Source organism: Oncorhynchus kisutch, linkage group LG23 (genome assembly GCF_002021735.2).
Source record: "Oncorhynchus kisutch isolate 150728-3 linkage group LG23, Okis_V2, whole genome shotgun sequence".
Lineage (NCBI taxonomy): Eukaryota > Metazoa > Chordata > Actinopteri > Salmoniformes > Salmonidae > Oncorhynchus > Oncorhynchus kisutch.
In genome coordinates, this window is record NC_034196.2 from 22,109,563 (window position 1) to 22,181,316 (window position 71,754).

The window sequence follows — 71,754 nt, forward strand, 5'->3', positions numbered from 1 at the left end:
TGATGGACAAACAGTTAAAAAATGTTTTACAATCACTGCTTGATGCGGGCTGAGCGGAGTCCACTTTGAGTGTATTTAGCCGCAATCTCTGCATGCCATGATGATGGCCTAGAGGGACCCATAGGTGGCCACCTATTGCTCTCCAAGTTAATGAAAGGAGTTCAACATCTGCGTCCAGCGAAGGCCCGTTCGGTGCTAAGCTGGGACCTTGACATGGTGCTGTTAGCAGTTAGTAAGCCACCCTTCTAGCCCCTGGGGTTAATGTTTTTGAAGCACCTATCCATAAAGGTGGAATTCCTGTTGCCTATTACCTCCACTAAGAGGGTCAGTGAATGTCATGCTCTTTCGGTGAGTGTTATCCACTGGCCTAACCCCTCTTTCTTGCCGAAAGTCCTGTCTGACAGGCATGTGAACCGGCCCTTACATTTGTCCGCATACGCCCCTCCACGGCTGCAAGTGAGCTATAGTATGTGCTGTGCCCGGTGAGGGCATTGGACACTTGAGTTACACAGACAAAGACAATAAGAGAGTCTGATCAGCTGTGCATTTGCTATGGTCAGAGAGTTCTGGGGAAGAGCCTATCGAAACAGAGATTCTCAAATTGCATTGTGGACACTATACCTACAGCATCTCAGCTGGCCGGGCGGGCTCTGCCATCTGCTGTAGTGGCGCATTCTACTAGAGGAGTAGCTACATCGTGGGCCCTGCTCCAAGGAGTTCCCCTTGATGACATTTGTGCCTCGTCCAGTTGGGCATCGTCTAGCACCTTTGCTAGGTACTATCGAGTCAATATTGCCGCCGCCAATGAGGCCGGGACGGCCATGTTGGGTGTTGTCTCCACTTCCCTGGATGGGGACGGAGGGACACAGCAATCATGACTGCCTTGAGCTCAGTCCTATGGGACTTTGCTCTTTGCTTGGCCATGACTACTTCACCGATTAATTGGGAATTGTGAAACCATATTGGAGGGATCCAATATAATGCTACATAACGAAGTTTATAACCACGGTTATGTGAGCTATTGGATCACTCCAATCCTTGTGCCTCGAAAAAGACACGAGGTGGAAGTAGTGTGACGGCAGCTATTTAAGGGGGTCAGCCACAGCACTACCCGGTACAAGGGACTAATCTGAAATCCTTACTCGGAATGTATCCTGCTGCACGGAAGGATACGATTTTGATACAGCCACTCACCATCTAAGGTAACAGTTTGACCAAATCTGCAAGGAATAATGGGAGAAAATCCCCAAATCCAGATGTACAAAGATGATACAGACATACCCAAGATGACTAAGAGCTGTCAAAGGTGCTTCTACAAAGTATTGACAGGGTGGTGAATACTTATGTAAATGAGATATTTCTGTATTTCATTTTCCAATAAATTTGCTAACATTTCTAAAAACATGTTTTCACTTTGTCATTATGAGGTTTTGTGTGTAGATAGATGGGTGAGGGAAATGTTATTAATCCATGTGGATTTCAGGCTGTAACACAACAGAATGTGGAATAAGTCAAAGGGTATGAATACTGTCTGAAGGCACTGTACACCTCTAAGAAATTTTCTTTTCTGAGAAGTCGTTTCATATGAGATGTGTTGAAAGACTTTTGAGCTTAATTGTGGTTAAATCAAAAATAGTTTATACTGCTTTGTTTGCATCTCGTCTCTGGAAATACACAAGTGAGAGTGAACGATCAGTACACCCCCCCCATGTGGTCACTTCTACTTGACAAACAGAAGCACAAACAATCAGGCATCAAGAGACATCAGCCAGTTTAGTTACTGTGTTTAACATCACACTGTGTCACCACAAACTAGTGGTTTGAGTTTACCCCCATCTCTACGATCCCCCTTCTCCATTCCGAACCTCTGTTGTTTCTCTAACTCACACAATCTTTCAGCCCCATCTACTGGGCAAAAATGGTACCAACCATCCAGGAAAACAGAACCACAAATAGCAGCATAAAATGGGAATGCTGTAATACAATACATGTATTTAATTTATTCAAAACAGAGTTACATATTAAAAGCTGTACAGAATAGGAAAATTGTATGCCAGTATGTTAAAACTAATCTACACAATCTACACATTAAATCAATGTTTATTTGTCACATGCACAGAGTACAGAAGTTGGAATGGCACAGTGAAATGCTTACTTTCAGCTCTTCCTCAAAAGTGCAGAATAAATGTAGAGTAGCAAAACTATCAATATACAAAGTTGATAAAAAAGAGTAATAAAATAACAAAAGCGTTTAAAAAAAGACAAGGCAATAAAAGAACACGGGTATTTACCCTTATATACAAACAATGTGAAACTTCAAATAGATCATGTCTTAAAACCTATGCACATCTATTTCTTGCCCAGTAAGATATTACACCATTCATCTGAGAGGAACAGAAGGTGTCAGACTACTTGAAGAGCAGAGAGTGGCAGATATGTAAATCAGGAAGCAGAGAAAGGATGTGGAGGAAGTTCATCAACAGGTGAACTGTTACCACTTACACTTACACTTGAACTAGTACAACGCAGCATGGTCACATCCCCCACATTCAGACCGCCTTGTTGAAATAATTAAGCATTTGCATCTGTTTCAAATAAGAGAAAGGTGAAATGTAGAGCACTGAATATAACCACTTTTCTGAGAAATGAATATGTTGTGGTAGGTTTCCTTTCATACTTACAGATAACTTCTTTGTTCTGGTTCCATTGGGATCTGTTGAGACAATTTACCCAGTACATTTAGATATGGCACTGTATAATGATGTGTATGAAGACAAATATAATGTAATTATAATACAAATAGATCACTCACTTACCTATTGGCAGACCAGTCTTGTTGATCACCTTTAGAAATAAATATGAAATGATAATAGATTAAACCAGCCCCGATTTCACATGTATAATACACAAATAACTCAAAATGGACATTGGAACAAATTAAGCCTTGAAGTATCAGTATTTGAATGCATGTACCTCGCTTGTACCGGAGAAAACACAGGACAGATACAACCAGCAGAATAAGGCTAAAGGCCCCAACACTCAGACTGATGTAGAGGGGGAACTCCGAGGAGGACTCTAAAGGGGGAGATGACTTTCAGGTCAAGTTGAAATTGTTTGTTGAATTAGATTAAACAGTACAGATCATTAGCAACAGAATCAGTCAATGTTATCTTGAAATGCTCTTAGGTGGGTGGGTCTATCAACAGTAAGTTTAAAAACATTTTAAGGTTACTCACCTTTTCCATTAGTTACACTGGTTTTGTTGGTACTGAATGTTGACAAGGAAGTGGTGGGCCCAGGAGAGTCTACAATTGGAGGAAGAATATGACATATGAATCAGTATTGCAATACAGACATGATTGTCATGTTAGATTGCACAATAATTTAATTGATGGTCTCACCATCTATGGCAATCTTGAACGGTTCACTATGCTGTGATGTCACAGTATCTCCACCCTCTACCACCAGCTCCACAGCACAGGTGATGAAGATCTCTCCAGCACTGCTCCTCTTCCTCAGCAGATCCTTTTCCGATACTTTCCCAACACAGACATTGTCTTTGTAGGGCTGACTTTTAAAGGGGGACTCATTGTTGTTCAAGTAATAGTAGCATGAGGTACCAGCATGCTTGGCCTCACACTGAAGACTTAAGTAAGTTCCTGTATTTTCCACAAAAATCCTGGGTATTCCAATGGAATCTGTTCGTAAATTAGGGAAAAATTATGTTATTATGTCAATCAAGCAAATGTGATACTGCCTGGTGATAAAATGGTCACTTACCACTTACATGAAGTCTTCGAGTGTCACTTCGTTCTGAAGACATCGTTTTCCCTTCTCTCTTCTGTAGAATAGCACAGCTGAGATCTACTTCAGTCTTGTTCCACTTTTTGAACTCATTCCAGAACAATATGAATTGGCAAACACCGGAATTCACTTCTCTTACTGGGTTGGTGTCGTGGTCTTTGTAGAAGTGGCACTTTGTGCCTCTTGTTGACTCGCAGCGTACTACGACAGGCATAGCTACATTGATGTACCCAGGGTCTAACACAATGGTGGGAGTAGGGACAGAATCTGTTTAGAGTTAAAGAGAGAAACTATGAGAAGACACATTTTAATTGTTAGAAACAGAATGATTCAGGAAATATTCTTATGTGGTAATACATTACATACCTGCACAACTTTCTTTAACTGCAACAGCAGCCATACCTTTAAACATGGCAAAACATTCAAAAAAGGCCTTTATGTGAAGTCCTACATATTAAACCTACATCATCAAAATGAATTACTTTGTTACAATTAATTCATAATATAAATATAAGAGATAATTGAATACTCACAAATGAAGATTAAATAAGATGGAGACATCTTTTCAACTTGTTCATGAAGGAGTGAACACACTTAGATAAAGTGAAAAAAACTGACAGCCTATGTTTAGGAGGCAGAACAATCTAGAGGCGCTGATCATTTACAAACAGGGCTCCTGAGTGACGCAGCCTAAGGTCTAAGTCTAAGCCACTGCATGTCAGTGCAAGAGGCATCATTACAGTCCCTGGTTCAAATCCAGGCTGTATCACAAGTAAATGAGGTGAAAATGAGACTCGGGTAGGTCTTTAAGGTATACATTGTTTGGCATGTTTGGCAAACATCTTAAACTACATGAAAATCTACTGTTCAGGTAACCGGTCTGCTTTCAGTCTTACTTTCTTGAACAAAGGTAGTAGCACACTTCCATGACCAAAGAATTCACATGTACAGTGCCTTGCGAAAGTATTCACCCCCCTTGGCATTTTTCCTATTTTGTTGCCTTACAACCTGGAATTAAAATAGCTTTTTGGGGGGTTTATATCATTTGATTTGCACAACATGTCTACAACTTCGATGATGCAAAATATGTTTTATTGTGAAACAAACAAGAAATAAGAAAGAAAATAGAAAACTTGATCTTGCATAACTATTCACCCCCCCAAAGTCAATACTTTGTATTTGTACCTTTTGCAGCAACTACACCTACAAGTCTCTTGGGATATGTCTCTATAAGCTTGAGGGGTTGTAGACTCCGTCTCATGCTACCACTAGAGTGAAAGCACCGCCAGCATTCAAAAGTGACCAAAACATCAGCCAGGAAACATAGGAATTGAGAAGTGGTCTGTGGTCGCCACCTGCAGAACCACTCCTTTATTGGGGGTGTCTTGCTAAATGCCTATAATTTCCACCTGTTGTCTATTCCATTTGCACAACAGCATGTGAAATGTATTGTCAAGCAGTGTTGTGGACAGTTTGATTTCACAGAAGTGTGATTGACTTGGAGTTACATTGTGTTGTGTTCCCTTTATTTTTTTGAGCAGTGTATATATTCAAAGCCCTTCGGTTGTAGTTGGTCTTGACTTGTGTTCTCGTCTCTGGAATTAGACATCTGCTGTGTGAATGATCAGTAACCCTAGTGTGGTCCCTTATGTGCTGACTTTTTTTTTTTTACCTTTATTTAACTAGGCAAGTCAGTTAAGAACAAATTCTTATTTACAATGACGGCCTAGGGAACAGTGGGTTAACTGCCTGTTCAGGGGCAGAACGACAGATTTGTACCTTGTCAGCTCGGGGGTTTGAACTTGCAACCTTCCGGTTACTAGTCCAACGCTCTAACCACTAGGCTACCCTGTTGATGCTCAGCTACAAGTTTCCTGTGTGGCTCAGTTGGTAAAGCATGGCGCTTGCAACACCAGGGGTGAAGATTTGAATTCCCACGGGGACCAGTATGGACAAAGAAAATATGATAACGTATGCACTCACTACTCTATGCCACTCTGGATAAGTGTCTGCTAAATAATGTTAATGTATTGCAAACGCAGAAAGAAAAGTAATTGCCAACTAAATGGTTACAGAATATCTGATTTTACCATCCTCTTACTTGTTTGTCTCTCCAAACCATGTGTTTTACCCCAATTTTTTCAGGCACTGAGCAAATGTTTGTTTTGTGAGCAGAAACTTGAACATAGTGAGAATTTTGTGCAACTTCCAGCACATTTACATTGAACACTGAGGCTGTACCCTTACAGTTTTAGACAGGAGCCAATAGGCTATTGTGGCTATTTGAGCATAATGTAGGCCTACCAACAAAACCAATGGAGCAAATCCCATAACATTTTCACATGGAAATAGCTTGTGATTTCTATGATATAGACTACAGTAGCATATATGTGGTGTTCAATGCAGGCCTACATTGCAAACTAATGCGGCGAACTCAGTGAAGTTCAATCTCTTGCGTCTCTGCGCTGCATGGCATTCTTTCTTCGAGGCAGTCCTGGAGGAGGGGCGCAGTTTAGAGGAAACATTACTGGTACAGTAGGACTACCAATCACAGATTCATGAGATTTACTTTGTTACTCTGCAATACCATGAACCCATGTGTTGTCCCTATTTCTTCATTCATATCTCAATGTCCAGCCAAAGACTAGGGAGCAAAAAGTGCTTTTTGAACCAGGATATGTGACTGGTCATTGGAAAGCAGATCACAGAACAGAAAAACATGGGAGTGCTGGAGCAAATGTTATTTATTTTAGAAGTAAAAACAGAAAATACAAAATAAAAACACAATAAAGGTACAACATGACAATTGAAATTGATTGGTAAAACATGTGGCAAAAATGATCTATACAGTCTTTACACATTCAAGGCTTTTCTGAACCAAATATCCTCTTTCTTTCTTTCTGTTTCTGCTCTATGAAATGCCAGTTCTCTCTGTTAGGGAAGACAACTATTGCCACATTCAGCAGGACTCAGTGTTCCATGGACATGGTGCTGTTCTGAACGACCAGATGAAGAATGTTGTGATTATGGTGGCCCAGAGGGTGATTGTGTATGGTGTGCTGCACAAGTTGAGATTACAAATGGTCATAACCATATTAAATCAGGCCACAACCCTCCCACCAAATGGGAGCAAACATACCACAAAGACCGTTGAAGCACTGTGTGCTCCGTTGTGGGCAAATGTGTCGTTCAGTACAAACCACCACACAACGTAGCAAAACGTTTAATAAACTGAACACACTATGACTCTTCCTGACTGGTTGAAATGTCCATATTTGAAAGGGCTTCATCCAATGGAAGAGAGGGGGAGTCCTCTTTGGCCAACAGGTTGTTCTTGCGTAGTTGACAGGCCTGCTGGTAGGGTGGGCGAATGGGGGGCTGGGTGGGGGGCGTGTACTTGTATTCCTTACTGGCATCCAACTACGAAGAAAAATAATATTACGTTTAATGTGCACAGCACAAAAGTTTCATATGAAGTAAGTCTGTCTCCGACAAACACAAATGTTGGTTGACTGAAAGTCACCTGTTCTTTCGACCAATCGATTGCTAAACATTTTTAAACCTGTATTATTCCATATAAAGACACACCCTATGTGTTGTAATAAAATCAACTAGATACATTGAGCTTGTCTGATGCTTTAAGATTAGTTTGATGCCTCAAGAGGGCGCCAGACATCTAGATAACCAGAAGATAAAAACCTTAACCTGACCCATCAATTCTCCTCCCACTCCTGCTGGCTTTCGCAGATCCTGCTATTACTCTCCTGTTGCCGGTAATAGGCTACACGGGGAGTCTGCAACCTTTCTCATGTGGAATGGTAATTTATCTTACAATTTCTACCGATCTGTGCGTGCGAGTTATGGTTTTCATATGCACATTTTTGTGAAATACCCTATAAAATGTACTTAATTTGCAAACTTTCTAAAAATCGCCTACATAAATTCAACAAATAAAAACATAGCAGCCTGTATAGAAAATCTCCAGAAAAAAATAAATATCCTATAAATCACATTGGCTACACATGGCCTGTCTGCAACGAACTATTAACTTGGGTCCGGCCCGAAAATATTCTGGGCCCTCAGTTTCCCGAGCTCTGGACAGACACAGCTGTAGGCGATTTGCACAAGGGATTAGAAGCAGTGCTTGACTTGGGCAGGAATTCACCAGAGCTGAGTACAGCACCTCAAATTGTATACTGCTTGAGCTCCTGTTCCTCTTAAAAGAATATTAGCTCAAAAGTATTGTGGCGCTCTTGCACCTAAATATAAACTGTACCAGCACCCAAAATGAGTACCGGAACCTATTTCAGTCCAACAATGATAAGCCTATTTTATGACGTTTCCACTGGATCAGAGCATGACAATTTTCAATTCCACGCCGAGTGGTTATCGAAAGGGAGAGAGCGAGAAAGATTTTTTCAAATACATCGAGGAACTATTATAATTCTTAATGGATGTAAAAACAGAGTTTGTTTGCTTGCTGTTTGAGGTGAATAAAACATTACTTTGAAAAGCTTCACAGGACATTAGGGGTGGTGCAATAAGCAGAAATACTATCCGATCACCAATTGGACACAGGTAGGCTATAGGCCTACTTCTATGCGTGCTCGTCCATCATTAAAAGAAATGAACGTAACCAAAGTAACAAACATTGTAGATTTTAAATTATAGGAATTAACAGAAAATGTACATCTGGTGATACATGTAATGGGGAATTGATATAGACTAACAATCAAATGCAAACAATTCACACAATGAAGTTATGAAACAATGAAGGTGCACAAATTGGCAGGAGAGCGCGCAGTCTGGAGAGAGAAGTGCATTGTGCATCTGGGCGCATGGTCAATCTGACGTCTGCATTGGCCATGAAACATTTACGGTGATATGGCCTCAGCAAAAGCCAGGGAGTTCATACTGTTGGGTTCTAGCTTGAAATATACTTATTACTGCATTGGAGCAAGACAGACAAGTATTTTGCTACACCCGCAATAACATCTACTAAACACTTGTATGTGACCAATAAAATGTTATTTCAATGTTACCATACTAGAATTTCTTGATATGTATAATGAATGTATGTATATGTTGGGGTCAATGGAGGATGGATAAGAACTAGGTATATGGAAAGTTACTTAGTATGACAAGTGGGGAGGCAGGGAGTTTACATTCTGTCAAACATGTTACTGTTAAATCTCATGGATCCTATAGAGGAAGGCAAAGGACAACAGTCTGGTTTCAGTCACTGATAAGGTAGGACAGCCATGGATTAGGGAGGAGTGAGGAATTCGGTCCGCGGTCAGATGAAGTGAGAAGGAACCGTCCTGTTACGGAGGTTCTAGCAGGAGGTGGGGCCATGACTACACCAGTGAGAGCAACCAATTAAGTTCCTGACAAGCAACAGAGATGTATTGGCTTTCTAGGTGCGCAAGGTGTTGACTCCTCCTAGTAGGAGGGTATAAATATGCTCTGCTTTTTCAGAACCTAAGAATACTTATTGCACTTCACGGAGCAGTGCAGAGCTGTTGTCAAGGAAGTGAGTTTGTGCTTATACAGGATGTACCGCCCCCACCTACTGTCAACCATGTCAATGTGGACATGTTAAAACATTTGGGAGGCGTATGGCGATGCGGTACAGAGCTCGATTTGGCCTCTGTATACATCCACACTCCGTATGGAGCCTGTGCCCACATTTTCAAATCAAGCATAAATTGGCTTTTAGTTTGGGCCTCCGCAATTAGTTCACTGAGATGGGTGCAAATACAGTGCCTTCGGAAAGTATTCAGACCCATTAACTTTTTCCACATACGGCCTTATTCTAAAATTGATTACATTGTTTCCCCCCCTCAACCTACATGCAACACCCCATAATGACAAAGCAAAAAAGGTTTATTTTTAAAATATATATTAGCAAAGAAAATGTACTTAAATAATACATTTACATAAGTATTCAGACCCTTTACTCAGTACTATGTTAAAGGACCTTTGGCAGTGATTACAGCCTTGAATCTTTTTTGGTATGACGCTACAAGCTTGGCACACCTGTATTTGGCAGGGATGCAAACTGGTGAGGGCCCAAAAAGGTGCCACTTTTTTTTGTTGCACTGAAACTGAAAAAATCCCTGCTAGGAGGAAATGCAGGTTTTAACTAATTAAAACAAAGAATATGATCTACATGATCAGTCTCTGTGTGTAAAATAAGTGGTCAATATGAACCAAACGCACAGCTAAAGAAATTGAAAAAAGCAATATAATGTTATTTGTTGCCTAGACTTTACTGCAAATGACACTCAAGTCTTGAGAAAAAAACTATACACTAATGTTACTGTCAAGTTTAACACAACAAAAACAATATATTTGGGCTACACAGCACATTATTACATTGTACACTTTCTGCCTGTGGACATCTGTTCTACAATGTGCCAGCAGAGCATGATACCCGTTGGCATAATGGATCTCTTTCAGGCAGAGAGTACACCTGGCATACCCCTTTTATCCACTGTATTGAGAAAGTGAGAAAGAGGGAACATGTGTGGTGTTCCTTTCACCTCTATAGTGGCATACAGTTTAAGCCAGGCCCAGTTCCAGCTACACTTGATCCCTGAATCCACTTGTTTAACAAGCAACTCCTCATTTTCACCTAATTCTCTCATTCTGAAAATTAACCACATTCTGTAGAGGGAAAACAGTTAATAGATAGTGGATAGTTCGTTAGCAGGTTAACATTTCACAGTTTGCCAGGGTCCAGTAAGCAACTAACGCATTATAAGTTGAGGCACGCAAGGAGTAGCAACAAATCAAATCTTATTTGTCACATACACATGTTTAGCAGTGTAGTGAAATGCTTGTGTTTCTAGCTCCAACAGTGTAGTTAATGGGTCTGAATACTTTCCGAAGGCACTGTATTTGCACCCATCTCAGTGAACTAATTGCGGAGGCCCAACAATACACACAATCTATTGTGAATTGGAATTGGAATTGAAGAATATATACATCATTTGGATGAACAATGTCAGAGTGGCATAGACTAATCAAATTGTAGAAACATCAAGTATGATCAATGGAAACAGGATGTACCTGATTTCAAGCAAAGGGTCTGAATACTTACGTAAATAAGGTATCTGTCATTTATTTTGAATACATTTGCAAACATTTCTAAAAACTTGTGTGTTTTGCTTGGTCATCATGGGGTATTGTGTGTAGATTGAAGAAGGAAAAATATGATTGAATACATTTTAGAATAAGGCTGTAACGTAACAAAATGTGTGAAAAGTTTAGGGGTCTGAATACTTTCTGAATGCACTGTATACACAAGAGTGTGCAAAGCTGTCAAGGCAAAGGGTGGCTACTTTGAAGAATCTCAAATATATTTGTATTTGTTTAACGCTTTTTTGGTTACTGCATGATGCAACGTGTTATTTCATAGTTTTGATGTCTTCACTATTATTCTACAATATAGAACATAGTACAAAAAAAATGTAACCTGGAATGAGTAGGTGTGTCCAAACTTTTGACTGGTACTTTAGGTATGTATGTACATACACTACCGTTCAAAAGTTTGGGGTCACTTAGAAATGTCCTTGTTTTTGAAAGAAAAGCTAATTTTCTGTCCATTAAAATAACATCAAATTGATCAGAAATACAGTGTAGACATTGTTAAAGTTGTAAATGACCATTGTAGCTGGATTTTTAATGCAATATCTACATAGGCGTACAGAGGCCCATTATCAGCAACCATCACTCCTGTGTTCCAATGGCACGTTGTGTTAGCTAATCCAAGTTTCTCATTTTAAAAGGCTAATTGACCAATAGAAAACCCTTGTGCAATTATGTTGGCACAGCTGAAAACTGTTGTCCTGATTAAAGAAGCAATAAAACTGGCCTTCTTTAGACTAGTTGAGTATCTGGAGCATCAGCATTTGTGGGTTCGATTACAGGCTCAAAATGGCCAGAAAAAAATAACTTTCTACTGAAACTCGTCAGTCTATTCTTGTTCTGAGTAATGAAGGCTATTCCATGGGAGAAATTGACAAGAACCTGAAGATCTCGTACAACGCTGTGTACTACTCCCTTCACAGAACAGAGCACACTGGCTCTAACCAGAATAGAAAGAGGAGTGGGAGGCCCCGGTGCACAACTGAGCAAGAGGACAAGTACATTAGAGGGAACAGAGAAGAGGCGACTCCGGGATGCTGGCCTTCTAGGCAGAGTTCCTCTGTCCAGTGTCTGTGTTCTTTTGCCCATCCTAATATTTTCTTATTACTGGCAAGTCTGAGATATGGCTTTTTCTTTGCAACTCTGCCTAGAAGGCCAGCATCCCAGAGTTGCCTCTTCATTGTTGACGTTGAGACTGGTGTTTTGCGGGTTAAAATAAAAATAACATAAATGTGATGTTATTTTAAAGGACAAAAAAATTTAAAATCTAGGTGACCCCAAACATTTGAACGGTAGTGTGTGTATATATTTGTTACTGCTCGACTAAAACAATCTCTGTCGACCAACAGCCTAACGACCAAACAATTGATCAGTCGACTAATTGGGATCAGACCAATTATCAGCATCTTATCTATGGAGTAACAGCTTTGAGACTAGTAAAGAAAAGCATTAGTCTACAATACATGTATCAACAGAGACATGTATCTGAATATCAATACCTGGAGAGGGTAGGTCCGGTCCGAGTCAAAGGCACTCAGGTCTCCACAGGCCAAGAAAGGAACTATGATTCTGTTTGGTCCTTCCAGCTGGTTAAAATCTACATCTGAAACAGACAGAAACCAACTTGAGTACCAGTGTATATGGAGTTGAAACATGAGGAACATCACTGTATTGTTACCATATGAGTGATCCAGTAGAGGATTGGACATGTTGGGCACATATCCTACTGGAGGAGAGTAATTCTGACACATCACAAATGCCTCTGTAGAAATGAGAGAATGAAACAAACAAATATTAGACTCAAGCAGCACATCGCCTACTTAATCCTTCAACCCTTCTGTCAAAACCAGGCATTTGAATGGAAATCATCTATGATCCGGTGTGTGAACAGTGTCAGCTGTGGTCTCCAGCTCACCTATGCTGGAGTTCCTGCTGCTCCGGGGCTTAGCACAGGTCACACTACTGAAGAATATCTTAAGCTGGGAGTACAGGAGGGTCACGTCCTTCCCCCGGAATATCTACACAGTAACCACAGCATAACATAACTTCTACATGACATAGGCTTCTTAGCTCATTTCTCTACACAATTTTAAAAAACAAACAAAGTGCAGAACTTGTTACATCAACACACACATACATTGTAATAGTGTTGGTATTATTCATTTTGTATTGTAGATATGTAGTAGAGGTCGATCGATTATGATTTTTCAACGCCGATACTGATTATTGGAGGACCAAAAAAAGCCGTTACCGATTAAATCAACCGATTTTTATATATACAGTGGGGCAAACAAGTATTTAGTCAGCCACCAATTGTGCAAGTTCTCCCACTTAAAAAGATGAGGCCTGTAATTTTCATCATAGGTACACTTCAACTATGACAGACAAAATGAGAAAAAAAATCCAGAAAATCACATTGTGAATCACATTTATTTTCTCATTTTGTCTGTCATAGTTGAAGTCTACCTATGATGAAAATTACAGGCCTCTCATCTTAAGTGGGAGAACTTGCACAATTGGTGGCTGACTAAATACTTGTTTGCCCCACTGTATTAATATATATTCGTAATAATGACAATTGCAACAATACTGAATGAACAATGAACAATTATTTTAACTTAATATAAAACATAAAATATTTAGTCTCAAATAAATAATGAAACATGCTCAATTTGGTTTAAATAATGCAAAAACTGTTTTGGAGAAGAAAGTAAAAGTGCAATATGTTCAGTGTAAAAAAGCTAACGTTTAAGTTCCTTGCTCAGAACATATGAAAGCTGGTGGTTCAATATTCCCAGTTAAGAAGTTTTAGGTTGTAGTTATTATAGGAATAATGACGTGTCGACTATTTCTCTCTATACCATTTGTATTTCATATACCTTTGACTATTGGATGTTCTAATAGGCACTTTAGAATTGCCAGCCTAATCTCAGGAGTTGATAGGCTTGAAGTCATAAACAGCGCTGTGATTCAAGCATTGCTAAGAGCTGCTGGCAAATGCAGTAAAGTTTGAATGAATGCTTACGAGCCTGCTGCTGCCTACCACCGCTCAGTCAGACTGCTCTATCAAATATCAAATCAGAGACTTAATTATAATATAACAAACACAGAAATACAGGCTTTTGGTCATTAATATGGTCAAATCAGAAACTATAATTTCGAAAACAAAACATTTATACTTTCAGTGAAATACAGAACCGTTACATATTTTATCTAACGGGTGGCAACCCCAAGTCTAAATATTGCTGTTACATTGCACAACCTTCAATGTAATAATTATGTACTATTCTGGCAAATTAGTTCGCAACGAGCCAGGCGGCCCAAACTGTTGCATATACCCTGACTCTGCGTGCAATGAATGCAAGAGAAGTGACACAATTTCCCTACTAACATTTTTTTTTTTTACTAAATATGTAGGTTTAAAAAAATATACTTCTGTGTATTGATTTTAAGAAAGGCATTGATGTTTATGGTTAGGTACATTCGTGCAACGATTGTGCTTTTTTCTCAACTGCGCTTTGTTTGTTAAATCATCACCCGTTTGGCGAAGTAGGCTGTGATTCGATGATAAATGAACAGGCACCGCATTGATTATATGCAACGCAGGACAAGCTAGTTAACCTAGTAATATAATCAACCATGTGTAGTTAACTAGTGATGTGAAGATTGATTGTTTTTTACAAGATAAGTTTAATGCTAGTTAGCAACTTACCTTGGCTCCTTGCTGCACTCGAGTAACAGGTGGTCAGCCTGCCACGCAGTCTCCTCGTGGAATGCAATGTAATTGGCCATAATCGGCATCCAAAAATGCTGATTACCGATTGTTATGAAAACTTGAAATCGGCCCTAATTAATCAACGATGGCGATTAATCGGTCGACCTCTAATATGTAGTGGTGTAATAATGTTATATGATGTACTGTTTTATCTTTTGTTTTATGTCTGATGTAAGTGCCTGAATCTGTTTGGACCCCAGGAAGAGTAACTGCTGCCTTAGCAGTAACTAATGGGGATCCCTAATAAATACAAATACAAACAAGTCCTCATCCAACATACAGCCTACCTTTGCAACAAACGTTCCTCCAGGTTTCAGGACGTGTGTTGTAATGTTTAGGGCCTGAGACGGGATATTTAGAAATTGATTATAAAGGATAAACAAAGATAACTGATCAGCCATTTGGGATTCAACTCAATATTACACAGTATTGCAGTGTGATACTCACAGCCAATAGGAGCTGAGCTTGGATGTACTCATCCACATCATGGAGTCCTGTCACTATGTAGACAAGCCAGAAAATGACCAATAAGGAAAAGCCATACGCATATAGTGCAATGAAGAAAACACAACAAACCCCACAGTGGCAACTAAGAGAAGAGTATGCAACTAAATGCAAGAGGACACAAACCAAACTGAAACCAGAGGGAAGAAAACACTCTCACACTCACCGTCTGGAGCTCCATCACACACTACCAGGTCTGCAGGCTGTCCTTCAAAATGCCTGATTATCTCCAGGGCAGTGGAGATCTAAAAGCAATAGATATATTTGACCCGCAAGCTTTGTTTAAATAGAGTTTGAGAATCTGATCCAAATCTGTTATACAATGTCTGCATTCCAAACCAAACATTTATTATCCCCTTTGCTCTGCCCTTGATGACTTGTACTTCATTCTCTGAAAGGAATCAGGCCAATACTGCAACGAAATCAGTGTTCCAGAATAGTGTGTTGGTATTATAGTTTCTCTATAACTCCATACTACAGTTACCTTGGTGATGTCCCCCTGGATCTGTGTCACCCCAGGGAGAGGAGCCATGGCCTGTAGGTCCACCGCCACTATCTTTACCTCCTCACTCTTCTCCTCCTTTCCTCTGTCAAACAGTCAGATAAATGTACAATATTAGTGTTATGCACACAATTTCTTAACACCCCATACTAATAGACGCCAACTATGCTTCAAGTAGAATTTATTTAACCTTTAATTAACTAGGCAAGTCAGCTAAGAACAAATTCTTATTCAGAATGAAGGCCTACCCGGGCCAAACTCAGACGACACTGGGCCAATTGTGCGCCGCCCTATGCAACTCCCAATCACTGACAGATGTGATACAGCCTGGATTTGAAGCAGGGACCTCTAGCACTGAGATGCAGTGCATTAGACCACTGCGCCACTAGGGAGCCAAAGAAAGTAAAGAGATTGAAACCAACCTGAGTTTACGGCTCAGGACCTGGCTCCAGCTGCCAGGGGCAGCACAGAGGTCGACTGCCCTTTTTACACCTGGGGAGGGAGAAATGGATGTCAATGTCATATTCAAGTGACATCAGAAATGGATGATCAAATTCATCTCCCTTTTTCCTTTGGCATAATGTTATATTTTACAATGGCCATAGCCAATAACATAAGCCATTGATGTCTGATGTTGAACTAGGGTAAAACAACCATGGCCAGAAATGTTAACCCAAGGGGCTTTCTTGCCTTTGAACAGGCCAAACTCCTCATCCAGTTGCAGTAGTTTGAAGGCGCTCCTGGCCCTCCAGCCCTCCTCCTTGGCAAGACGGTAGTAGATATCCCGTTTGTCTTTGGAGGAGCGGCCCATCTTCACCTGCACAACAAAACAGATTTCAGTCACATTAGGTTAGTTAGGCCAGAGCAGTTTAGATGTCAGTAACATAAGACGAGGCCAGAGCCCTTTATTGCAACATGATAAGTCCTATTCCTTTCAGGTGAAGTTGACTTAGCTAAATTAGCCGTTAGCTAAGAGTCTAGCAATCCCAAGCTAAGTCTATTTATGGAACCGTTCGCTTAGCTTCCTGACAAGCTAGCAAACTGAAAACGTGCTAAATGTGTTCGCATTCACTTTCAGACAAACAAATATAGAAATTCACGACTAATGTGGAAGGGAAATAGGTTTATTGTGTGCATACTCACACTTTTACTTCCTTGCTGTGCTTTACTCACGTAAACGTTGACGTTGTGAGGACCCAACATAGTTGCCTCGTTAACGCCTGTACAAAATTCTAAGCGTTAATCTTCAATCGATGGTCAAATTAGCTACTTTTTTTTCTAATTACTGTACACCGTCGAAGATTAAGCTATAGAGAACGTAAAAATGAACTAAAAGTGATATTTCCCATGTATACTGTAACATGCTATGTGTGCTAACTTACTGCCACCACGAGAAAAGGTGAGCAAAATGTCTGCACAAAAAAAAGTTATTTAATCATTGGATACTGTTATGAGGAGTACTGGTCACATAGTCAGCGATGAGCAGTATGTCTGTTACATGTATTTGAAATAGGTATTTCAATTACTTAATTTATATTACAATGGGCTGAACTCCAATGTATTTTGTAACAAGATACTTTCGAGAGCTGTCATTTGTATTTTTTAAAACATTTTCACCATTTTGTCACCCTGCATTGGTATCAGAAGTCTGATGGCACTATGGTGTGATAAGACTGTCTGCTAAATGAACTAAATATACATGTATATCAGAGGAGGCTGGTGGGGGAGCTATAGAAGGACGGGCTCATTGTAATGGCTGGAATTAAATACATTAAACTCCTATATCTCTTCCCACCAGCCTCCCTTGATCTATATGCAAAAATGAACAATTGCAATTGCAATCAGAGTATTATTCTAATGAAGTCTGCCCCGAAGCAAGGCCAATAATAATACCCAGTATGCTTTGCAGTTCATTTTGGTATGTTAATTTTCACATATACAGTAACATTTTGGTCATTTAGCAGACACTCTTACCCAGAGTGACTTACTTCAACTAAGGTAGATAAACAACATTATAAACTATGGATGCTGATTGACTGACAGCTGTGGTATATCACACCGTATACCACGGGTATGACAAAACATTTATTTTTACTGCTCTAATTACATTGGTAACCAGTTTATAAAGCAATAAGGCTCCCCGTTCCTGAGAATGTTGTTGCTGTTCTGGCCAGATACTTGCAAATCTATTTCTGTATTTTTGTTGTTTATTTTCATACATTGATCTTTATGGTATTTTATGTTGTATTTTGTCAGTTTGCCCATCCCTGAATAGTCCAACATTAGTGTTTATTTTTCAGGTGATTCAACACTATAGCTCTAGGTGGCACTAAAATCATGAAGAGAAGGCTACAAACAGTCTCTCAGAGGTAGGACACATCACCTATTACAAAACAATTAAATAACATTTGCTGTAACAAATGCAGCCATATACAACATCCAACAAAACATCCAAACATACAAATACAACATATAGGCCTACAAAATATTGCCAAATTTGAAAACGAATGTGCAAAGCGATAGGAGAATCCACCAGCATAGGAATTAACCTACACAAATATTTTGGCCATTAGTTCAGCTCTATGGGTTCTTGGTGCCATTATCCATTGCTTTCCAACATATTGTTTTAGCTTGGTTCAGTTTATCTGCGGAATTGATGGAAATTCGTAAATTACTGAATATATGTTAGGTTCATTTGCATTGTCATCTGGGAAATTAGTGTTTTTACCGAGGCAGCAGAGCTTTGGGCCAGTAACCGTAAGGTCGCCGGTTCGAATCCCCGAGCCGGCAAGGTGGAAAACTCTGCTGGTTTTTCCTTGAGCAAGGCGGTAAACCCCAAACAACAATTAGGTATCCCCTTTCCCCTAACTCAAAGAAATAATCTCAGTGTTCCTTTAACTCTGATGCTGCTCTTGACCACTTGTCCATTAGGAGCCATTAATCATTACAGTCTGGCCGTGGTGTAGCCACTCTGTGAGTGTCAAAGTGCTTGGGGGCAAAAAGCCCTTGGCAGACGCTCAGAATTTATCTCAGAGTCACCCCTGTCGAAGCCAAGATCTCAATACTGCAGTGCTGCTTCCTGTCAAGGAGAAGAATAATGCAAGCTTTCTCTCTTTCTGTTTGAAATGCTGATGAGAGGACTATCGCCATGCGCTGGGATTCTGCATCACTTGTAATCCTGTTTCCTTTTTCATTGTAAAGCATTTTTAGTGAGGGTTGTTATACATATGTATGAGTCTGGTACCCCGTCATCACCCCCACAGTTTATGAGAAAGCCATCCATCCAAGCTTTCAGGGGCTTGCAGGGTGAAGTAAGATTTTCTTGGCCCCCGTATAGGCCTGCGTTGCAGAGTGGCAGTGGCTGTTATCGAGTGGCTTCTCCCTGGTCCTGCCAGGAAATGTGCTGACCTCTGAGGGTTAGATTACCCTGCCTCCCCAGAACAGCTCCAGAGCACTTGAGTACAAGGCCCACATCGTTGCCTGCAGATCAATACGCATCGAGTTGCCTTTTTACAAGAGGTACATTACCGTAAATGTGTTTGCTTTGCAGTGATTCTGCAACCGGGGACTACATTGTTCTATAGATTAAGCCGGAATGTATCTGAGGTATCTTTTATCAATTGGACCTGATCTCTTTTATCAATTGGACCTGATGAACACTTAAGGATATAACAAATAGAACATGATGGGATATCAAACCTAACCCATTGCTGACTTCTCTGGTGCATATGTGCTCAAAAATATGATCTGTAATCCCAGATGAGTATGACATTAAATTCAAACGTAATGGTATACCTCTGTAAATCTCCTATTTCCCTTGTTCTGAAGAGGCTCTCCTGCTGCTCTCTGCCATTAGTTAGATGTGCAGACACACAGACGTGCATCCTGGGATAGATCTACTCTACAGAGCTCTCAGTCGCGGACCAAGGCCTCTGAAGTCTGCTGGCTTTGAAGGATTGAGTGGATACCTTTTTATCATTGCTCCTGTAATAACTCCAAATCTTTTCCTCCTCTCTTGATGGCTCCATCCTCCCCGCTGAGGCAATTTAAGCATGGCCTCTTCCCAGGCTTATTATTCTCCCCTTTCCAGACTAGCTTTATATTACATCACATTAAAGAGCTAAGAATGATTGTGTGGGAGGGCTGGGGTTGTTAAGTCCATAGGTGAAGGAGTGGATTAGTGAGAGAGCAAGTTGTTAGATCAGTTAGCGAATGTTCAGATGAGTGAGTGAGTTTGTGAGTTGTTAGTCTTTAGATAAGTAATTGTGAGTTACGGTATAGGCAAGTGACTAACAAAGGTTTCGAATAACCCAAAATCTGCAAGGTAGACTTACTATGTGTATTTTTTTGTATAACTTAAGTGCACTGCAGCATTGAGCTACTGAAGGACACAGTGAAACTCTTGTCTCCTCTCTTCCATCCTCCCCATCATTGCAGACAGACAGAGGGGAAAGGAGGGGTGTTAGAGAGTTTGGGAAAGGGAGGGGTGCAAAGAGTTTTTGGAAGGAGAGAGATTGCGCAGCACTGCAGAAACTGGGGCGTTGGCTGCACATTAGGAGCGATGAAAAATAGAAACGAGGTAGAGCGAAAGAAAGAAACAAGCGAGAGCTGCAGGAACATAATATACTGTATGTTATTTTGAGAAGGCTTAGAGGACGGGCAGAAGAGAGGGAGTGTCTGTCTGTCTGGTTGGAATTGAAATAATGGATAGAGGGGAAGTGAAACTAAATAGGAGAGGATAGGGAGGTTTTACCAACAGGTTATTGCACGAATGTTTATTAAAAGTTAAAAACATTGCTAACAAGGAAAGAAAATCAAATGGTGCAAATGTGTCAACGTTTATATGAATGAGTATTACGTTATTCCGTGTTGACTTTTTTGTTAGCAAAATATATTGCTGCTTTTCAGCTCAAAGTAAATAATGACCATTTCATGAGTTGCGTTTTTGAAAATTAAAGTGCTTGTGAGTGTCAGGTTTGCGTGTGTATGTCTCTCTCTGTGTGTGTGTGTGTGTGTGTGTGTGTGTGTGTGTGTATTAGGGTGGCTGGAGTCTTTGACAATTTTTAGGGCCTTCCTCTGACACCGCCTGGTGTAGAGGTCCTGGATGGCAGGAAGTTTGGCCCTAGTGATGTACTGGGCCATATGCACTACCCTCTGTAGTGCCTTGTGGTCGGAGGCCGAGAAGTTGCCATACCAGGCAGTGATGCAACCAGTCAGGATGCCCTTGATGGTGCAGCTGTAGAACCTTTTGAGGATCTGAGGACCCATTCCAAATCTTTTCAGTCTCCTGAGGGGGAATAGGTTTTGTCGTGCCCTCTTCACGACTGTCTTGGTGTGCTTGGACCATGTTAGTTTGTTGGTGATGTGTACACCAAGGATCTTGACGCTCTCAACCTGCTCCACTACAGCCCCGTCAATGAGAATGGGGTGTGCTCGGTCCTCTTTATCCTGTAGTCTACAATCATCTCCTCTGTCTTGATCATGTTGAGGGAGAGGTTGTTGTCCTGGCACCACACGGCCAGGTCTCTGACCTTTTCCCTTTAGGCTGTCTCATCGTTGTCGGTGATCAAGCCTACCACTGTTGTGTCATCGGCAAACTTAATGATGGTGTTGGAGTCGTGCCTGGCCGTGCAGTCATGAGTGAACAGGAGTGGACTGAGCACGCATTCCAGCCAACCCACATCCGATGAGCATCAGAGCCGGTGTAGTACAATTTGATCTTAGTCCAGTATTGGCGCTTTGCCTGTTTGATGATTCGTCAGAGGGCATAGCGGGATTTCTTATAAGCTTCTAGGTTAGAGTCCCACTCCTTGAAAGCGGATTCAAGTTTCCCTGCATTAAAGTCCCCGGCTACTAGGAGCGCCGCCTCTGGGTGAGCGTTTGCTTATGACGGAATACAGCTCATTCAGTGCAGTCTTAGTGCCAGCATCAGTCTGTGGTGGTATGTAGACAGCTATGAAAAATACCAATGAAAACTCTCTAGGTAGATAGTGTAGCCTACAGCTTATCATGAGATACTCTACCTCAGGCGGGCAAAACCTCGAGACATCCTTAGATATTGTGCACCAGCTGTTATTTACAAAAATACATAGTCCGCCGCCTTTTGTCTTATCAGACGCTGCTATTCTATCCTGCCGATACAGCGTATAACCAGCCAGCTGTATGTTGATAATGTCGTCGTTCAGCCAAGACTCTGTGATGCATGAGATATTACGGTTTTGAATGTCCCATTGGTAGTTTAATCTTTTGCGTAGGTCATCGATTTTATTTTCCAAAGATTGTACGTTTGCTAGCAGAATGGAAGGAAGTGGGGCTTTATTCGATCGCCTACGAATTCTCAGATGGCAGCCCGTTCTCTGGTCCCTTTTTCTCCGCCTTCTCTTCACACAAATGACGGGGATCTGGCCTGTTCCCGGGGAAGCAGTATGTCGTTAGCGTCGGGCTCGTCAGACTCGTTAAAGGAAAAAAAGGATTCTGCCAGTCCGTGGTGAGTAATCGCAGTTCTGATACCCAGAAGTTATTTTCGGTCATAAGTGTTGTGCACTTGAGTGAGGACCCAAAAGCGGTTTAACAAAAACAGAGTCCTTTAATGTAAAAACACAGGGAAGACATAGATCCTCTTCAGATGTAGAAAATGGCAAAATAGACAACCCTCAGAGAGGGCGACAAATGAAACAGAAAGTCCTTCTGATATTTACAAAAGAGTCCCCTTCTTAGCAGCAGAGGAGAATAGCTGGGTTGCGGCGACAGACTGCTGGTCTCTCTGGGTAGGCGCGGGTCGTAGCGGACAGAGGTACCTGATCACACGTAGCATCAGAAGAACAGGCAAATTCCGACAGGATGGGACAAGGGTGAAGCAAACAAGACGATAGTTTGGTTCTGGCATGAGAAACTCAAACGAGAATCTGACAAAGAAAGAAGCAGGAACAGAGAGAGAAATAGAGACCTAATCAGAGGGGAAAAGGGAACAGGTGGGAAAAGAGTGAACGAGGTAGTTAGAGAAGATGAGGAACAGCTGGGGGAAGGAGAGGAAGAGAAGGTAACCTAATACGACCAGCAGAGGGAAACGGAGTGAAGAGAAAGAACAGGAACAAGACATAATATGACAATACATGACAGTACCCCCCCACTCACCGAGCGCCTCCTGGCGCACTCGAGGAGGAAACCTGGCGGCAACGGAGGAAATCATCGATCAGCGAACGGTCCAGCACGTCCCGAGAGGGAACCCAACTCCTTTCCTCAGGACCGTACCCCTCCCAATCTACTAGGTACTGATGACCACGGCCCCGAGGACGCATGTCCAAAATCTTACGGACCCTGTAGATAGGTGCGCCCTCGACAAGGATGGGGGGGGGGGAGACGAGCGGGGGCGCGAAGAACGGGCTTAACACAGGAGACATGGAAGACCGGGTGGATGCGACGAAGATATCGCGGGAGAAGAAGTCGCACTGCGACAGGATTAATGATCTGAGAAATACGGAACGGACCAATGAACCGCGGGGTCAACTTGCGAGAAGCTGTCTTAAGGGGAAGGTTTTGAGTGGAGAGCCATACTCTCTGACCGCGACAATATCTAGGACTCTTAGTTCTACGCTTATTAGCGGCTCTCACAGTCTGCGCCCTATAACGGCAAAGTGGAGACCTGACCCTCTTCCAGGTGCGCTCACAACGTTGGACAAAAGCCTGAGCGGAGGGGACGCAGGACTCGGCGAGCTGAGACGAGAACAGCGGAGGCTGGTACCCGAGGCTACTCTGAAAAGGAGATAGACCGGTCGCAGACGAAGGAAGCGAGTTGTGGGCGTATTCTGCCCAGGGGAGCTGTTCTAACCAAGACGCAGGGTTACGAAAAGAAAGACTGCGTAAGATGCGACCAATAGTCTGATTGGCCCGTTCTGCTTGACCGTTAGACTGAGGGTGAAAGCCGGAAGAGAGACTGACGGAAGCTCCAATCAAACGGCAAAACTCCCTCCAAAATTGAGACGTGAATTGCGGACCCCTGTCCGAAACGACGTCTGACGGAAGGCCATGAATTCTGAAAACATTCCCGATGATGATTTGTGCCGTTTCTTTAGCAGAAGGGAGCTTAGCGAGGGGAATAAAATGAGCCGCCTTAGAGAACCTATCGACAACCGTAAGAATAACAGTCTTCCCCGCTGACGAAGGCAGTCCGGTGATAAAATCTAAGGCGATGTGAGACCACGGTCGAGAGGGAATGGGAAGCGGTCTGAGACGGCCGGCAGGAGGGGAGTTACCGGACTTAGTCTGCGCGCAGACCGAACAAGCAGCCACGAAACGACGCGTGTCACGCTCCCGAGTGGGCCACCAATAACGCTGGCGAATGGAAGCAAGCGTACCCTGAACGCCGGGGTGGCCGGCTAACTTGGCAGAGTGAGCCCACTGAAGAACGGCCAGACGAGTAGGAACGGGAACGAAAAGAAGGTTCCTAGGACAAGCGCGCGGCGACGGAGTGTGAGTGAGTGATTGCTTTACCTGCCTCTCAATTCCCCAGACAGTCAACCCGACAACACGCCCCTCAGGGAGAATCCCCTCGGGGTCGGTGGAGACTACTGAAGAACTGAAGAGACGAGATAAAGCATCAGGCTTGGTGTTCTTAGAGCCCGGACGATAAGAAATTACGAACTCGAAACGAGCGAAAAACAGCGCCCAACGAGCCTGACGCGCATTAAGTCGTTTGGCAGAACGGATGTACTCAAGGTTCCTATGGTCAGTCCAAACGACAAAAGGAACGGTCGCCCCCTCCAACCACTGTCGCCATTCGCCTAGGGCTAAGCGGATGGCGAGCAGTTCGCGGTTTCCCACATCATAGTTACGTTCCGACGGCGACAGGCGATGAGAAAAATACACGCAAGGGTGGACCTTGTCGTCAGAGAGGGAGCGCTGAGAAAGAATGGCTCCCACGCCCACCTCTGACACGTCAACCTCGACAACGAACTGTCTAGAGACGTCAGGTGTAACAAGGATAGGTGCGGATGTAAAACGATTCTTGAGAAGATCAAAAGCTCCCTGGGCGGAATCGGACCACTTAAAGCACGTCTTGACAGAAGTAAGGGCTGTGAGGGGAGCTGCCACCTGACCGAAATTACGGATGAAACGACGATAGAAATTCGCGAAGCCGAGAAAGCGCTGCAGCTCGACGCGTGACTTAGGAACGGGCCAATCAATGACAGCTTGGACCTTAGCGGGATCCATCTTAATGCCTTCAGCGGAAATAACAGAACCGAGAAATGTGACGGAGGAGGCATGAAAAGTGCACTTCTCAGCCTTCACATAAAGACAATTCTCTAAAAGGCGCTGGAGGACACGTCGAACGTGCTAAACATGAATCTGGAGTGACGGTGAAAAAATCAGGATATCGTCAAGGTAGACGAAAACAAAGATGTTCAGCATGTCTCTCAGGACGTCATTTACTAATGCCTGAAAGACAGCTGGAGCGTTTGCGAGGCCGAAAGGAAGAACCTGGTATTCAAAGTGCCCTAACGGAGTGTTAAACGCCGTTTTCCACTCGTCCCCCTCCCTGACGCGCACGAGATGGTAAGCGTTACGAAGGTCCAACTTAGTGAAAAACCTGGCTCCCTGCAGGATCTCGAAGGCTGAAGACATAAGAGGAAGCGGATAACGATTCTTAACTGTTATGTCATTCAGCCCTCGATAATCTATGCAGGGGCGCAGGGACCCGTCCTTCTTCTTAACAAAAAAAAACCCCGCTCCGGCGGGAGAGGAGGAGGGGACTATGGTACCGGCGTCGAGAGCTACAGACAAATAATCTTCGAGAGCCTTACGTTCGGGAACCGACAGAGAGTATAGTCTACCCCGGGGGGGGGGGGGGGGGGTGGTTCCTGGAAGGAGATCAATACTACAATCATACGACCGGTGCGGAGGAAGAGAGGTGGCCCTTGACCGACTGAACACCGTGCGCAGATCGTGATATTCCTCCGGCACCCTTGTCAAATCACCAGGCTCCTCCTGTGAAGAAGAGACAGAGGAAACAGGAGGGATAGCAGACATTAAACATTTCACATGACAAGAGACATTCCAGGAGAGGATAGAATTACTAGACCAATTAATAGAAGGATTATGACAAACTAGCCAGGGATGACCCAAAACAACAGGTGTAAAAGGTGAACGAAAAATTTAAAAAGAAATGGTTTCGCTATGATTACCAGAGACAGTGAGGGTTAAAGGTAGCGTTTCACGCTGAATCCTGGGGAGAGGACTCCCATCCAGAGCGAACAAGGCCGTGGGCTCCTTTAACTGTCTGAGAGGAATGTCATGTTCCCGAGCCCAGGTCTCGTCTATAAAGCAGCCCTCCGCCCCAGAGTCTATCAAGGCGCTGCAGGAAGCTGACGAACCGGTCCAGCGTAGATGGGCCGACAAGGTAGTGCAGGATCTTGAAGGAGAGACCAGAGTAGTAGCGCTCACCAGTAGCCCTCCTCTTACTGATGAGCTCTGGCTTTTACTGGACATGAAGTGACAAAATGACCAGCGGAACCGCAATAGAGACAGAGGCGGTTGGTGATTCTCCGTTCCCTCTCCTTAGTCGAGATGCGGATACCCCCCAGCTGCATAGGCTCAGCACCCGAGCCGGCGGAGGAAGATGGTAGTGATGCGGAGAGGGGGGCAACGGAGAACGCAAGCTCCTTTCCCCGAGCTCGGTGATGAAGATCAACCCGTCGCTCTATGCGAATAGCGAGTTCAATCAAGGAATCCACGCTGGAGGGAACCTCCCGGGAGAGAATCTCATCCTTTACCTCCGCGCGGAGACCCTCCAGAAAACGAGCGAGCAAAGCCGGCTCGTTCCAGTCACTGGAGGCAGCAAGAGTGCGAAACTCAATAGAGTAATCTGTTATGGATCGATTACCTTGACATAGGGAAGCCAGGACCCTGGAAGCTTCCTCCCCAAAAACAGAACGATCAAAAACCCGTATCATCTCCTCCTTAAAGTCCTGATACTGGTTAGTACACTCAGCCCTTGCCTCCCAGATAGCCGTGCCCCACTCACGAGCCCGTCCAGTAAGGAGAGATATGACGTAGGCGATACGAGCTGTGCTCCTGGAGTAAGTGTTGGGCTGGAGAGAAAACACAATATCACACTGGGTGAGGAACGAGCGGCATTCAGTGGCCTCGATCCATCAGTGGCCGGTGGATCGAGGCGGAGATGGTGAACCTGTCTTGTGAGGTCGGAGACTTGGGCTGTCAGGGTCTCAACGGCATGTCGAGCAACAGACAATTCCTGCTCGTGTCTGCCTAGCATCGCTCCCTGGATCTCGACGGCTGAGTGGAAAGGATCCGAAATCGCTGGGTCCATTCTTGGTCAGATTCTTCTGTTGTGCACTTGAGTGAGGACCCAAAAGCGGTTTAACAAAAACAGAGTCCTTTAATGTAAAAACACAGGGAAGACATAGATCCTCTTCAGATGTAGAAAATGGCAAAATAGACAACCCTCAGAGAGGGCGACAAATGAAACAGAAAGTCCTTCTGATATTTACAAAAGAGTCCCCTTCTTAGCAGCAGAGGAGAATAGCTGGGTTGCGGCGACAGACTGCTGGTCTCTCTGGGTAGGCGCGGGTCGTAGCGGACAGAGGTACCTGATCACACGTAGCATCAGAAGAACAGGCAGATTCCGACAGGATGGGACAAGGGTGAAGCAAACAAGATGATAGTTTGGTTCTGGCATGAGAAACTCAAACGAGAATCTGACAAAGAAAGAAGCAGGAACAGAGAGAGAAATAGAGACCTAATCAGAGGGAAAAAGGGAACAGGTGGGAAAAGATAGAACGAGGTAGTTAGAGAAGATGAGGAACAGCTGGGGGAAGGAGAGGAAGAGAAGGTAACCTAATACGACCAGCAGAGGGAAACGGAGTGAAGAGAAAGAACAGGAACAAGACATAATATGACAATACATGACAATAAGAGACGGTAGCAGCAACATTATGTATGAAATACGTAAAAAAATAAGTACAAATAACGCAAAGAAACAAACCAAAAAACACATTTGGTTAGGAATACGTAAAACGTCAGCATGTGCTCCGGCGCCATCTCCAGCTTCCTTATGTAGCTGTAGCAGGATTGTGTCTCGGTACCACAGCACATTTTAAAACAGGGGTTATTAACTGAGCTATAGAGCATTTTCACATCATACATAAAAATGCAATTTTTACTTGGTTTGCTTGTTACTTACATGGATATGTATAGGAAATACACTTGTTGGGTTTTCAGGAAAACCCTGAATTAACTACAGTGCAATAGGAAAGTGTTCAGACCCCTTGACTTTTTCCACATTTTGTTACGTTACATCCTTTTATAAAATTGATTAAATTAATGTTTTTCCTCATCAATCTACACAAAATACCTGAAAATGTCAAAGTGAAAACAGGCTTTTGGAAATGTTTGCATAAGTATTAACCTTTGCTATGAGACTCGAAATTGAGCTCAGGTGCATCCTGCTTCCATTGATCATCTTTGAGATGTTTCTACAACTTGATTGGAGTCCACCTGTGGTAAATTAAATTGATTGGACATGATTTGGCAAGGCATATATGAGGTCCCACAGTTTACAGTGCAAGTCAGGGCAAAAACCAATCCATGATGTCGAAAGAATTGTCCGTAGAGCTCCGAGACAGGATTCTGTCAAGGCACAGATATGGGGAAGGGTACCAAAAACATTCTGCAGCATCGAAGGTCCCCAAGAACACAGTGGCTTCCATCATTCTTAAATAGAAGAAGTTTGAAACCACCAAGACTCTTGAGCAATCGGGGGAGAAGGGCCTTGTTCAGGGAGGTGACTAAGAACCCGATGGTCACTCTGACAGAGTTCTAGAGTTCCTCTGTGGAGATGGGAGAACCTTCCAGAAGGACAACCATCTCTGCAGCACTCCACCAATCAGGCCTGATGAAAGGTCTGATGAAACCAAAATTGAACTCTTTGGCCTGAATGCCAAGCGTCACGTCTGGAGGAAACCTGGCACCATCCCTACAATGAAGCATGGCGGTGGCAGCATCATGCTGTGGGTATGTTTTTAGAGGCAGGGACTGGGAGACTAGTCAGGATCAAGGCAAAGATGAACAGAGCAAAGTATGGAGAGATCCTTGATGAAAACCTGCTCCTGAGCTCTCATGACCTCAGACTGGGTTGAAGGTTCACTTTTTAACAGGACAACAACCCTAAGCACACATTGCCAGGACAACGGAGAAGTGGCTTTGGGACTAGTGTCTGAATGTCCTTGAGTGGCCCATCCAGAGCCCGGACTTGATCCCGATCGAACATCTCTGGAGAGACCTAAAAATCGCTGTGCAACGACGCTCCCCATCCAAACTGACAGAGCTTGAGAGGATCTGCAGAGAAGAATGGGAGAAACTCCCCAAGTACAGGTGTGTCAAGCTTGTAGCGTCATAACCAAGATGACTCAAGGCTGTAATCGCTGCCAAAGGTGCTTCAACAAAGTACTGAGTAAAGGGTCTGAATACTTTTTATTTTTTTTAAAGTAACCTTCATTTAAGTAGGCAAGTCAGTTAAGAACAAATTCTTATTTACAATGACGGCCTACACCGGCAACCGGTTGTGATACAGCCTGGATTCAAACCAGGGTGTCTCTAGCACTGAGATGCAGTCCCTTAGACCGCTGCGCCACTCGCCACTACTTACAGTACCAGTCAAAAGTTTGGACACGCCTACTCATTCAAGGGTTTTTCTTTCTTTTTTAGAATAGTGAAGACATCAAGACTATGAAATAACACGCATGGAATCATGTAGTAACCAAAAAAGTGTCAAACAAATGTTATATTTGAGATTCTTCAAAGTAGCCACCCTTTGCCTGGATGACAGCTTTGCACACTTTTGGCATTCTCTCAACCAGCTTCATGAGGTAGTCACCTGGAATGCATTTCATTTAACACGTGTACCTTGTTAAAAGTTCATTTGTGGAATTTCTTTCCTTCTTAATGTGTTTGAGCCAATCAGTTGTGTTGTGACAAGGTAGGGGTGGTATACAGACGATAGCACTATTTGGTAAAATATGTGTTATTTCATAGTTTTGATGTCTTCACTATTATTCTACAATGTAGAAAATAGTAAAAACATAAAGAAAAACCCTTGATTGAGTAGGTGTCTCCAAACCTTTGACTGGTACTGTATGTATATGTGGGGGCCCAAAAATATAAAAACCTGTTTTTGCTTTGTCACTATGGGCTATTGTGGATAAATTGATGAGGGGGGAAAAAACTATTTAATACATTTTAGAATAATGCTGCAACATAACAAAATATGGAAAAAGTCAAGGGGTCTGAATACTTTCCCGAATGCATTGTAGACAGAATGGGCATAGGAGCAGAGGGAGGGAAGGAAGGAGGGAGGGAGGCATTGTGTCCAGATAGAGATGACTCACCACAATTGGAGAGGTTCAGATGCAGCGCCCTGGCACCAGAGTCATACCTCCCACCCACACCCTAACCTGGTCTCCGCCCCATCTATACCCCCACCGTCGTCCCCACCCCCAGGTAAAAACATTTGATTTATTCATCCTGTAAAACCCATATGATGAAATAAGGACAAACTCATTACTTACGGATTCACATTTATTCAGATATACCATATTCAGTAACATCAGCAGAATCTCATCAAACTTTTACATTGCCCCACTCTGGGAGAATGTCATACAATTCATAACAGGAGGGGGGACATTTATTAGTTCAGAAATACCATACAGTAAACCAACCATACTGTAGCTCTTGAAACATTCATAACAGGACAGAAGGGTCTTTCAAATGAGTTTACTGGCATGTCAGTAGAAAGGAACTCTACTATAGCTCAGTCAGTCAGTGGCCTGAATATCAGAGCGGCATCAGTGTTAGGGACAGGAAATCATGCAGATGTAAGTGACTGGTGACTTATCATCATACATATTTGATGAAATTAGACAGAAACTGCAGTGACTGGCTAAATGGCTGCTAGCAGTGTGTGTGAGGTCTTCAAATCTAAAGGAGTGCCAAGCTCATCAAAGCCAACTGGACCAGATACATAATCTTTACTATTACCATTGTGAAATGACTTGGGTATAGAGACACACAAACAGATTCTAGTAACCACAGCCCATTGTTTCTGGTAGTCTGTGAATAAAAGCAGAAAGCTGTTTAGTAGCTACACCCCCTCGGTTGCCACATTTACTTTGATGCCGAAAACAGAACCGTGTTGTAATGCTTCGTCTCTGGATACCAGGGAATAGTCTAGGTCTTTTCAGCATATCTTAGTCCCTTTGTCAGAAGGGAGAGGGTGTGAATGTGCCAAACCTTCCGCTGAGAATAGAATGGATAACTAGCCTTTTCTCCAAAGGATATGAAGGTTGAAATACCTAAATGTATGTTTTCTTGTTACTCAAGGTTGGGCTTACGTTTGTTTCTGTCCCACCCACACAACCATATAATCAAAATGTTTTACTCTTTATTATTTATTCCACTTTCGTTTCATCATCCCACATACAAGGCCAGAATGTTGCTATGATGCCCCTGCTTCAAATAACATTAAACATGCAAACAGAAAATGCCACACAAACACACTACCGTGACAGTTGACTCTTTCCTTACCCTGTGACTTCTTAGCTTGTAAATGTGCTCGTGCGCCTTATGAGTTTGCATTTCATATTACATCATTTAAATAAGGGGCCACAGAAAGATATCATCAATATTTCCATCACATAGTCAGTGGTGAATCAGTGTTGTTGCAGTCTGTCAGTGATGCTTCCCTTACAGGGAGGAAACATCAGTATGCTGTCCACTGAGAGACAGTGTAGTACCCAGTTACATTCCTTTTTAGCTTTGTCACAAAGGATCCAACAGACAAGCAGATTTAAAACTGATTTTGCAATGCTGTGATAGCTATATGCAGGAAACGGACATCAACATTTTTAAACAATAACACTGAATACAGATATACGTTAAGGGTAATGCACAGGATTCAACCTTAATAAGCCTTTAAGAAATCATCTACCCATTGAGTTATACATTCAGCTAGGTTTAACTCTGCATTTTCAGAAGTACTTTCTCTACTGCTGTGTATTATACACTGGAGTAGAGAAACCTGCACTGTGTGCGACCGATCCAGCAGCAGAGGGCAGTGTGGAAACACGCACCTTCTTAAAGCATAGATAGCTCTCCTGTGTAGAGGCTGCACCATAATCAATTACTCCCCGACTCCTGCACCAAACATCAGGCAACCTCCCTGCATACGCAGCACATTTCTCTGGAAGAGAGGGAGTATTAAACAGCCTGTTTAATGTATCCACTGAGTCACAGGTGACACAGGTACACATTACACCAGATCCTTCGAAACAAAGCTTTATTGTCTCGTTTACACAGAGGCAGGTTAATTCAAATCCTCTCCCCACAAGTGTCATGTGGGATGAGGGATTGTGTCTGGGACATTGCTACGGCAGGCGTGTCCCTGCTGTAAAAAAACAGCCTAGACCAGCATAGGCTGGTGACCAGCTTTCATTGTATTTTCACTGATAACCAGCCTTCGTTGTGTTTTCACTAGTGACCAACCTTCATTGTGTTTTCGCTGGTGACCAGCTTTCACTGTGTTTTCGCTGGTGGCCAGCCTTCGATGTGTTTTCGCTGGTTACCAGCCTTCGATGTGTTTTTGCTGGTGGCCAGCCTTCGATGTGTTTTTGCTGGTGGCCAGCCTTCGATGTGTTTTTGCTGGTGGCCAGCCTTCGATGTGTTTTTGCTGGTGGCCAGCCTTCGATGTGTTTTTGCTGGTGGCCAGACTTCGATGTGTTTTTGCTGGTGGCCAGCCTTCGATGTGTTTTTGCTGGTGGCCAGCCTTAAATGTGTTTTTGCTGGTGACCAGCCTTCGATGTGTTTTTGCTGGTGGCCAGCCTTCGATGTGTTTTCGCTGGTGACCAGTCTTCGTTGTGTTTTCACTAGTGACCAGCCTTCGATGTGTTTTTGCTGGTGACCAGCCTTCGATGTGTTTTTGCTAGTGGCCAGCCTTCGATGTGTTTTTGCTGGTGGCCAGCCTTCGATGTGTTTTTGCTGGTGGCCAGCCTTCGATGTGTTTTTGCTGGTGGCCAGCCTTCACTGTCTTTTGGACACACCTGCGTACCAGCATATGCTGGTCACCCGCAAAACCCGCATCAAGTCACATTACGCTGGATTGCAAAGTGATGTCTAATTCCTATAAGTGATGTTACGTTTGATACCAGAGCTCTGGGGAATGTGTGGAAGTCGCACATCTGTTTACTTAAAAGTAGTGGGTCGATGCCTGTATCACTTTATCAGATGCACGTCATTAAAGACATCCGAAGCTTCGTTTGATCATGTGCTTTTTCTAACTGTGTGTTGCAAAATGCAATATCCCACTGATTTCGCCCAGTGACCAGTAGCTTAGCAGGTAGAGTAGGGAACATTGGAACAGTGAGGGTATGGGGTTGAATCCCGGTAAAGGCCCACTATTTCGAAAATTGTTTTATGAGAAACAACACATTATGCGCATTGATGTTCAAATAATTAATTGAATTTAGTATAGTATAAGTTTCTGTCTTAATCATCCTAAATAATGCCATAGAGTCACAGTTTTTGAAAAAGGGAAGCATTATGCAAACCTGTTATTCTAACTGATTCTAGGCTACTAGAGCCAACAAACTAAATGTTGTGCCATGGAGTTTTGAGGAAAACAGTGGAAAAAACATACATCCATCAAACGTTGATACTTATTGCTGACCGGCAGATGTCCCTAATATACATTGTGAACCGATAATGAAGCTCAGAGTAATGAACCGTTTTCGTGCACAATTTCATGAACCCTCCAATGCCTTCAGAAAGCCTCAGTTTCCTATCGGACTCCAGCCTGAGTATATTATATTCACCCATAATCTGCATTCAGAATGACTGACAGGGTCAGAATGTTTTATGAATGAGACTACCTAAATCATTTCACCTGGAACAATCATTTCAGTCATGGGTGCAATAAGTTCAACTACCAGATTGGATTAGTTTAGAAAATGTTTGTTATTTATCTTTGTGTAGCTTCAGATAAATTCATTGATTAATTAATCATGCAAGAACATAGATATTGAAACAAACAGTTGTAAAAATCTAACCGCAAAAGAGCATGCTAGAAAATATGATAATGACGGGTGTGGTTTTGCAGACTAGCCTGACCAGCTAGCTCAGGAGTAGGCCACTCGGATCACTTCATGTTCTTGATTTAACCAACCTGGAATCCCAGGTGTGTTGAATTTATGCAATTTACTGAACTTATCAATTAGCTCAGTTGGTCAGGTGGGGTACCTAGTTGGGGAAAAATAGCCACGGCTCTCCAGGAACAGGGTCGTCTACCCCTTAGCTAGACCATGCTGGACCAGCATACACTCTTATGGGTTCTTTACTGCTGTGATGGTTGTGAAGAACCATCCTGTTCTTTCCCTTTCCACCATGTTTTCCTTTTATGCCATGAAATGCTACTGTTAAAAAGTAACTTTTACGGTACACAACAGGCTACTGGTGTATGGTAAACAAAAACCAGATCATGTATTTTTACAGCTGAATTAAGGTGTTATTGCTGTAATGGAAAGTACTTGAGACTACACCTCAGTTGGGTTTTGAATTTACTGCTACTTTATTGGTTGCTAAAGACCTGAATTTTCTGTTACACCACCAGGTCCATGCGAATGACAGAAATTGGCTACAGATATAATGGAAAGAATAGTATCAGTCGTTTGCTAAGTCAATAATAATTATTGGCAGAATATGTGACAATCTGACAACACCAACATAAATATAGTAGTGCTCAGGGACATTTGATGTAAAGTGTGCATAAATGCTTTGGTGATTTGAACTTGAACGTTTTTGGGTGGAAGTGCATTAATGTTTCAGGAGTGCCACTAGTTACATCTTTATTAACAAAAATATATATCCACACACTCTCAAAATTAGGGTACAGTTGGGGTACAAAAATGTCAAAGGTACACAAGGAACCTTCAGAGGTACAGAGGGATACTCAGATGATACTGGCCGGTTCCTTTTAGGATACCCAACAAACAGGTGTGATCATTCTACAGTGGTCCCTGCAGCGTACGCTCAAACCGGTGTGATTAGATCGCTTATTTAGTTTCGATTGATGCAACAGTCAGCATTTGAGCTAGCCACACTGTTTCTTTCACAGAAACATTTTGCACAAACACAGTCCTTACAAAGTTATGTCCTGAATGTGACAAGAAAATGTAGGCTACATTAGTCCTAGCGCTAACTGATAAAAGATTGACATAACATAAGTGAACCATTCCTTCACCTCATTATAACATCTTTGGTCTGACAGACGTTTACGTGACACCCAGAATGCATTGTATAATGTCAACAAACATGGCACCACACATAGCTGGCAAATAGCTTAGCATTAGCTCATTGTAATCAATTCAACAAAATACCAAAAAAGTATTTTACACACATCATAGGTGTCCATTACAATCTATGCAATAATCTGAATGCATTATTTGTCATAAGTACTTGAAAACGTGAATAAAACTGTATGTAAATACGTTATGCTCCATACATACACTACCGTTCAAAAGTTTGGGGTCACATAGAAATGTATTTTTTGTCCATTAAAAAAACATCAAATTGATCAGAAATACAGTGTAGACATTCTTAATGTTGTAAATGACTATTGTAGCTGGAAAAGCAGATTTTTTTTATGGAATATCTACATAGGTGTACAGAGGCCCATTATCAGCAACCATCACTCCTGTGTTCCAATGGCACATTGTGTTAGCTAATCCTAATTGATCAATAGAAAACCCTTGTGCAATTATGTTAGCACAGCTGAAAACTGTTGTTCTGATTATAGAAGCAGTAAAACTGTCCTTCTTTAGACTAGTTGTGTATCTGGAGCATCAGCATTTGTGGGTTCGATTACATGCTCAAAATGGCCAGAAACAAATAACTTTCTTCTGAAACTCATCAATCTATTCTTGTTCTGAGAAATTAAGGCTATTCCATGCGAGAAATTGCCAAGAAACTGAATATCTCGTACAACGCAAACTGTCTCTAAACAGAATAGAAAGAGGAGTGGGAGGCCCCGGTGCACAACAGAGCAAGAGGACAAGTACATTAGAGTGTCTAGTTTGAGAAACAGAAGACTCACAAGTCCTCAACTGGCAGCTTCATTAAATAGTAGCTGCAAAACACCAGTCTCAACATCAACAGTGAAGTGGCGTCTCTGGGATGCTGGCCTTCTATGCAAAGTTCATCTGTCCAGTGTCTGTTCTTTTGCCCATCTTAATCTTTCATTTTTATTGGCCAGTCTGAGATAGGGCTTTTTCTTTGCAACTCTGCAAAGTTTTATTGCTTCTATAATCAGAACAACAGTTTTCAGCTGTGCTAATATAATTGCGAAATGGTTTTCTAATGATCAATTAGACTTTTGAAATTATAAACTTGGGTTAGCTAACACAGCGTGCCATTGGAACACAAGAGTGATGGCTTCTGTGCTTCCAGCTACCATAGTCATTTACAACATATATATATTGGGGCGGCAGGGTAGCCTAGTGGTTAGAGCGTTGGACTAGTGTTCAAACCCCCGAGCTGACAAGGTACAAATCTGTTGTTCTGCCCCTGAACAGGCAGTTAACCCACTGTTCCTAGGCCGTCATTGAAATTAAGAATTTGTTCTTAACTGACTTGCCCAGTTAAATAAAGGTTAAATAAAAAAAAATATATATATTGATATAATAACCATCAAATCGAAGTAAACATGGAGTCAACTGATGACATTTTCTGTGACTCTATGACTCGTTGGGAAAGCATGCAGTTTATTAGGCTACAGATTAAATAAATTATGATGAACTTCACATGAAAGCCAGTCGCCAATTGAGGATTATACTTTTATATTCGTCACTACATCCATTGTAGCAAATTTAATATTGATGAGCAATTCCCCCTAACCACAACTTCTCACCTGAATACATTTTTTGAGAATTTGAAGGGGTTGGGCAAAGACTGAAATTGGGGTTGAGAGTTACGCTTTAAATCTCCTTCCTTCTCTTTCATCTCTTGTTAACGAGTCCCCTCCCTCCAGAGTTGAGCTTCATGGCTTGCGCGCACACCCACACACACAAAGGACACTCACACACACAATAAGGGGAAAAGCCACACCCTTAGCTACCCGCAGTCTTACAGTGTCCCAGGCTGGCTCACACACACACACACACACAGGGGCATGTTACATCTGGAAGAGATCATTACCCACCAAAATATACTCACACTGAGCAATGACAGCACACATCACACATGCTGACACAGACAGATGCATCCACAGTATAGTCACATACTGTAAATACAGAACGAGCGATACACATACAGACAGACTCAGATGTAATGAACTCCTAAAGAGCTGTATCTTTGTGTGCTACTATTGACTCATTCAGAGTCTGGTTTAGCGGAGTCAGCACAACTAGAGGCAAATTGGACAGATAGAGCATATGGGTTTGTCTCATGGTAGTATTGACCCAGAGTGTCTGACACTAGACTGTAAGAAGGTTATGACAAAGTCAAATCACTTTTGATAATTAATTGCTGGGCCTTAAATTAAAGTTGTCACTGTCCTGTAGATCTGGAATGTAGAGTACCGACTCAAACCTGGCAGGAGAGAGGGAGAGGAAAAGAGGTGCAGGGAAGGGGGGGGGGGATGCAGAGGAGAGTCGGGGGATGGGTGACTCTGCAGAAAAATCTGTGTGTTCGTTTACTGATCTCCAGCAAATTGCCAGAAATAACAGAGCAATATAGAAGTAGAGGGAAGAGTGACATGAAGAGGAGGAGAATGGAGAGGCTGGAAGATGAGGAGTGGAAGATGGATATAGAGGGATGGAGGAGATACACCCACATAGAGTATGAGTGAGGGAGACAGAGGGTTAGATTAAATAGAAAAATATGCAAGAGTTGGGGAGATGTAAATGATGATATGTGAATGCATTAGAGCCATATTCTATTCCAGTCACACACACTGTAGGGTTAATCTATTCACTCTGCTGGTGGGCAGCCATTCACATCCTCCCCTGATGAAAAATACAGCTGACATCAGCACACAATGCTTTTAGCCTCAGCATCAGGGCAAGACCTTGTCAGTTTGAAGGTGTGTGTGTGTGCGTGTGCCTGTGTGTGTGTGTGTGTGTGTGTGTGTGTGTGTGTGTGTGTGTGTGTGTGTGTGTGTGTGTGTGTGTGTGTGTGTGTGTGTGTGTGTGTTAGAGCATGTGCGTGCTTGTAGCTCAATATGTTTCTATGTTTCCTCAGTAACCATGACTTTCAGGTTGATACAGACTCCTTGCAGCATAGCCAGCTAAAAGGATAGCCCCATCAAAGACCACATAAAACCCCTTTGGGCACTTCACATGGTGGGCTACAACTACAAACAAGGGGTCTCAATGCCAGGGTTCCATAGATGAATGGGGCGTTACTGTAGTCCTGTACAGACACATACATCTAAGGCAGGTTGGATAAATAATCTGTAGAATGGCTGGGCGTAATGACCTGGAGTGTCATTCCCATGTCCTTATGGGTGTTGGAGCCTTCCATGCCATCTCTGTTCCCAGGACAAAGAACCATACCACAGTTCCTTCAAAGGGGGTCAATGAGGCGGCTTCAATATGGCTTCCATGCTGAGTGTGTCATAAAGATATTATTTAGGGTCATAATAATCTCTGTGGACATGATATGGGTGGTTGGCTGAAGGGCTCCATCTCTTATCACATTCAGGGATAAAGATGTTATTGGGATGGAAACGTTCACAATGACACAAGGTTGTAGTCGCTGGATGGAGGTGCCTATAAGTGGTTATTGCAGTCTGAATACAACATACTATTTTACTGCTAGCTACTGTATGTGAAGCAACACTTCAGGAGTTCCTCCGTTTTGAAAAGTCCACCCCTGGGATGGGAACTAGGCAACGGTTTCATTCGTGTGGTTAAGTCCTTAGAGGACCATCTAGAGTAGAACGTCAACGTGCTGCATCGGCCTTATGCTACTCAAACATTCAGAGAGGGAGGGAGAGAGAGAGCTGCTGATGCATTGCAGATAAACTGCAGATCCTGGATAACCCCTCCCCTCTCATTTCCCATGGACCCTTCCGCCCAAATGCTCGATATGACATCATCACTGCCTCCCAACCCTCACCCTGCGTACAGCTCAGCTCCCCAGAGCTTCTGACTCTCCAACCACCCCCCACCCCCCTCCTCCTCAACACACACACCCCATTCCAGTATAGTACGGTGCTGCCTCACGCCTTATCCCAGGTTACGTCCCTCTCTCCCCATACTAGTAAGCACTAACCAGCCACGCCTATCTATGATATTCACTATGACATTCAGCTCACAGCTCTGCTCAGAGATTTGCTCACAAGTCACATCAATTATTTCAGTTGGATACGTTCCTCAGAGATGTACTACATATTTATGTTGATTTACCAGGCAGTTATCTCACTGATTTATAAAACTAGGACATTTACCTTTACAATGATGCCAATACCTGCATCACACAACTGGGTGGTTGTGATATTGGGATGACATTTGAGGTTTATTTCAGAACATGACCATCCAGTCCTGAAGTGCAACAGGACATACCAACCTACTGGGGTAATATTGATGGAGTTTATATACCAAATCCAATGGCAACAAAGCTGCTCATTAAGGGTAAGTATGCCCAGGCAAACAGATGGATACACATCTGAGTTGACAGACAAGCAACTATGTTATCATTGTGAACAAGATAGCTGGTAAGCGTGACAGGGATAGTGTGGGATAAAGGTGGGGTTTGGTGGAGAAGGAGAAAGGGATATAAATTAGAGAGAGAGATGTGTAGATGGAGACAGAGACAGACCGAGAAAGAGACACAGACAGAGCGAGAGAGAGAGAGAGAGAGAGAGAGAGAGAACAAAGGGGGCGATGCTCCAGCTGGTATTTTTGAACAACCTGTATGGCTGGCTGTGGCTGTGATGGTCTGTCCACCCCAGCAGTGCACGTACACGTACATATAACACACACACCCTCAATATAATTTCCAATTACCCGTAGTCTCACTTCCCTATTCACCTATGAGCATGCCTTACACCGTACCAACACACAAACATTGATTGATTGATCGCTAACTCCCTATTCATAAAACATCTGTCTCTATATGGGAGCACTGACAAAGGAAGTCATTTTTCTCTTTATGCTAATACAGTACCTTTTTTCATTTATCAAATTGATAGGCTCTTTAAAGAAAGAGTCTGAAATGGATACTCGTAAAAAAAATAGGTTAATTAAAGATATAGACAGCTACATGTACATTAGAAGCCAAGGCAAAATAAACTGCCCTTTTCCACGTTTAAACACATCAATTGTGTGTACATTCCATGCGGGACCAGAGATGGGTGTGATTAGAACTTGGACCTGCTCCATCACATGGATCGTTCATTCTCTGTCCTCATATCGGTACCCTGTTGGTATGTTGCTGACTTCATACACACACACACAGTCTACTGGGCTTTGGAGAGGTATAGGCTACGCATCACTGCTGTACATCTCTATAAGTATCTCTCTCTCTCCCTCCTCTCTCTCTCTCTCTCTTCCTCCTCTCTCTCTCCCTCCCTCCCTTCCCCTTTGCTCTCTCCCTCCCTTCCACTCTGTCTCTCATAGGCTACGTTTACACGGGTATCCCAATTTGGATCTCTATCAACTTGTTGGTCTTTTAACAATAATTGGGCTGGCTGTGTAAATGCAGCCTATCTCTCCCTCACCTCTCTGCATGTGCCATAGTCGCTCTGTGTACATGAATAAAACATTAAGTGTAGAGTAACTCCCATCCTGGGAGTTCTGTAGATCTCTGTCCCTCTGCCACACCCTATTAGCTCTTCAGGGGTTTCTACGTTTTGAAACGCAGATCAATCACCTCAATACTTCTATTGATTACCTAAATATCCAATGCCCTCTCTTCTGCCTACCTTTCCCCTCCTAACCAGAGGGATTCAGATACTCTCATAGTGCTTTTCCTGTGCTATATTTGAATGAATGTAGTCACTCATGCATCAAATATGATAAAGGACTGTGCAGAGACATGCATAATGGAATATGAGGGTGCACTGAGTTTGTGAGATCTTGTTCGGCTACAAGATGCTTCGTAACATACCTTTATTGATAGGAACAGATTCATTCATACAATAAGTGATGATAGCAGATAAGACTTGAATCTAAGTGGATCTATATCAGGTCTCCTCCCTGTCTGAAGCTGAGTCTGCAGGGATGGTGGCCAGCGGAAAGTAGGGGGATGCGAAGAGGATGCGAAGAGAGCTCTGCAGGCTGGGCTGGGCAGCTTGCACTCTGTTCACAGCCTGCTTTTGCTGCAGTGCCACTTAAAAGTGCTCCAAGCCTTCTGCAGTGCGTGTGAGCCCCAGACTGAATTTAAACAACAACCCTTTCTCTAGCCCCTCCATGCATCACATCACACCACCTCTAGCTGTGCCAGACAAAAGCACCTTGAAGGCTGAGTGGCTGGCCAATTGTACCTGTGTGGTGATCAGAGTGGCAACCCATCATTCAGAGCAGATGGGGCAGAGCCAAACCTGTTTTGAGCCCTACATTTTTAGCTAATGGCTTGCCTGTTTTGCATATTGTTTTGGCATTAATAAATCAAATCAAATCAAATCAAATGAAAGTTTATTTGTCACGTGCGCCGAATACAACAGGTGTAGAACTTACAGTGAAATGCTTACTTACAGGCTCTAACCAATAGTGCAAAAAAGGTATTAGGTGAACAATAGGTAAGTAAAGAAATAAAACAATATTAAAAAGACAGGCTATATACAGTAGCGAGGCTATAAAAGTAGCGTGGCTACATGCAGACACCGGTTAGTCAGGCTGATTGAGGTAGTATGTACATGTAAATATGATTAAAGTGACTATGCATGTATGATGAACAGAGAGTAGCAGTAGCGTAAAAGAGGGGTTGGCGGGGGGGGGGGGCACACAATGCAAATAGTCCGGGTAGCCACTTGATTACCTGTTCAGGAGTCTTATGGCTTGGGGGTAAAAACTGTTGAGAAGCCATTTTGTCCTAGACTTGGTACCGCTTTCCATGCAGTAGTAGAGAGAACAGTCTATGACTGGGGTGGCTGGGGTCTTTGACAATTATTAGGGCCTTCCTCTGACACCGCCTGGTGTAGAGGTCCTTGATGTCAGGCAGCTAGCCCCAGTGATGTACTGGGCCGTACGCATTACCCTCTGTAGTGCCTTGCGGTCAGAGGCCGAGCAATTGCCCTACCAGACAGTGATGCAACCAGGATGCTCTTGATGTTGCAGCTGTAGAACCTTTTGAGGATCTCAGGACCCATGCCAAATCATTTTAGTTTCCTGGGGGGGAATAGGCTTTGTCATGCCCACTTCACGACTAATACGTGTCACATATCAGTTTGCAAACAATGTAAAACATATATACAGTATACTGTATATTTGAGTTAATAAAGCTGTTAACAAACATGGTCTCTTTATTACTTTCTTGAGTAAGGCAGCTCCAAAATGCAGGTATTCACAGTGCTTTCTGTGGTGGTGGTGGGGCAGCCAGAGGAAATGACGGAGCGTACTGTAGATGTTGGTAATATTCTCTAGTTGTGCTGTGATTGGCTCAGTGTTCTGTCACTCATGAGGACACTATGTCACTGCTGAGTCTAAGGGTAAAACTCGAAAATTCAAGCCCCTTGGTTGCTGCCATAGAGTTACATTAGTGTCCATCCAAGAAGGCTCAAGGTCATTGGCCACAGATAAAATTATGTCATATCACGTTATAGCTACAGTAGCTTTGATTGGACTGATCATACTTTCAAAATATTAGCTAGCAGTCATGAATCAAGTCGTCAATCTACTGGCAAATCCTTTTTAATCCTTGTCATATGAAGATAAATAATGAATAGATGTACCTCACAGGCTTGAGGAGGGACACATGGAAGGATGAGGAGATCCAGTAATGGCGGGGCAACTGGAGACGGTAGGTGACAGGATTGATGCGGTGTGACCAATGAACTAGGGACTAAACTTTTTGCAGGGGTCACGAATCCGGATGTCCTGGGTAGAGAGCCATAGACGTTTCCCAGGGTGGAAGAGTGGACTAGGTCGGTGACACCGGTCAGCGTACCGTTTCTGTCAGAGGAACGCTTGATGGAGGTGTCGATGTGCGGTCTCCCAAACCTGCTCTCTCCGTCGAAACCACTCATCGACGGCAGGCACAGTTCGGCTCGGTCTCCCATGGGAACACGGGGGGTTGGAATCCGAGACAACACCGAAAAGGAGTAAGATGGAGTGAGGAATGCACCAGGGAGTTCTTTGTGTATTCGGCCCAGGCTAGATAGCGACTCCACTCGTGTGGTTGGTGAGTGCAGTGTTTCTTCCCTATTTCCTGATTCAGACTTTCCGTCTGCCTGTTGGTTTGGGGATGGTATCCGGAGGATAGGCTGATGGAGACCCCCAGTCGGTCGCAGAAGGCTCGCCACACCCTGGAAGACGAACTGGAGTCCCCAATACGAAACAATGTCTTCCGGGATCCCATACAGACAAAACACCTGGTGGAGCGTGCACTCGGCCATTTCCATGGTATTAGGTAGATGCGGAAGGGGGATGAGTTGGCACATCTTTGAGAACCGGTCCACTACAACTAAATAGTCATGAAGCCCAAAGAGTCTGGCAGATCCGTGAGGAAATCCATGGCAATGTGAGACCATGGTCTGTGTGGTGTAGGTAAAGACTTGAGCTTACCGATAGGTAGTAGGCGAGGGCTCTTTGCCCATGCACAGACGGGACAGGAGAGAATGTAATCTTGGACATCTGCTGTTTGGGATGTCCACCAGAACTTGCGTGTCAGTAGCTCCATGGTCCGGGTGATTCCGGGATGGCCAGAACTCAGCGAGGTATGGCACCACTGCATTAGTTTTTGTCTGACGGATGCCGGAACGTAGGTCTTGCCTGCAGGGGTGTTGGGAGGTGTTGGGTCGTGGCGTAGGGTCTCTTGTATGGCTGATTGGATTTCCCACTGTATAGTTCCCACGACGCAAGACGGAGGCAGGATGAGCTCGGGAGCTGGGTTAGAGGAAGGGGAGTCAAATAGATGGGTTAAGGAATCAACCTCACATTTTTCATGCCGGGCAGATAGGTGACGGTGAAGTTGAAGCAAGTGAAGAAGAGTGCCCAGCGAGCGTATCTGGGGTTGAGCCTCTTAGCACTTCTTAAGTACTCCAAATTGCGGTGGTCGGTAAGGACAAGTAATGGGTGATGAGCTCCCAGCTTCATGGCGAGAAGCTCTCGGTTCCTGACATCATAGTTCCTCTTAACGGGTGACAGTTTCTTGGAAAAAAAGCCACATGGATGTAATTTGGGAGGTGTCCCGACCTGCTGAGAGAGAACCGCTCCTACCTGGACCTTGGAAGCATCCACCTCCAGAACAAAAAGAAGGGTAGGCTCTGGCTGCCTAAGGAAGGGTGCAGAGGTGAAGAGGCGTTTCAAGGTCTCAAATGCAGCAAGGGCTGTGTTGGTCCATTGGAGGGTACGGATTGGTGAGAGCGGAGAGAGGGGCGGTTATGCTGCTGCAGTTTCGGATGAACCGGCGGTAGTAGATGGAGAACCCTAGGAACCGTTGTAGTTCCTTTACGGTGGTAGGTTTGGGCCAGTTGAGCCCGTCCGTAACATTGCCTTGGCCCATGTTGACCCCTCCTGGTGTCAGCACGAACCCTAGGAAGGTTACCGTAGTAACGTGAAAGGCACTCTTCTCAGCCTTGACATAAAGATGGTGGTCCTCTTGCCATTTGAGGACCTGTTGCACATGCTGTACGTGTTCTGCAAGGGATTAAGAGTATATCAAGATATCGTCAATGTACACGATGATGAACTGGTTGATCATGTCCTGGAAAACTTCATTCATGAAGGACTGGAAGACTGCGGGAGCATTGGTGAGACCGTAGGGCATAACCAGGTATTTTTAGTAACCCCTAGTGGTGATGAATGCCATCTTCCACTCATCCCCACTTTGGATACGGACCAGGTTGTAAGCACTACATAGGTCTAGTTTGGAGTAGATGGTAGCCTGTTCAACTTGTTCTAGTGGGGACGGAATCAGGGGAAGAGGGAAGCACCAGGAAGGAGGTCGATCACGCAGTCCTCCGGGCAATGAGGGGGCAGGATGGATGCCTTTTCTTGCTGAAGACACTCAGAAACTGGAATATACAGGTGGGATGTGGGTTGGAATGGCAGACTCCGATCCTTCTATAGAGGTGGCTCGACAGGGTAGACTGAAGCAGTTCTTAAACAGGCGGGAGACCATGACAGCAGTTCCCCTTGTCACCAGGAGATGGCAGGGTCATGAAGGCTTAGCCAGGGGTGACTGAGGATGAGGGGTTCTTCAGGTGAAGACAACACCATTAACTGAATGACCTCAGCGTGAAAGAGGCCAATCTTTTGGTAATATTCAAAAACGTAGAGGTGCTTACCCTGGCGGAAGTGGAGGGGTTGTGGTCACCACTTTGTGGGGGGCAAATCAGACAGCTAGTAAGTAGAGGGTTACTCTCTCCACAATAGAGGCACAGGTTTTCACGTACCTTCCGTTGTCTCTTGGCAGGCGTGAGAGGTGCACAGCCGAGTTGCGTGGGTTGGGGGCTATTGGACAGTGGTGGACGAGAGAAGGACGTGGAAGACTTGCAGGCCATGGGCGACTCTATAGGTCTGCGGTCCACCAGTAGGTTACCAATGGGTATGAACATCCGGATGTATTGGTTTATGTCCGTTAAATCTCCTCTGCAGGCCAGTTTGGTCTGTAACTCCCGATTAAGACCCCTCCTGTAGACTGTAAGGAGCGCTGGTTCACTTCATCCACTGCTGGCAGCCATGGTGCTGAACTCAAGGGCATACTCTGTGGTGGAGCGATGGCCCTGTCGCAGCTCACATAACAGGTCCCCGGTGTGACGACCTGAAACTGAATGGTCGAACACCTCCTTGAAGACGGCATGGAAACGTGATTCAGAGGACAGATCAGATCTTTGAGCGGCCCACGGGGCTGTGACCCAATCCAGTGCTTTGCCTGTGAGTAGGGAGATGATGAAGTCCACCCTGTCTTTGTCAGGTGAAGTCAGTGAGGTGATGGTCTATGTACAGGTTACACTGCATGAGAAATCCTTGACATTTCCCTGGGGAGCCGTCATATTTATTAGGCATAGATATAAGGGAGGATGAACGAGAGGAGGCTATGGCACCTGATATGGATGAAGCAGAGCCATTCCTCCTGTCGGGCTAGAGTGTGATCACAGCACAACAAGCCAAGTCCAAAAATGTCTTGTATGCTGCTGCATAAATGATGTAATATGCCAGGAAGATATGTATACTGTAGCTAAGAAAGTAATACTAAGTGTATGTTGTGTAGTAAGCTGTTAGTAGCCAACGTGCCTCACCCTAATAATTTGGTCTATTTCCCCCTCTTAATTTCGCCTACTGATCTGACTTGGTAGTGCACATGTAGCCTATAACCTGTTTTAGAGAAATGTAATCATTGAATATTGTAATAGCTTTCATTGTCTGCATATATGGCCCCTTTATTTAGCCTATTGTTCTGACTTGGTGTGCAGGGAGAACACTGTAAGAACAACCCATGTTCTGAATTGTGTCGCTGTACATTTCAAAGTGCGAAACAAATAGTTATATCGACCACGTCTGTCCTAGCTCTCTCATGTCTTAATCAAAATTACGGATTGCTTCTTATCTGCTTGTCGTCCCCTTATGCCATAGTTCATACATCTAAATTGTCATTAGAAACCATATTTGTTTAAGCAAGTCAGCCATGTCAACTGTGTTTTTTTTAAGCAGTAAATGAGGCTGAATGAACTGTTTCGCTACCAGACAAGGCTCCGTTGATAGCCAGGTCTAGTAGTGGTGAGATGTTGGGACTGCTTTATATAGGCCCTAACAGTTTGTGGGCACCGTTTGTCACCGTTATAGTGCAATTAATGTATTGTTTAGTTTTGTGTTGTGTTTTACCCCACCAAGATTTACATGCTAAAATCGCCACTGGTGGTGATGTACATGTTTAAAAGGCTGAGGCCAGCAGTAGAGCAGAGAGAGAAAGAGGCAACAGAGGCCAGGTGTCTAGCTCTAGGTCACAAGGATCAGCCAGGAGAAAGTGAGTATAGGGTCGTATACATCGCTCAAGTTAACTCAGCCACAACAACACACATTCACACACATTCAGTTAGGATGAGACAATCACTTTTATGTAGTGGGGCATGGTAACTATCTCTCCCTCTCTTTCTCTCTCCCTCTTGCTCTCTCTCTCTCTGGGGCAAACACAATCTGAAATTGTCTGAGCTCTAAAACGTGTTAGGGCTCACTCCACAGAGCTAACTGTTGCGATGGGAAAACAATGAGTGAGATAACAGAATACAGATGGGTGATAAGTGACAAGTGTCAAATTAAATCTCAGAGATGGGAATAATGTATTCTTCCCTCTTAACTGTGGTATAAAACAAGGGTTTTTAAAGGCGACTGGAGAATCTGAATCAAACCTGACAAACTATTTAAATCTTATTGTGGGTAATAATGTTCATGGAAGCAAAAATGGCCTTGCTATTTGTCAAAAAGAGTCTTGCTGGTTTTCATAGGAAGTGAAAAAAGAAGAAACCCGCACACTGCTCTTGCTAGTGTCACTACTCTTTATTAAATGATACTAGCAAGAGCAGTGTGCAGGTTTCTTATTTTTTCTCATGTTATTAAATTCTTACCATGTGCCTGCAACAAAGATAGCTCAGATGTGCAAGTGCCTTTTGAATTTTTAATCACTGGTTTTCATAGGATGAAATATTGTCATTAAAGGCAGTCAATTGACCAAAACCAGAGGCAGCCATTTTGTTGCATTACCTGCATCAATTGCAGGGTTTGCAATGACCTTAGTTACCTCTGAAATGGGTAGAGCAGGACTGAATGGGAATCAATAAGACTGACAACAGACTACAGCCAATCAGATCTGTCAACCAACACTGCAGCTTCACTCCTTAGAGAAAACATCTCAATGCAGGGAGGAGATAGCAGCCTCTCTATCCTATGTGCTCTCATCCGCAACCCAAAGACTGTAACTCATGCATTGTATTCTGTATCTGTTTGTGAAACCATATTAGTCAACGTGTTCCCCATCATTGTTAGAGTTGGACGATAGAGTTACAAAGTCATTCTGAGGAATGTAATTATAGAAAAAAACTATGTTGCTGTTTGGATGCCTATTCATCACTACAGAAATGCTTTGGTTTGAAATGGCTCAAAATAAAAGGGCAAGTTTGTCCATAACTTATTATTATATGCATTATGAAGGTGATATATACTATTGAATGGGGTAAATTACTTGCATATAAGCACAGGCTGATCATAACTGTAATCTATACCAATAGCTGTCAATAACTACAACTATGATTAATGCTTCAACACTTCCTGAAAGTAGCAAGTGGTCACATAAATGCATCATATTGATTGAACCAACCCCCTCATGGTAGTCTCACTTTATACGTCATCGGTAGGTCACTGATGGTAATCCCTTTGATTTTGGGAGGTTTCCTGTCAAGAAGTAATCAATCACCTATTATTGAAGACTTAGCACAAGCAAAACATCAATATAGGAAATTGGTTCGCTTTGCACATTTTCATAGGCAAATATACATTATTAATTCAATTCATTTAATGATCAATCATTCTGTTCAATTTGAGAGAAACATTTTCAACACTTTTCAAACACTTGAAAAGGACGGTAATGGTGTTTTGCTGCATTAAGTCGCTGTCCATGGCGCTGATATTGGAGTCTGGCGGACTGGTGCTGTCCATGGATCCGGTATTGCTTTCGCTCTAAATTGCGTCGGTAAATTGATAATTTCTGGTATAACCGTTTTTGCTAACTACTAATAGGGAAAATAGTAATTAACATGGGTCATTGAACTGCTCCATAAGTTATATTTCCATGCATAGTAATGCTGCATGTTGGCTGGTTGAATTAGCAAATGCAGAGATGCATGTATAATTTTCTCTCGTATTCGAATGTTCAAAATTTGGAGGAAACTGTATGAGAAGAGACAAATGATAAACACATCAACGTCAAGGACACATAGGCTATCCCAAACATCCTAATGATAATCACCCCATTTCCCTTTTTCTCCCTGTGTGATCATTCCTCTGCTTTCAAACGGCCACCCACGAACCCTCACACACTCAAGTAGTGTTTCACTTACATAGAGTATGAAGGGTTGAGACATGGCCCTCCCCCTCCGTTCGATCAATGGGCCAGTAAAAACAGTCTCTGCCTTGTTAGCGATAAGCTTCTCCTATATAAAGGACAGCCGGTGAGACTAAGAATGCTGTGAGCGCCATCCACCCCGCACCTGCAAACACCTACTCGCCCCACTCCTCCACCTCGGACACCTTCCATTCCATCTGCACACGCAACCCCTGGTCTGGCCGGATGAGTTACCACCCGGTGGACACGATAGGGAGTCCATTCAGGAGAAGTATGGATAGTAGGACCACCTACGGCCGCTCCACTGGCACCCCCTCCAGCGGGTTCCGTTCTCAGTCCTGGTCCCGGGCAAGCCCAGGCTCCACGATGACCTCCTCCTACAAGAGGAGCGTCAATATGCCGGTAGCCAGAGCGTACAGCTCCACACTCCTCAGCTCCGCCGACAGCGTTGATTTCAATCAAACGAACGGAGACTACAAGCGCTCCAACGAGAAAGAGCAGCTCCAGGGGCTCAACGACCGCTTCGCCGGTTACATCGACAAGGTGCACTACTTGGAGCAGCAGAACAGCCAGATCGAAGAGGAGATCCAGACGCTGCGGCAGAAGCAGGTGTCGCAATCCCAGCTAGGCGATTTATACGACCAGGAACTCCAGGAGCTGCGCTCCATGCTGGAGCAGATTCACCACGATAAAGCGCAGATCCAGCTCGACACGGACCACGTCGAGGATGACATCCAGAGAATTAGGGACCGCTTCGATGAGGAAGCCCGCATCAGGGATGAGACGGAAGGCATCATCCGGGCGTTGAAAAAAGATATGACCGACTCTGATTTGGTGAAGTCAGAGTTTGAGAAGAAAGTTCAGTCACTGCATGACGAGATTGCCTTTATCCGCAACAACCACGAAGAAGAGGTGAGCGACCTGTTCGCCCAGGTGCAGGCGTCGCAGGTGACCATGGAGAGGAAAGACATCCAGAAGACGGACATCACCGAGGCGCTCCGGGAGATCCGCACCCAGCTCGAGGGCCACTCCAACCAGAACCTGCAGCAGGTGGAGGACTGGTTCATGTGCCGCTATTCCAAGCTCACTGATGCTGCGGCACAAAACAAAGATGCAATCAAGTCCGCCCGTGATGAGATAGCAGACTACCGTCGCCAGCTTCAGTCCAAGACCGTGGAGTTAGAGTCCGTCCGTGGAACCAGGGAGTCACTGGAGAGGCAGTTGAATGACATCGAGGACCGACACAACAACGACCTGTCCAGCCTGCAGGTATGATGAGACCCGCTGTAGGCATTATTTTCATACAGAAACCCCCAGCCACAGGCTTAATGGTGAAGTATTCTATAAAGTTGTATTCTTTGTGTTACGAGAAGCAATGTAGTGGAGAGAATAAATTATATAATTAGATGTGTTTTTCGTTGATTTCAAATTGAGAATATTATCACGACACCTTTGAGGTTTTTATTCTTAATTTAAATGTAGGTCTACTAATAAGGAGAGTCCCCTACTTTGATAGAGAGAAAGACACACACTTGCATTGTGTCCCCACACATTGTATTAGTTTGATTTTGAACGAACTAAATTGTTTTATTATTTTTTATTTTATTTTTTTATTTCACCTTTATTTAACCAGGTAGGCTAGTTGAGAACAAGTTCTCATTTGCAACTGCGACCTGGCCAAGATAAAGCATAGCAGTGTGATCATACAACAAAGAGTTACACATGGAGTAAACAATTAACAAGTCAATAACACCGTAGAAGACGAAGGGGGGGTCTATATACAATGTGTGCAAAAGGCATGAGGAGGTAGGCAAATAATTACAATTTTGCAGATTAACACTGGAGTGATAAAAGATCAGATGGTCATGTACAGGTAGAGATATTGGTGTGCAGAAGAGCAGAAAAGTAAATAAATAAAAACAGTACGGGGATGAGGTAGGTGAAAAGGGTGGGCTATTTACCAATAGACTATGTACAGCTGCAGCGATCGGTTAGCTGCTCAGATAGCTGATGTTTGAAGTTGGTGAGGGAGATAAAAGTCTCCAACTTCAGCGATTTTTGCAATTCGTTCCAGTCACAGGCAGCAGAGTACTGGAACGAAAGGCGGCCAAATGAGGTGTTGGCTTTATGTGGGCCCTAAATGCATGTCTTTTAACTAGGCTATAAACTCTGGCCAAAAGTGGTGTCTGCGCTTTTGCTTTAGATAGCCTAAATGGCACAATGCTGACATCTTATGGACACAGATTTAACATCTCCAAATGTTGGAGCATTAGGCTACGCATAAGCAGCGAAACTTGGTGCACGTTATAGGGTTGGGAAGACATAATGCAGCAGACTGTTTTTTTTGTTATTTTTTCGTTGCTGAGCCAGAGACTCGGGGCCCTTGAAACACAGTGCTGTTCACTACGTCAGAATACATTATTTAACACAACAACAGTCCAATCTATCCAATTATTTGCACTTTCACTTTTCATAAATGAGACAGGAGGACTTCACAGTTTCAATTGATATTGCAGTGATATTTTATTGGAATCTCAAAGTGCTGTTTCAAATGTAGGCCTATACAAGTTTAAATGTGCTTGTGAAGTAATTACCAGGATCACAAAATATGACATTGTATTTTTGATCGTTTTCTTATGATGTTTAGAAAGCAGTGTCCTTATGAGGAAATGTGACTTCCCTACACCAGAAATAAATAACCAAGTATCATTTCAGGGTTCCATATAGGCATAAGAAATAATAGCTCTTAACCAGCTTGTGTCTCTCGGTCTTGTTCTCTGCAGGAGACCATCCACCAGCTGGATAATGAGCTCAAGGGCACGAAGTGGGAGATGGCGCGTCATCTGCGTGAGTACCAGGACCTGCTCAATGTGAAGATGGCCCTCGACATTGAGATTGCTGCATACAGGTACAGTGCGACAACAGAGCGCTAATTAGGACTAACATTGAAAAAACTTTTTTTTAAATATATCATGTGTAATAAAAACATAAAGATCGAATTTATATATAGAAACTACATTTTTATATTAGGTCTACACTAAACTATATCTCATGTTCTACTGTTCTTGTAGGAAACTCCTAGAAGGTGAAGAGACCCACTTTAGCACTTTCCCCTACGGCCACACCGTCACCTCCTCTAAGAAGTCCAAGTATGAGCCTCCCAAATTGAAAGTCCAGCATAAGTTTGTAGAGGAGATCATCGAGGAGACCAGGGTAGAGGCTGAGAAGGATGAGATGGACCAGGCCCTGGCTGAGATGGCCCAGGAGTTTTCTGCCACTCTGGAGGCAGAGGCAACAGATGAAGGAGAGGATGAGGGAGAAGAGGGAGGAGAAGAAGCAGAGGGAGAAGGGGGAGAGGGTGAATCAGAAGAGGTTGTAGCCTCCACTGAAGCCCAAGTTAGCTCCAGCACACCTGCTGAGGAGGAAGAGGAGGACAAAGAAGGTGTGGATGAAGAGGAAGAGGGAGAAAAAGAAGAAGAGGGTGAGAAAGGAGAAGAGGGTGAGGGTGAGAAGGGAGATGATACAGAAGGTGGTGATGAGGGAGAAGGAGAGGGGGATTTAGAGGAGACAGTCCTGTGCTCTAAAGCCCCAGAATCAAAGGCCTCTCCTGACAAAGAGAAGGCTGGAGAGAAGGAGGGAAGCGGAGGAGAAGAGGAGACAGGAGAGGGAGAGGGAGAAGAGGAGGGTGATGATCAAGATGAAGATGCAGGTAGTGACAAAGGATCCAAAGATGGAGATGATAAGGATGAGGAAGATGAGAAGAAAGGAAAGGATGAGAAAGAAGACAACATAGATGAGAAGGCAGCTGTAGCCAAGACAGAGGCTCCCAAAACAGAAGCCCCCAAGAGTGAGGCCCCAAAAGTTGAGGTCCAGAAATCTGAGGCCCCAAAGCCCTCCAAGCCAGACTCCCTAAAAGCTGAATCCCCAAAGGCTGGGTCCCCCAAGTCTGAGTCACCAAAAGCTGGATCCCCCAAAAATGAATCTCCTAAAGCTGTAACCCCCAAATCTGAATCTCCAAAACCTGGCTCCCCCAAATCTGAATCCCCAAAACCTGCTGGATCCCCCAAATCGGAATCCCCAAAACCTGCTGGATCCCCCAAATCTGAATCCCCAAAACCTTCTGGATCCCCCAAATCTGAATCCCCAAAACCTTCTGGATCCCCTAAATCTGAATCTCCAAAACATGCTGGATCCCCTAAATCTGAATCCCCAAAACTTGCTGGATCCCCTAAATCTGAATCCACAAAGCCTGTTGGATCCCCTACTTCTGAATCCCCAAAACCTGCTGGATCCCCTAAATCTGCTGGCTCCCCCAAATCTGAATCCCCAAAACCTGCTGGATCCCCCAAATCTGAATCCCCAAAACCTGCTGGATCCCCCAAATCTGAATCCCCAAAACCTTCTGGATCCCCTAAATCTGAATCCCCAAAACCTGCTGGATCCCCTAAATCTGAATCCCCAAAACCTGCTGGATCCCCTAAATCTGAATCCCCAAAACCTGCTGGATCCCCTACTTCTGAATCCCCCAAATCTGCTGGATCCCCTAAATCTGAATCCCCAAAACCTGCTGGATCCCCTACTTTTGAATCCCCAAAACTTGCTGGATCCCCTAAATCTGAATCCCCAAAATCTGCTGGATCCCCCACTTCTGAATGCCCAAAACCTGCTGGATCCCCTAAATCTGCTGGATCCCCCAAATCTGAATCCCCCAAACTTGCTGGATCGCCCACATCTGAATCCCCCAAACCTGCTGGATCCCCCAAATCTTTATCACCAAAACCTTCTGGATCCCCCAAATCTGAATCCCCAAAACCTGCTGGATCCCCTAAATCTGAATCCCCAAAACCTGCTGGATCCCCTACTTCTAAATCCCCCAAATCTACTGGATCCCCTAAATCTGAATCCCCAAAACCAGCTGGATCCCCAAAATCTGAATCCCCAAAACTTGCTGGATCCCCTAAATCTGAATCCCCAAAACCTGCTGGATCCCCTACTTCTGAATCCCCAAAACCTGCTGGATCGCCTAAATCTGAATCCCCAAAACCTGCTGGCTCCCCCAAATCGGAATCCCCCAAATTAGGATCCCCCGAGGCAGAGTCCCCTAAGGGTGAGGCCCCAAAACCAGAAGCTCCAATGTCAGAGGCCCCCAAGGCTGCAGAAGAGAAAGTAGACAAAAAGAGTGATTCAGAGGAAGAGAGGAAGGTAGAAAAGAAAGACGCAGCCATGAACGGAGATGTGGAGAAGATTACCCCAGAGGACAAGGACAAGAAGGATGAGGGTGGGAAAGAGGCAGAGGAGAAGGATGTTATCTCAAATGGAGTGGACGAGAGCCCCACTAAAGATGACCCGGACCAGAAAGATGATCCAAAGGACCAGAAGGTGGTCATCACCAAAACGGTGGAGACCATCACCACTGGAGAGGACGGGGCCAAGCATGTCACCAAATCGGTCACTGTCACCGAGACTGTGAAGGAGTCTGAGGATGTGATGCAGGAGAAGACAGTCTCCAGCAAGAAGATGGAGAAACACTCTTCCCAGTCCGTCAAGGTGGTGACTGAAACTGAGTAACTGCGCTCTATCCAACCCACTCAGGAGGAACAAAGATGACACGACAACAAGCAATCAACCCAGAACTAACATAAAGAAATCATAGAGCTAGAGCGATGTAATAAAGTGAACCACTCTCAAACATACAGAAAAGCAACGAGAGAAGCCATATGATGTGACAAAGCTAACGTTTAAAAAATGCATGTTGAGAGAAAGCTTTAAATGGGTTTTGCTGCAGATAATATCAGGAAAATGTGATAGTGGGACAGATTATTAATTGTCTTTATGTTTCCCTGCAGTTCATGGGAGGGCTCACGGGTGGGGGCTTCTGCATGCTAGCTCAGGGAGGGAGACCCCTCCACTCTAACCTGTATGGATGGATGGAAGGTTTACAGTTTAGATGCATACTGTATGTGGGTGGGAGAGTGATAGAAATGTATGTTCATTCAAATGTTAATTCAAAAAGGGGTGCCTGGGTTGGAGGGTCCACTTTAGAGACACGTGTTCAAAAGGACTAGCCTTTTTATGTGAAGATACCAACTGAGCCAAAAATACAATTGTCTACCACACAATATAGTGAAGAATGAGAAAGACGATGGTGCATTGTACTGATGATCATAAACATACAGTACCCGAAGCAACTAAAGCATTAAGAACCTTGAAGAAACTCTGAGCCTTAAACATGCTTTTTATCAGTATCTATTATGTTTACCTAATGAGTGCCATTGAAAATAAATATGTAAATGCGCACACATACATTCTTGTATGCATAGGATGGACTTGAATTTAAATAGCGAACTTAAATGAGGTGCTACAGTTTGCAATCCCATGTCTTTACTCATCATGAACTATTTCCCAGCAGCATTTGCTCAATAAATGTCATACTGAAATACAAATATGGTCTCTTGTTCCTTTATGCAATTGTCCTGTCATGTCCTTTCACTTGTTCATTTACAGTAGCTGGCTCACCTCAACATGCACACTATTCTATTTCTTCATCTTCTTTCATAGGGGTGGGATTGCATGCTTCATGATCTTTTGTAGCCTAGAAATTATACAAAACCATACCACCATCCAGAGGCTGTCCTCTACAGATTTTTAAAGCTACACTGTAATATGTGCATACCATCAAAGGATGATCCACCAACCATAATATAAACGATGCACCCCATGGCATGTTCATGCAAATAGCATTTTATTATAGCACTTGATTTATCAAATCAAACTTTATTTACATAGCACATTTCTTACCATAAACAATGCAATTCAATGTACTTCACTTACATAAATAAAATAATAAAACAATGAGAAAGATAAAAACAATACATTTCTGGACAAATATAAAATGAAGATAAACAAATATCAAATGAAGATATAAATATCAAATTAAGATAGATAAATTAGCATAGTAAAACAATATTAAATAAAATAGGATAGTAAAACAACAACAGTGAACATGAGAGAGTAATATGAGATATTGTATTAATATTGAGAGATGTTTATGCAGTTTCAGCAAATAGCTACATTATTTGAGAACAACATTACCTACATTGTTAAACATGATTTTAAACTATACATATTTAATTCAAAGTATTTTACATGACAAGTTAAACAATTGAGTGATAGGTCCTTCGGAGATTTAGCAACATTAAAGCAGACAGCAACCCGATTGTAATTTGAAATTCAGCACCACCGGAAAATGGACAGCGACTATCTCAGGCAGAATCCATGAAGAGGTTTCTTTGAAATGTAGCCGATCACTCACTCACATTGAATGAATCCTTATTATAATGCTAGAAGGATAGTTGGTCTGATTCTATGCCACAAATCACGATAACACCTGGGGTGTTACATATAATTTTTTGTTCCTAAAACTTTCAGAACAAAATATTCTATCTAACATTTAAAAGAAATATTATGACATACAGTGCCTTCGGAAAAGATTCAGACCCCATTACGTTTTTCACATTTTATTACGTTACACACTCATTCAAAAATGTATTAAATGAAAAAATCCTTAGCAATCTACACAAAATACCCCAAAATGACAAAGCGAAAATGACAAAGCGAAAACATGTTTTTAGAAATGCAAATTTATTACAAATAAAAAACAGAAAACATTATTTACTTAGGTATTCAGACCCTTTGATATGAGACTCAAAATTGAGCTCAGGTACATCCTGTTTCCATTGATCATCCTTGAGATGTTTCTACAACTTGTAGTCCCACTGTTGTAAATTCAATTGATTGGACATGATGTGGAAAGGCACACAACTGTCTATATAAGGTCCGTAGAGCTCCAAGACAGGATTGTGTCGAGGCACAGATCTGGGGAAGGGTACCAAAACTTTTCTGCAGCATTGAAGGTCCCCAAGAACACAGCGGCCTCCATCATTCTTAAATGGAAGAAGTTTGGAACCACCAGACCTGGCCGCCCGGCCAAACTGAGCAATCGGTGGAGAATGGTCTTGGTCAGGGAGGGGTGGGGTGGTCTCTAAGACAGAGCTCCACAGTTCCTCTGTGGAGATAGGAGAACCTTCGAGAAGGACAACCATCTCTGCAGCACTCCGCCAATCAGGCCTTTATGGTAAAGTTACCAGATGGAAGCCACTTAACAGTAAAAGGTGCATGACAGCCTGCTTGGAGTGCCAAAATGCACCTAAAGACTCAGTCCTTGAGAAACAAGATTATCTGTAAATCCAAGATGGCGTAGCAGTCAGACGTCTTTGTCCTTCATCTTGTCAGTGTCCCATGTATATATCCTTTATATTTTTTTCTTCAAATATCTTTTTTATATTTCTCTAAACCTCAAATTCATAATAGTCTCCTGCAACCCACCTCACCCAACATGGTGTGGATCTGTTTTTTCTAAAGTATATTTATTTACCTCCGGAACCTGAATCCCCCAACAGAAGCTAGCCAGCTCACTAGCTACTAGCTAGTAGTCAGCTAACCACTGCTAGTGGTCATCAGCTAACCTTTAGCTTGGAAACTCTCACCACTTTGTACAACGCGACTGAAACCGTACCTATTTTCTCTCCATATCCCCGGATTCCTACCGCAAGCTCTGAACCTTTCACATGGATCATCGCAGCTAGCTAGCTGCAATCCGAGTGACTACTCCTGGCTAACGTCTGTCCCAAAGCAAGCACCAATTAGCCTGGAGCTTAGCCCATGCTAGGCCTATTCTCCCGGCTAGCTGAAGAGGCCCATCAGTCACTCCTGGGTTACAATACCCGGACCCCTTCTACTGCCGGTACGGGGCACTGAACCTCGCCGATACTTGACGACTGGACTACCGATGTAATCTGCTCGAGGGGGTACTCAACTTGGCCCCGAGGTCGCAACGTCCCCTGAATGCCCATCTGCTAGCCTGCTAGCCACGGCCTGTTAGCTCTCTAGAGCCTTTTGGACTGTTAGCTGAATAGATCCATCGGCCAATTTCGTCAGCCACTATACCTATTTTGCCTATTGGACTTGGACCCCTCTGCTACTCAGAACCCTACTAATCCATCACGACTGGTCTATCGACGTCACCGCACGCGGTGGCTAAATCAGTCTTTCCTCCATCCCGGCCTGCTAGCTGAATCACCGTGTGTCCAGCCAGTCCAACCACTCACTGGACCCCTATGATCACTGGGCTCCGCATGCCTCTCCCTAATATCAATATGCCTTGTCCATTACTGTCCTGGATAGTGATTATTGTCTTATTCCACTGTGGAGCCTATAGCCCTGCTCAATATTCCTTAACCAACCATTTAGTTCCACCCTCATAGATATCATCCTAACCAACTTGCCCTCCAAATACACCTCTGCTATTTTCAACCAAGATCTCAGCGATCACTGCCTCATTGCCTGCATCCATAATGGGTCTGCGGTCAAACGACCACACCTCATCACTGTCAAACGCTCCCTAAAACACTTCAGCGAGCAGGCCTTTCTAATCCACCTGGCCCGGGTATCCTGGAAGGATATTGACCTCATCCCGTAAGTAAAGGATGCCTGGTTATTCTTTAAAAGTGCCTTCCTCACCATCTTAAATAAGCATGCCCCATTCAAAAAATGTAACCAGGAACACATATAGCCCTTGGTTCTCTCCAGACCTGACTGTCCTTGACCAGCACAAAAACATCCTGTGGCATTCTGCATTAGCATCGAATAGCCCCCGTGATATGCAACTTTTCAGGGAAGTCAGGAACTAATATACACAGGCAGTTAGGAAAGCTAAGGCTAGCGTTTTCAAGCAGAAATTTTCATCCTGTAGCACAAACTCAAAAAAGTTCTGGGACACTGTAAAGTCCATGGAGAATACGAGCACCTCCCAGCTTCCCACTGCACTGAGGCTAGGTAACATTGTCACCACTGATAAATCCACTATAATTGAGAATTTCAACAAGCATTTTTCTACGGCTGGCCATGCTTACCGCCTGGCTACCCCTACCCCGATCAACAGCCCTGTACCCCCTGTATCTCCTTCACCCAAATCCAGATAGCTGATGTTCTGAAAGAGCTGCAAAATCTGGACCCCTACAAATTAGCCGGGCTAGACAATCTGGACCCTCTCTTTCTAAAATGATCTGCCGAATTTGTTGCAACCTCTATTACTAGCCTGTTCAACCTCTCTTTCGTATCATCTGAGAAACCCAACGATTGGAAAGCTGCAGCGGTCATCCTCCTCTTCAAAAGGGGAGACAGTCTAGACCCAAACTGCAGCAGAACTATATCTATCCTACCCTGCCTTTCTAAGATCTCCGAAAGCCAAGTTAACAAACGGATTTCCGACCATTTCGAATCCCACCGTACCTTCTCCGCTATGCAGTCTGGTTTCAGAGCTAGTCATGGGTGCACCTCAGGCACACTCAAGGTCCTAAATTATATCATAACCGCCATCGATAAGAGACATTACTGTGCAGCCGTATTCATCAACCTGGCCAAGGCTTTCGACTCTGTCAATCACCACATTCTTATTGGCAGACTCAACAGCCTTGGTTTCTCAAGTGATTGCCTCACCTGGTTCACCAACTACTTCTCTGGTAGAGCTCAGTGTGTCATATCGGAGGGCCTGTTGTCCGGACCTCTGGCAGTCTCTATGGGGGTGCCACAGGGTTCAATTCTCGGGCCGACTCTCTTCTCTGTATACAGCAATGATGTCGCTCTTGCTGTTGGTCCACCTCTACGCAGACGACACCATTCTGTATACCTCTGGTCCTTCTTTGGACACTGTGTTAACTAACCTCCAGACGAGCTACAATGATGGACTCTGTGGGAAACGGGCACGGCCGAATTGCGTGGGTTGGGGGCTATTGGACAGTGGTGGACGAGAGAAGGGCGTGGAAGACTTGCAGGCCATGGGCGACTCTATAGGTCTGCGGCCCACCAGTAGGTTGCCAATGGATATGAACATCTGGATGTATTGGTTTACTTCCGTTAAATCTCCTCTGCAGGCCAGTTTGGTCTGTAACTCCCGATTAAGACCCCTCCTGTAGACTGTAAGGAGCGCTGGTTCACTCCATCCACTGCTGGCAGCCATGGTGCTGAACTCAAGGGAATACTCTGTGGTGGAGCGATGGCCCTGTCGCAGCTCACATAACAGGTCCCCGGTGTGACAACCTGAAACTGAATGGTCGAACACCTCCTTGAAGACGGCATGGAAACGTGATTCAGAGGACAGATCAGATCTTTGAGCGGCACACAGGGCTGTGACCCAATCCAGAGCTTTGCCTGTGAGTAGGGAGATGATGAAGTCCACCCTGTCTTTGTCAGAGGTGAAGTCAGTGAGGTGATGGTCTATGTACAGGTTACAATGCATGAGAAATCCTTGACATTTCCCTGGGGAGCCGTCATATTTATTAGGCATAGATATAGGGGAGGATGAACGAGAGGAGGCTGTGGCACCTGATATGGATGAAGCAGGAATGGACTGGTGAAGGAGGTTGCAGAGTTCGTCGAGCCATTCCTCCTGTCGGGCTAGACGTAGCTGCAGCTCTGCTGAATCATTCTGTCGTGTTTGGTGAGGTATTCTGTAATGAACACGATATGAGACAGAGAGCTGGTTTCAAGTGCAGAGCAGGTGTTTATTGGAAGGGACCATAGGAGGAGGCAGGTAGCAGGGTCCAGGGGCAGGCAGAAGGTCATACACGGTAGGTCCAAAATGGCAACAGTACAGGCAGGGAATAGGCAAAAGGTGTCGTGAGTGAGGCAGGCAAAAACTACAATACACGGGAGGCATGAAGGACAAGAAAAAACAGAGCTCCAAAAGAAGTGTGTCTCAAAACAAACAATACCTCACAGTGATGGGGTGCAAGGAACTGAACTAAATAGTGTGGGATGATGACATGCAGGTGTTTGAACACATGATTAGAATTCCGGTGATTGGGATCTGGAGAGTGAGCATGAAAGTGGGCTGCGTTCCAGTATCTAAGTGTTTAGAAGTATGAGTTGGATGCAGACGTTACAGTTTGGAAGGAATCAGTGGCTAACTGCTAAGGGTCTCTTTTCCAAGTTTAAAATTATAAACATTCAGCATTGGTCTTGCTGTCAATGAAGCATGAGCTCTGACTGTGAAAATATGTTTTGAACGGTCATCCAACTCGGAATTGTAAATCCGGAACTCGGGCGTCTTTCTAGAGCTACGACCTGAAGATCATGATTCAACCTTGTTTTTCCGAGTTCCCAGTTGTCTTGAAAGCACCATAAATCCAGAGAATGCCAGACTTTGATAACAACATTTTCCCACGAAGGACTGTAGTGCCACCTTCCTGTTCAAGTGATCACAGCACAACAAGGCGAGTCCAAAAATGTCTTGTATGCTGCTGCATAAATGATGTGTCCTCGGATGGGGCCACAGTGTCTCCTGACCCCTCCTGTCTCAGCCTCCAGTATTTATGCTGCAGTAGTTTATGTGTCGGGGGGCTAGAATTAGAGAACGCACACTTAGATTCACACAGGACACCGAATAGGACAGGAGAGGTACTCCAGATATAACAAACTGACACTAGCCCCCCGACACATAAACTACTGCAGCATAAACACTGGAGGCTGAGACAGGAGGGGTCAAGAGACACTGTGGCCCCATCCGAGGACACCCCCGGACAGGGCCAAACAGGAAGGATATAACCCCACCCACTCTGCCAAAGCAGAGCATCCTGAGACAAGGCCGAGTATAGCCCACAAAGATCTCCGCCATGGCACAACCCAAGGGGGGGCGCCAACCCAGACAGGATGACCACAACAGTGAATCAACCCACTCAGGTGACGCACCCCTTCCAGGGACGGCATGAGAGAGCCCCAGTAAGCCAGTGACTCAGCCCCTGTAATAGGGTTAGAGGCAGAGAATCCCAGTGGAAAGAGGGGAACCGGCCAGGCAGAGACAGCAAGGGCGGTTCGTTGCTCCAGAGCCTTTCCGTTCACCTTCCCACTCCTGGCCAGACTACACTCAATCATATGACCCACTGAAGAGATAAGTCTTCAGTAAAGACTTTGTCACCGTTGTCACCGTTATAGTGCAATTAATCTATTGTTTAGTGTTGTGTTTTACCCCACCAAGATTACATCGCCGCTAAAATCGCCACTGGTGGTGATGTACATGTTTAAAAGGCTGAGGCCAGCAGGAGAGCAGAGAGAGAAAGAGGCAACAGAGGCCAGGTGTCTAGCTCTAGGTCACAAGAATCAGCCAGGAGAAAGTGAGTATAGGGTCGAAAACATTGCTCAAGTTAACTCAGCCACAACAACACACATTCACACACATTCAGTTAGGATGAGAGAATCATATGTAGTGGGGCATGGTAACTATATCTCCCTCTCTTTCTCTCTCCATCTCGCTCTCTCTCTCTCTGGGACAAACACAATCTAAAATTGTCTGAGCTCTAAAACGCGTTAGGGCTCACTCCACAGAGCTAACTGTTGCGATGGGAAAACAATGAGTGAGATAACAGAATACAGATGGGTGATAAGTGACAAGTGTCAAATTAAATCTCAGAGATGGGAATAATGTATTCTTCCCTCTTAACTGTGGTATAAAACACGGGTTTTTAAAGGCGACTGGAGAATCTGAATCAAACCTGACAAACTATTTAAATCTTATTGTGGGTAATAATGTTCATGGAAGCAAAAATGACCTTGCTATTTGTCAAAAAGAGTCTTGCTGGTTTTCATAGGAAGTGAAAAAAGAAGAAACCCGCACACTGCTCTTGCTAGTCTTTATTAAATGATACTAGCAAGAGCAGTGTGCAGGTTTCTTATTTTTTCTCATGTTATTAAATTCTTACCATGTGCCTGCAACAAAGATAGCTCAGATGTGCAAGTGCCTTTTGAATTTTTAATCCCTGGTTTTCATAGGATGAAATATTGTCATTAAAGGCAGTCAATTGGCCAAAACCAGAGGCAGCCATTTTGTTGCATTACCTGCATCAATTGCAGGGTTTGCAATGACCTTAGTTACCTCTGAAATGGGTAGAGCAGGACTGAATGGGAATCAATAAGACTGACAACAGACTACAGCCAATCAGATCTGTCAACCAACACTGCAGCTTCACTCCTTAGAGAAAACATCTCAATGCATGGAGGAGATAGCAGCCTCTCTATCCTATGTGCTCTCATCTGCAACCCAAAGACTGTAACTCATGCATTGTATTCTGTATCTGTTTGTGAAACCATATTAGTCAACGTGTTCCCCATCATTGTTAGAGTTGGACGATAGAGTTACAAAGTCATTCTGAGGAATGTAATTATAGAAAAAAACTATGTTGCTGTTTGGATGCCTATTCATCACTACAGAAATACTTTGGTTTGAAATGGCTCAAAATAAAAGGGCAAGTTTGTCCATAACTTATTATTATATGCATTATGAAGGTGATATATACTATTGAATGGGGTAAATTACTTGCATATAAGCACAGGCTGATCATAACTGTAATCTATACCAATAGCTGTCAATAACTACAACTATGATTAATGCTTCAACACTTCCTGAAAGTAGCAAGTGGTCACATAAATGCATCATATTGATTGAACCAACCCCCTCATGGTAGTCTCACTTTATACGTCATCAGTAGGTCACTGATGGTAATCCCTTTGATTTTGGGAGGTTTCCTGTCAAGAAGTAATCAATCACCTATTATTGAAGACTTAGCACAAGCAAAACATCAATATAGGAAATTGGTTCGCTTTGCACATTTTCATAGGCAAATATACATTATTAATTCAATTCATTTAATGATCAATCATTCTGTTCAATTTGAGAGAAACATTTTCAACACTTTTCAAACACTTGAAAAGGACGGTAATGGTGTTTTGCTGCATTAAGTCGCTGTCCATGGCGCTGATATTGGAGTCTGGCGGACTGGTGCTGTCCATGGATCCGGTATTGCTTTCGCTCTAAATTGCGTCGGTAAATTGATAATTTCTGGTATAACCGTTTTTGCTAACTACTAATAGGGAAAATAGTAATTAACATGGGTCATTGAACTGCTCCATAAGTTATATTTCCATGCATAGTAATGCTGCATGTTGGCTGGTTGAATTAGCAAATGCAGAGATGCATGTATAATTTTCTCTCGTATTCGAATGTTCAAAATTTGGAGGAAACTGTATGAGAAGAGACAAATGATAAACACATCAACGTCAAGGACACATAGGCTATCCCAAACATCCTAATGATAATCACCCCATTTCCCTTTTTCTCCCTGTGTGATCATTCCTCTGCTTTCAAACGGCCACCCACGAACCCTCACACACTCAAGTAGTGTTTCACTTACATAGAGTATGAAGGGTTGAGACATGGCCCTCCCCCTCCGTTCGATCAATGGGCCAGTAAAAACAGTCTCTGCCTTGTTAGCGATAAGCTTCTCCTATATAAAGGACAGCCGGTGAGACTAAGAATGCTGTGAGCGCCATCCACCCCGCACCTGCAAACACCTACTCGCCCCACTCCTCCACCTCGGACACCTTCCATTCCATCTGCACACGCAACCCCTGGTCTGGCCGGATGAGTTACCACCCGGTGGACACGATAGGGAGTCCATTCAGGAGAAGTATGGATAGTAGGACCACCTACGGCCGCTCCACTGGCACCCCCTCCAGCGGGTTCCGTTCTCAGTCCTGGTCCCGGGCAAGCCCAGGCTCCACGATGACCTCCTCCTACAAGAGGAGCGTCAATATGCCGGTAGCCAGAGCGTACAGCTCCACACTCCTCAGCTCCGCCGACAACGTTGATTTCAATCAAACGAACGGAGACTACAAGCGCTCCAACGAGAAAGAGCAGCTCCAGGGGCTCAACGACCGCTTCGCCGGTTACATCGACAAGGTGCACTACTTGGAGCAGCAGAACAGCCAGATCGAAGAGGAGATCCAGACGCTGCGGCAGAAGCAGGTGTCGCAATCCCAGCTAGGCGATTTATACGACCAGGAACTCCAGGAGCTGCGCTCCATGCTGGAGCAGATTCACCACGATAAAGCGCAGATCCAGCTCGACACGGACCACGTCGAGGATGACATCCAGAGAATTAGGGACCGCTTCGATGAGGAAGCCCGCATCAGGGATGAGACGGAAGGCATCATCCGGGCGTTGAAAAAAGATATGACCGACTCTGATTTGGTGAAGTCAGAGTTTGAGAAGAAAGTTCAGTCACTGCATGACGAGATTGCCTTTATCCGCAACAACCACGAAGAAGAGGTGAGCGACCTGTTCGCCCAGGTGCAGGCGTCGCAGGTGACCATGGAGAGGAAAGACATCCAGAAGACGGACATCACCGAGGCGCTCCGGGAGATCCGCACCCAGCTCGAGGGCCACTCCAACCAGAACCTGCAGCAGGTGGAGGACTGGTTCATGTGCCGCTATTCCAATCTCACTGATGCTGCGGCACAAAACAAAGATGCAATCAAGTCCGCCCGTGATGAGATAGCAGACTACCGTCGCCAGCTTCAGTCCAAGACCGTGGAGTTAGAGTCCGTCCGTGGAACCAGGGAGTCACTGGAGAGGCAGTTGAATGACATCGAGGACCGACACAACAACGACCTGTCCAGCCTGCAGGTATGATGAGACCCGCTGTAGGCATTATTTTCATACAGAAACCCCCAGCCACAGGCTTAATGGTGAAGTATTCTATAAAGTTGTATTCTTTGTGTAAAGAGAAGCAATGTAGTGGAGAGAATAAATTATATAATTAGATGTGTTTTTCGTTGATTTCAAATTGAGAATATTATCACGACACCTTTGAGGTTTTTATTCTTAATTTAAATGTAGGTCTACTAATAAGGAGAGTCCCCTACTTTGATAGAGAGAAAGACACACACTTGCATTGTGTCCCCACACATTGTATTAGTTTGATTTTGAACGAACTAAATTGTTTTATTATGTGGGCCCTAAATGCATGTCTTTTAACTAGGCTATAAACTCTGGCCAAAAGTGGTGTCTGCGCTTTTGCTTTAGATAGCCTAAAAGGCACAATGCTGACATCTTATGGACACAGATTTAACATCTCCAAATGTTGGAGCATTAGGCTACGCATAAGCAGCGACACTTGGTGCACGTTATAGGGTTGGGAAGACATAATGCAGCAGACTGTTTTTTTTGTTATTTTTTCGTTGCTGAGCCAGAGACTCGGGGCCCTTGAAACACAGTGCTGTTCACTACGTCAGAATACATTATTTAACACAACAACAGTCCAATCTATCCAATTATTTGCACTTTCACTTTTCATAAATGAGACAGGAGGACTTCACAGTTTCAATTGATATTGCAGTGATATTTTATTGGAATCTCAAAGTGCTGTTTCAAATGTAGGCCTATACAAGTTTAAATGTGCTTGTGAAGTAATTACCAGGATCACAAAATATGACATTGTATTTTTGATCGTTTTCTTATGATGTTTAGAAAGCAGTGTCCTTATGAGGAAATGTGACTTCCCTACACCAGAAATAAATAACCAAGTATCATTTCAGGGTTCCATATAGGCATAAGAAATAATAGCTCTTAACCAGCTTGTGTCTCTCGGTCTTGTTCTCTGCAGGAGACCATCCACCAGCTGGATAATGAGCTCAAGGGCACGAAGTGGGAGATGGCGCGTCATCTGCGTGAGTACCAGGACCTGCTCAATGTGAAGATGGCCCTCGACATTGAGATTGCTGCATACAGGTACAGTGCGACAACAGAGTGCTAATTAGGACTAACATTGAAAAAACTTTTTTTTAAATATATCATGTGTAATAAAAACATAAAGATCGAATTTATATATAGAAACTACATTTTTATATTAGGTCTACACTAAACTATATCTCATGTTCTACTGTTCTTGCAGGAAACTCCTAGAAGGTGAAGAGACCCACTTTAGCACTTTCCCCTACCGCCACACCGTCACCTCCTCTAAGAAGTCCAAGTATGAGCCTCCCAAATTGAAAGTCCAGCATAAGTTTGTAGAGGAGATCATCGAGGAGACCAGGGTAGAGGCTGAGAAGGATGAGATGGACCAGGCCCTGGCTGAGATGGCCCAGGAGTTTTCTGCCACTCTGGAGGCAGAGGCAACAGATGAAGGAGAGGATGAGGGAGAAGAGGGAGGAGAAGAAGCAGAGGGAGAAGGGGGAGAGGGTGAATCAGAAGAGGTTGTAGCCTCCACTGAAGCCCAAGTTAGCTCCAGCACACCTGCTGAGGAGGAAGAGGAGGACAAAGAAGGTGTGGATGAAGAGGAAGAGGGAGAAAAAGAAGAAGAGGGTGAGAAAGGAGAAGAGGGTGAGGGTGAGAAGGGAGATGATACAGAAGGTGGTGATGAGGGAGAAGGAGAGGGGGATTTAGAGGAGACAGTCCTGTGCTCTAAAGCCCCAGAATCAAAGGCCTCTCCTGACAAAGAGAAGGCTGGAGAGAAGGAGGGAAGCGGAGGAGAAGAGGAGACAGGAGAGGGAGAGGGAGAGGGAGATGAGGAGGGTGATGATCAAGATGAAGATGCAGGTAGTGACAAAGGATCCAAAGATGGAGATGATAAGGATGAGGAAGATGAGAAGAAAGGAAAGGATGAGAAAGAAGACAACATAGATGAGAAGGCAGCTGTAGCCAAGACAGAGGCTCCCAAAACAGAAGCCCCCAAGAGTGAGGCCCCAAAAGTTGAGGTCCAGAAATCTGAGGCCCCAAAGCCCTCCAAGCCAGACTCCCTAAAAGCTGAATCCCCAAAGGCTGGGTCCCCCAAGTCTGAGTCACCAAAAGCTGGATCCCCCAAACATGAATCTCCTAAAGCTGTAACCCCCAAATCTGAATCTCCAAAACCTGGCTCCCCCAAATCTGAATCCCCAAAACCTGCTGGATCCCCCAAATCAGAATCCCCAAAACCTGCTGGATCCCCCAAATCTGAATCCCCAAAACCTTCTGGATCCCCCAAATCTGAATCCCCAAAACCTTCTGGATCCCCTAAATCTGAATCTCCAAAACATGCTGGATCCCCTAAATCTGAATCCCCAAAACTTGCTGGATCCCCTAAATCTGAATCCACAAAGCCTGTTGGATCCCCTACTTCTGAATCCCCAAAACCTGCTGGATCCCCTAAATCTGCTGGCTCCCCCAAATCTGAATCCCCAAAACCTGCTGGATCCCCCAAATCTGAATCCCCAAAACCTGCTGGATCCCCCAAATCTGAATCCCCAAAACCTTCTGGATCCCCTAAATCTGAATCCCCAAAACCTGCTGGATCCCCTAAATCTGAATCCCCAAAACCTGCTGGATCCCCCACATCTGAATCCCCAAAACCTGCTGGATCCCCTACTTCTGAATCCCCCAAATCTGCTGGATCCCCTAAATCTGAATCCCCAAAACCTGCTGGATCCCCTACTTTTGAATCCCCAAAACCTGCTGGATCCCCTAAATCTGAATCCCCAAAACTTGCTGGATCCCCTAAATCTGAATCCCCAAAATCTGCTGGATCCCCCACTTCTGAATGCCCAAAACCTGCTGGATCCCCTAAATCTGCTGGATCCCCCAAATCTGAATCCCCAAAACTTGCTGGATCGCCCACATCTGAATCCCCCAAACCTGCTGGATCCCCCAAATCTTTATCACCAAAACCTTCTGGATCCCCCAAATCTGAATCCCCAAAACCTGCTGGATCCCCTAAATCTGAATCCCCAAAACCTGCTGGATCCCCTACTTCTAAATCCCCCAAATCTACTGGATCCCCTAAATCTGAATCCCCAAAACCAGCTGGATCCCCAAAATCTGAATCCCCAAAACTTGCTGGATCCCCTAAATCTGAATCCCCAAAACCTGCTGGATCCCCTACTTCTGAATCCCCAAAACCTGCTGGATCGCCTAAATCTGAATCCCCAAAACCTGCTGGCTCCCCCAAATCGGAATCCCCCAAATTAGGATCCCCCGAGGCAGAGTCCCCTAAGGGTGAGGCCCCAAAACCAGAAGCTCCAATGTCAGAGGCCCCCAAGGCTGCAGAAGAGAAAGTAGACAAAAAGAGTGATTCAGAGGAAGAGAGGAAGGTAGAAAAGAAAGACGCAGCCATGAAGGGAGATGTGGAGAAGATTACCCCAGAGGACAAGGACAAGAAGGATGAGGGTGGGAAAGAGGCAGAGGAGAAGGATGTTATCTCAAATGGAGTGGACGAGAGCCCCACTAAAGATGACCCGGACCAGAAAGATGATCCAAAGGACCAGAAGGTGGTCATCACCAAAACGGTGGAGACCATCACCACTGGAGAGGACGGGGCCAAGCATGTCACCAAATCGGTCACTGTCACCGAGACTGTGAAGGAGTCTGAGGATGTGATGCAGGAGAAGACAGTCTCCAGCAAGAAGATGGAGAAACACTCTTCCCAGTCCGTCAAGGTGGTGACTGAAACTGAGTAACTGCGCTCTATCCAACCCACTCAGGAGGAACAAAGATGACACGACAACAAGCAATCAACCCAGAACTAACATAAAGAAATCATAGAGCTAGAGCGATGTAATAAAGTGAACCACTCTCAAACATACAGAAAAGCAACGAGAGAAGCCATATGATGTGACAAAGCTAACGTTTAAAAAATGCATGTTGAGAGAAAGCTTTAAATGGGTTTTGCTGCAGATAATATCAGGAAAATGTGATAGTGGGACAGATTATTAATTGTCTTTATGTTTCCCTGCAGTTCATGGGAGGGCTCACGGGTGGGGGCTTCTGCATGCTAGCTCAGGGAGGGAGACCCCTCCACTCTAACCTGTATGGATGGATGGAAGGTTTACAGTTTAGATGCATACTGTATGTGGGTGGGAGAGTGATAGAAATGTATGTTCATTCAAATGTTAATTCAAAAAGGGGTGCCTGGGTTGGAGGGTCCACTTTAGAGACACGTGTTCAAAAGGACTAGCCTTTTTATGTGAAGATACCAACTGAGCCAAAAATACAATTGTCTACCACACAATATAGTGAAGAATGAGAAAGACGATGGTGCATTGTACTGATGATCATAAACATACAGTACCCGAAGCAACTAAAGCATTAAGAACCTTGAAGAAACTCTGAGCCTTAAACATGCTTTTTATCAGTATCTATTATGTTTACCTAATGAGTGCCATTGAAAATAAATATGTAAATGCGCACACATACATTCTTGTATGCATAGGATGGACTTGAATTTAAATAGCGAACTTAAATGAGGTGCTACAGTTTGCAATCCCATGTCTTTACTCATCATGAACTATTTCCCAGCAGCATTTGCTCAATAAATGTCATACTGAAATACAAATATGGTCTCTTGTTCCTTTATGCAATTGTCCTGTCATGTCCTTTCACTTGTTCATTTACAGTAGCTGGCTCACCTCAACATGCACACTATTCTATTTCTTCATCTTCTTTCATAGGGGTGGGATTGCATGCTTCATGATCTTTTGTAGCCTAGAAATTATACAAAACCATACCACCATCCAGAGGCTGTCCTCTACAGATTTTTAAAGCTACACTGTAATATGTGCATACCATCAAAGGATGATCCACCAACCATAATATAAACGATGCACCCCATGGCATGTTCATGCAAATAGCATTTTATTATAGCACTTGATTTATCAAATCAAACTTTATTTACATAGCACATTTCTTACCATAAACAATGCAATTCAATGTACTTCACTTACATAAATAAAATAATAAAACAATGAGAAAGATAAAAACAATACATTTCTGGACAAATATAAAATGAAGATAAACAAATATCAAATGAAGATATAAATATCAAATTAAGATAGATAAATTAGCATAGTAAAATAATATTAAATAAATTAGGATAGTAAAACAACAACAGTGAACATGAGAGAGTAATATGAGATTTTGTATTAATATTGAGAGATGTTTATGCAGTTTCAGCAAATAGCTGCATTATTTGAGAACAACATTACCTACATTGTTAAACATGATTTTAAACTATACATATTTAATTCAAAGTATTTTACATGACAAGTTAAACAATTGAGTGATAGGTCCTTCGGAGATTTAGCAACATTAAAGCAGACAGCAACCCGATTGTAATTTGAAATTCAGCACCACCGGAAAATGGACAGCGACTATCTCAGGCAGAATCCATGAAGAGGTTTCTTTGAAATGTAGCCGATCACTCACTCACATTGAATGAATCCTTATTATAATGCTAGAAGGATAGTTGGTCTGATTCTATGCCACAAAGCACGATAACACCTGGGGTGTTACATATAATTTTTTGTTCCTAAAACTTTCAGAACAAAATATTCTATCTAACATTTAAAAGAAATATTATGACATACAGTGCCTTCGGAAAAGATTCAAACCCCATTACGTTTTTCACATTTTATTACGTTACACACTCATTCAAAAATGTATTAAATAAAAAAATCCTTAGCAATCTACACAAAATACCAAAGCGAAAATGACAAAGCGAAAACATGTTTTTAGAAATGCAAATTTATTACAAATAAAAAACTGAAAACATTATTTACTTAGGTATTCAGACCCTTTGATATGAGACTCAAAATTGAGCTCAGGTGCATCCTGTTTCCATTGATCATCATTGAGATGTTTCTACAACTTTTAGTCCCACTGTTGTTAATTCAATTGATTGGACATGATGTGGAAAGGCACACAACTGTCTATATAAGGTCCGTAGAGCTCCAAGACAGGATTGTGTCGAGGCACAGATCTGGGGAAGGGTACCAAAACTTTTCTGCAGCATTGAAGGTCCCCAAGAACACAGCGGCCTCC

At 43.7% G+C, this 71,754-nt stretch overlaps 3 protein-coding genes across 5 annotated transcripts; 2 read left to right on the plus strand and 1 right to left on the minus strand.

The window, feature by feature from the left end:
* Positions 1-1,970: 1,970 nt before the first annotated feature.
* Positions 1,971-17,050, minus strand: ftsj1 (FtsJ RNA 2'-O-methyltransferase 1). 3 transcript variants are annotated; one of them, XR_004205005.1, is made up of 19 exons: positions 16,881-17,014; positions 16,428-16,554; positions 16,160-16,229; positions 15,720-15,822; positions 15,402-15,480; positions 15,179-15,231; positions 15,019-15,072; positions 12,872-12,974; positions 12,635-12,718; positions 12,456-12,559; positions 4,338-6,298; positions 4,171-4,206; positions 3,781-4,071; positions 3,402-3,698; positions 3,237-3,305; positions 2,974-3,075; positions 2,817-2,844; positions 2,682-2,713; positions 1,971-2,585 (listed from the first exon to the last, which is right to left on the minus strand). XR_004205005.1 is itself a non-coding variant. In XM_020457842.2 (11 exons), the coding sequence occupies exons 1-11, from the start codon at positions 16,938-16,940 to the stop codon at positions 7,045-7,047; spliced, it is 1,017 nt and encodes a 338-aa protein (XP_020313431.1). In that variant the 5' UTR covers positions 16,941-17,014; the 3' UTR covers positions 6,531-7,044. The 3 variants fall into 3 exon arrangements, 2 of the variants coding, with proteins under 2 accessions (XP_020313431.1, XP_031658792.1); XM_020457842.2 differs by lacking the exons at positions 1,971-2,585; positions 2,682-2,713; positions 2,817-2,844; ... (4 more) ...; positions 4,171-4,206; positions 4,338-6,298 and adding an exon at positions 6,531-7,224; XM_031802932.1 differs by lacking the exons at positions 1,971-2,585; positions 2,682-2,713; positions 2,817-2,844; ... (4 more) ...; positions 4,171-4,206; positions 4,338-6,298 and adding an exon at positions 6,531-7,224 and having other exon boundaries at positions 12,456-12,718; positions 16,881-17,050.
* A 32,076-nt stretch (positions 17,051-49,126) lies between these two features.
* Positions 49,127-55,459, plus strand: LOC116352912 (neurofilament medium polypeptide-like). Its single transcript, XM_031803274.1, has 3 exons — positions 49,127-50,285; positions 51,800-51,924; positions 52,088-55,459. Exons 1-3 carry the CDS (start codon positions 49,242-49,244, stop codon positions 54,582-54,584), a joined length of 3,666 nt encoding a protein of 1,221 aa, XP_031659134.1. The 5' UTR covers positions 49,127-49,241; the 3' UTR covers positions 54,585-55,459.
* An 8,973-nt stretch (positions 55,460-64,432) lies between these two features.
* Positions 64,433-70,270, plus strand: LOC109868151 (neurofilament medium polypeptide-like). The gene is made up of 3 exons (XM_031803295.1): positions 64,433-65,592; positions 66,572-66,696; positions 66,860-70,270. The coding sequence occupies exons 1-3, from the start codon at positions 64,549-64,551 to the stop codon at positions 69,393-69,395; spliced, it is 3,705 nt and encodes a 1,234-aa protein (XP_031659155.1). The 5' UTR covers positions 64,433-64,548; the 3' UTR covers positions 69,396-70,270.
* Positions 70,271-71,754: the final 1,484 nt, after the last annotated feature.

Excerpts from the sequence above, each read along its gene's own strand:
- ftsj1 (XM_031802932.1), bottom strand. The coding sequence starts at position 16,940 with ATGTTGGGTCCTCACAACGTCAACGTTTACGTGAGTAAAGCACAGCAA. Across the intron at positions 12,719-12,871 it reads CAGCAGGAACTCCAGCATAG|AGGCATTTGTGATGTGTCAG; the intron begins GTGAGCTGGAGA and ends TCATTTCTACAG. Across the intron at positions 7,225-12,455 it reads ACCGGACCTACCCTCTCCAG|TTGGATGCCAGTAAGGAATA; the intron begins GTATTGATATTC and ends TTTTCTTCGTAG.
- LOC116352912 (XM_031803274.1), top strand. The coding sequence starts at position 49,242 with ATGAGTTACCACCCGGTGGACACGATAGGGAGTCCATTCAGGAGAAGT. Across the intron at positions 50,286-51,799 it reads ACGACCTGTCCAGCCTGCAG|GAGACCATCCACCAGCTGGA; the intron begins GTATGATGAGAC and ends TGTTCTCTGCAG. Across the intron at positions 51,925-52,087 it reads ATTGAGATTGCTGCATACAG|GAAACTCCTAGAAGGTGAAG; the intron begins GTACAGTGCGAC and ends CTGTTCTTGTAG.
- LOC109868151 (XM_031803295.1), top strand. The coding sequence starts at position 64,549 with ATGAGTTACCACCCGGTGGACACGATAGGGAGTCCATTCAGGAGAAGT. Across the intron at positions 65,593-66,571 it reads ACGACCTGTCCAGCCTGCAG|GAGACCATCCACCAGCTGGA; the intron begins GTATGATGAGAC and ends TGTTCTCTGCAG. Across the intron at positions 66,697-66,859 it reads ATTGAGATTGCTGCATACAG|GAAACTCCTAGAAGGTGAAG; the intron begins GTACAGTGCGAC and ends CTGTTCTTGCAG.